This window comes from Triticum urartu, chromosome 6 (assembly GCF_003073215.2).
Source record: "Triticum urartu cultivar G1812 chromosome 6, Tu2.1, whole genome shotgun sequence".
Lineage (NCBI taxonomy): Eukaryota > Viridiplantae > Streptophyta > Magnoliopsida > Poales > Poaceae > Triticum > Triticum urartu.
The window spans coordinates 420,287,918-420,360,006 of record NC_053027.1 but is presented as its reverse complement, the minus strand read 5'-3'; the positions used below and the strand labels follow the sequence as shown (position 1 = coordinate 420,360,006).

The window sequence follows — 72,089 nt, the reverse complement described above, 5'->3', positions numbered from 1 at the left end:
GAGTGCTCCTTAAGTTCTTCAGTGAAATACTTATTATGCTCAAATTGTGTAGTCATATATTCCTTAGTACTTTTCTCAATTTCAAGAAAAATATTTGGGTAAGGAACATCATAATATTTTCTTTGAGGCATCATTACTATGCAAACAAGAATGCACACAAAAACAGATCCGGCAAGAAAATGGCGAACGAAAAAGAGAGGCGAATAAAACAGCAAATTTTTGTGAAGTGGGGGAGAGGAAAACAAGAGGCAAATGGCAAATAATGTAAATTGCGAGGAGATGAGATTTGTGATTAGGAACCTGGTATATGTCAAAGATCCTCCCCGGCAATGGCGCCAGAAATTCCTTTTGATGTCGCTTGAAGCTACGTCGGTATTTCACCAAAGAGGAAGGGATGATGTAGCACAGCGGCGGTAGGTATTTCCCTTAGTTATGAAACCAAGGTTATCAAACCAGTAGGAGAACCAAGCAACACAACGTAAACAGCCCCTGCACACAACTAACAACCACTCGCAACCGAGTGTTAATGGGGTTGTCAATCCCTTTCGGGTAACGGCGCCAGAAATGGCACGTGGATGGGAGAAAATTGTAAATATTGATAGATCAAACGCCAAATAAAATAAATTGCAGCAAGGTATTTTTGGGTTTTTGGTTAAATAGATATGAAAATAAAAGTAAATAAAAGTAGATCACAAAGGCAAATAATATGAGAAAGAGACCCGAGGGCCGTAGGTTTCACTACTGGCTTCTCTCGAGAAAAATGGCAAAGCGGTGGGTGAACAAATTACTGTTGGGCAATTGATAGAACTTCAAATACTTATGACGATATCCAAGCAATGATCATTATATATGCATCACATCCAAGATTAGTAGACCGACTCCTGCCTGCATCTACTACTATTACTCCACACATCGACGGCTATCCAGCATGCATCTAGTGTATTAAGTTCATGGAGAAACGGAGTAATGCAATAAGAACGATGGCACGATGTAGACAAGATCTATCTATGTAGAGATAGACCACATCATTTTATCCTTAGTAGCAACAATACATACGTGTCGGTTCCCCTTCTGTCACTGGGATCAAGCACCGTACGATCGAACCCACTACAAAGCACCTCTTCCCATTGCAAGATAAATAGATCAAGTTGGCCAAACAAAACCCAAATATCGGTGAAGAAATACGAGGCTATAAGCAATCATGCACATAGGCGATCAAAGAAACTCAAATAACTTTCATGGATATAAAAAGATAGATCTGATCATAAACTCGAAGTTCATTGGATCCCAACAAACACACCGCAAAAGAGTTATATCATATGGATCTCCAAGAGACCATTGTATTGAGAATCGAGAGAGAGAGAGAGAGAGAGAGAAAGAGATGAAGCCATCTAGCTACTAACTACGGACCCGAAGGTCTACAAAGAACTACTCACGCATCATCGAAGAGGCACCAATGGTGGTGGTGAACCCCATCCGAGATGGTGTCTAGATTGGATCTGGTGGTTCTAGACTCTGCGGAGGCTGGATGAATATTTCGTCGACTCCCCTAGGGTTTTGGGATTTTTTGGGTATTTATAGAGCAAAGAGGTGGTTCGGGGGGCACCCGAGGTGGGCACAACCCACCAGGGAGCACCTGGGCCTCCTGGCGCGCCCTGGTGGGTTGTCCCCTCCTCGGGACTCCCCCCAGGTGCAACCAGGGCCCAACATGTTCCTTCTAGTCCATAAAAAATCTCCGTAAAGTTTCGTGGCATTTGGACTCCGTCTGATATTGATTTTCTGCGATGTAAAAAACACGGAAAAAACAGGAACTAGCACTTGGCACTATATTAATAGGTTAGTACCAAAAAATGACTATAAAATGATTATAAAACATCCAAGATTGATAATATAACAGCATGGAACAATCAAAAATTATAGATACGTTGGAAATGTATCAGTAATTCATAGGCATTTCTTGACGCTTACCGATATTACCTATTCTTTGACATTCATCACAAGATAAGACGAACTTACGGGCATCCTTGAAGAGAGTAGGCCAATAAAATCCAGATTGCAATACCTTGTGAGCAGTTCTATCTCCAGCATGATGCCCTCCATAAGCTTCAGAGTGAAATTTCCATAGGATTTGTCCATGTTTATGCTTAGGTACACAACGTCTAATAATACCATCTACTCCTTTATAAAGATGTGGGTCATCCCAAAAGTAATGTCTTAAATCATAGAAGAATTTTTTCTTTTGTTGGTATGTAAAGCTAGGTGGTAAATATTTAGCAAAAATGTAGCATAGTCAGCATACCAAGGAGTACTGTGAGTAACATTTATTGTAGGTAACTGCTCATCAGGAAAACTATCATCAAAAGGTAGTGGGTCGTCAAGCACATTTTCAAGCCTAGATAAATTATCAGCTACTGGGTTCTCAGCTCCTTTTCTATCAATGATATGTAAATCAAATTCTTTTAACAAGAGACACTGGTAGAAAAAGGGCCTGTTGTCCCGGTTCGTAAGGGCCTTTAGTCCCGGTTCCTGAACCGGGACTAAAGGGTCGGTACTAATGCCCTGACCCTTTAGTCCCGATTCAAACCAGAACCGGGACTAAAGGCCCTCCACGTGGCTGGTCCACCTTTAGTCCCGGTTGGTAACACAAACGGTACTAAAGGAAATTTTCTGATTTTTTTTTGAAATTTTTTTTGAATTTTTTTTTATTTTCAAATTTCTGAATTATTTTAACCTCTAATCTCTAATCACCCCTCATCACTGCTCAATTTAATCTGTAATCACCCCTCATCATTCCAAATCATCTAACTTCCCGGACAGTCACCCATCCTCCCACTCCCCCAGCCTGAGCACGCTTAACTTCCGGGTTCTATTCTCCCTCGTTTCCAAGTCTGCACTCGTTGTTTTCCTGACAATAGTAAGATGTCAATCCTATTAACCCTCAGGAGTTTAGCTTGAGCATGAAGTCACACATTTCACTGTTTGAGTTTGAAACTATTGTTCTAAAAACAATAATTTTTTAGTAACACTAATATTTCTTGAATAAGTAGTTTGACCATTGTTTGACCACAGTTTGACCATAGTTTAACCAGATTTGACAAAAATTCAAAAAAACTGAAATAATTATTTAATAACACTAATATTCTTGAATAATTATTTAGTAACACTAATACTTCTTGAATAAGTAGTTTGACCAGATTTAATGAAAATTTAAAAAAACTGAAATTTGAGCATAACTTTTTTTCCTTTTGGAATTTGAGGATTCTACAAATTTGCAAACAAGTCGTATGTATCTTTTCGAGTAGATGATTTTTCATATAAAAAACTTTTTAATCAGAGTTCGTATGCAAAAGTTATGCCCATTTTACAGATTCCAGAGAGATTTTGTAAATAAAGTCGAAATTCAAATTTGTAAATTTTCCCAACAACTAGACCACATATCACATGGGAAACTTATTTTATTTTATTTTTTTGACATTTCCATCATTTTCTTTTGTTTTTTCTAAAACTGAAAAGGCGGTCCACGGGGGGGAGAGTTTGAAAATGGGACCTTTAGTACCGGTTCGTGCCATGAACCGGTACTAATGCCTCAAAGCCCATTAGTCCCGGTTCGTGGCACGAAACGGGACTAAAGGGCCCAGGTGAACCGGGACTAATGCCTTAGCCGCACGAACCGGGATAAATGCACCCATTGGTCCCGATTCTGGACTGAACCGGGACTAATGGGCTTACCCGGCCTGGACCAAAGCCCCCTTTTCTACTAGTGAGAACCCATCGAATAAGTCTAGGTTTGGCATCTTTCTTTTCCATAAGATATTTAATAGCAGCATGGTCTGTGTGAACAGTTACTTTGGAATCAACAATATAAGGTCTAAATTTATCACAAGCAAACACCACTGCTAAGAATTCTTTTTCAGTAGTAGCATAATTTGTTTGAGCACTATCTAGAGTTTACTAGCATAATGAATAACATTCAGTTTCTTATCAACTCTTTGTCCTAGAACAGCACCAACAGCATAATAACTAGCATCACACATAATTTCAAAAGGCAAGTTCCAATCAGGTGGTTGAACAATAGGTGCAGAAATTAAGGCTTTCTTCAGTGTTTCAAAGACTTCTATACAATCATCATCAAAAACAAAAGGAATATCCTTTTGCAAAAGATTCGTAAGAGGCCTAGAAATTTTAGAAAAGTCTATGATAAATCTCTTATAAAAACCAGCATGACCCAAGAAACTACAAATACCTTCTATATCTTTAGGACATGGCATTTTCTCAATTGCATCAACCTTAGCTTTGTCCACTTCAATACCTCTTTCAGAAATTTTATGACCCAAGACAATGCCTTCATTAACCATAAAGTGGTGAAAGTGCAACTATCCCTAGGTGGTTTTGGTAATTCCTAACAAGATATAGCTCATTGAACTAATACTATTTCAAGATAAATATTTTAGGAAAGCTCAATGGTTGGCATGGCATGGATTAGAAATGTGGACCCCTCAAAATGCTAAGGACAAAAGATTGGCTCAAGCTCTAAAGCTCAAGACTCTACATTTTACCTTTTAGTGATCCAAGATCACATTGAGTCCATAGGAAAAGCCAATACTATTAAAAGGGGATGAGGTGTTGCTTAATGGGTTACTTGCTCAAAGTGCTTAGTGATATGCTCCAAAACCCTCAAGCACTTTCTCATATCCACATTTGTCCCAAACCAAAAGTCAAACTCGGCCCCACTGAAACTTTCCATCCGGCGCCACCGAGTTCTCTTGACATAGCCATTGCCACAAACCCTAATCAATTCGGTCACACCGATGGGATCTCGGTCTCACCGAGATGGGATTGCAAACTCTCTGTTGCCTATTGCAATAATCTTAGTCTCACCGAGATATGTAATCGATCCCACCGAGTTTGCTTGACCAACTCTCTGTTTCTCTTATTACCCAAATCGGTCCCACCAAGTTTGTGTAATCAGCCTCACCGAGATTACGTTATGCCCTAACCCTAATGAAATCAGTCCCACTGAGTTGACGTGTCGGTCCCACCGAAAATCCGAACGTTCACATTTTGAACTGAGTCGGTCCGACCGAGTTTCATGATTCGGTCTCACCAAGTTTGGTAAATTGTGTGTAAAGGTTAGATTTTGTGTGGAGGTTATATATACCCCTCCACCCACTCTTCATTCATGGAGAGAGCCATCAGAACATGCCTACACTTCCAACATACATTTTCTGAGAGAGAACCACATACACTTGTGTTGAGGTCAAGATATTCCACTCCAACCACATAAATCTTGATCTCTAGCCATCCCAAACTTGCTTTCCACTCAAATCATCTTTCCACCAAATCCAAATCTATGAGAGAGAGTTGAGTGTTGGAGACTATCATTTGAAGCACAAGAGCAAGGAGTTCATCATCAACACACCATCTATTACCTTTTGGAGAGTGGTGTCTCCTAGATTGGTTAGGTATCACTTGGGAGCCTCCATCAAGATTGTGGAGTTGAACCAAGGAGTTTGTAAGGGCAAAGAGATCGCCTACTTCATGAAGATCTACCCTAGTGAGGCAAGTCCTTCGTGGGCGATGGCCATGGTGGGATAGACAAGGTTGCTTCTTTGTGGACCCTTCGTGGGTGGAGCCCTCCGTGGACTCGTGCAACCGTTACCCTTCGTGGGTTGAAGTCTCCATCAACATGGATGTACGATAGCACCACCTAATGGAACCACGCCAAAAATCTCCATGTCTACATTGCGTTTGCTCCCTCCAAAATCCTCCCTTTACCTTCATGTGCAATGTTTTACATTCCGCTACTATACTCTTAGACTTGCATGTGTAGGTTGTTTACTTGGCTAGTGCTAAGTTACTAAAATCTGCCAAGACTTAAAATTTGGAAAAGGCTGGATTTTTATTTGGTCAAGTAGTCTAATCACCCCCTCCTCTAGACATACTTTCAATCCTACAAGTGGTATCAGAGCTTTGGTCTCCATTTGCCTTGATTTCCATGTGATCATAGCCTTGGGTTCACAATCTAGGAGAGTATGGCGTCTAGCGAGGGAAATTATCACCGTAGAGGTCCTTACTTTGATGGTACAAATTTTGCTAGTTGGAAGCATTAGATGAAAATGCATATTCTTGGACATAACCCCGCCGTTTGGGCTATTGTGTGTATTGGCTTGCAAGGTGAATTCTTTGATGGGAGAGAACCAAACCGTGAAGCTAGCGTAGAAGAGTTGAAGATGCTGCAATACAATGCTCAAGCTTGTGATATTCTCTTCAATGGATTGTGCCCCGAAGAATTCAACAAAATCAGCCATCTTGAGAATGCAAAGGAAATTTGGGATACTTTGATTGATATGCATGAAGGTACTAACTTCGTCAAGGAATCCAAATTGGATGTGCTTCAAAGTCAACTTGACAAGTTCAAAATGAAGGATGGCGAAGGTGTCACTGAAATGTACTCTAGGCTTGCTCTCATCACAAATTAGATTGCCGGCTTAGGAAGTGAAGAGATGACCGATAGATTCATCATCAAGAAGATCCTAAGAGCCTTGGACAGAAAATATGATACCGTGTGCACATTGATCCAAATGATGCCCAATTACAAAGATCTCAAGCCAACGGAAGTCATTGGAAGAATTGTTGCTCATGAGATGTCACTCAAGGATAAGGAAGAGCTTCACAACAAGTCAAGTGGTGCTTACAAAGCCTCATGTGATGCTCCCACATCATCTAGTGAGAAACAAGCCTTCGATGAAGAATTGAGCCTAATGGTGAAGAATTTCAACAAGTTCTACAAGAGTAGAAGCAAGGAAAGAAGTTCCAAGTCAAGGTCCTACCATGATAAAAGATCTTCAAGTCGTGAATGTAATTGCTACAATTGTGGAAGACCCGGACACTACTCCAATGAGTGTACGGCCCCCTACAAAAGAAGAGAAGATTCTCCCAAAAGAAGAGGTAGAAGAGAAGAATCACCACCAAGAGAGAGAAGGAGTAGAGATGACCGTTATGAACGAAGAACATCGCGGAGAAGCAAGGATTCGGAAAGGAAGGACAAATCATCAAGGAGCTACACAAAACAAATACATCAAGCTCATGTTGGTGAATGGGTATCCGGCTCCAACTCCAACAAGCACTTCGAGAGAAGTTATCACTCCGATCCGAATATACTTAAGATGAAGGTGTTGCCGGTCTAGCACTTGTGTCAACCAACTCCTACGACATATTTGAGTCACCAAATGAAGGAATTGGAAGATGCTTCATGGCTAAAGGCCCAAAGGTATCACACCCTGAGTATGTTGATTTCAATAGTGATGAAGATGATTTGCTAGGTGATGATGATTTACTTGTTGACAATTCTAGTGATGAAAACTATAATTGAACTTGCTATTAGTCATGCTAATCAAGATAAAATGAATGACGATGATAAGAAGGAGATTGAGCGTCTAACTAAAGAGCTAAACACTCTTAAGTTAGCTCATGAAACTACCTTGGAAAATCATCGAGAGCTTTTAAAGACTCATGAGAAGTTATGCTTCGAAAAGCTTAACCTTGAGCAAGAGCATGGGTTCTTAAAAGCGATCAATGATGATCTTCGCAAGAAAAGTTCTTCTTACATTGCCAATCGTTTACTCTTGTCTACTTACATGCCACAAGTTAAATCTAGCAACAAGAGTAAGAAAGATTCTTCTTCTACTAGTAACAATAATCATGCTAAACCCAATGTTGTTGCTTCTAGTAGTTCTCTTGATTCCACTAATGATTCTCTTAGCCAAGTTACACTTGAGCAAGAAAATAGCTTATTGAAGGGAATTATAGAGAAAGGTGTTTACAAGAGCCTTGCCGGAAGTAAGCAATTTGAGGAAATTATACGCAAGCAAGGAAGGCACCGGAAGAATCAAGGTGTTGGTTTTGAACGAAAGTTCAATGCCAATGGAGTTGAGTGGGAAGAAGATCAACACCCCAAGACGAAGTTTGTTCCTCAACAAGAGAAGTATGATCCTACTTCTTTCCAAGGAACACAAGCTCAAGATGATCTTCCACCACAAGACCACAAGCAAAAAGGCAAGGACAAGCTTCAAGAGGAGATTGATGCATTTGAGGAAGCTCCCAAAGCCTTGGTCAAGTGGGTTCCCAAGACTACATCAAGTTCAACTTCATCAAGTACGACTACAAATCCAAGGATTCCCATCAAGATGGTATGGATCCTGAAGAAAAAGAACTAGAGAGTTCTTAAGGGTGACTCCGCCAACACTTCACTCATATATTTTGGCAAGGACATGTGAAAACAACTTCCATATCTTGCACTAGTTCAAGGAGTCACAAACCCTCTTGTTGATAAGACAAGGGACAAGGTAACCTAATGCTTTCATGGACATCATCTTATCTGAACATCACTCTATGTCTATGGATATCCTTGTTTGTTCCTTGTGGGACTAACCCGTGTAGGTATTGAAAGTGCAACTCACTCTAATGGATTGCTCCAAATGATCTACATCAACATTGAGCATCTACATCTTCAACACCTACATGAAGTCATCATCGACAAAACCCAAGGTCAGTTCATCCCTCTTAGGGGTGATATCACATCTAGGGGGAGCTTTACTTTAATCAGTTGAGCTAAAGCAACTCTAATGGTGTGAACACAATAGTGCTTTATGTAAAAGTAGCAATCCCACTTATGCTTAAACAATGAGTATGACCTATGATCAAATGTTCTCATTTGACTCCTCAATCAATATACTCATATATAGATGACCTAGTCATCGCCAATTGCTTGATAGATGCTAGAGTGTTTGTGCATGCTCTGCCACATATTTCATTTGCCATTTTATTGTGTGAGCATGTTGGTTGCATATTTCACTCATTCGAGGACATCCACTTGTTGTTTGATTGTTTGGCATTTTTCTCTTTTGCCAAGTGGATGAACAAGAATGCCTAAGAACCTCCTCTAGCTATCTATACTTTTCTCATCTCAAACTCTATTCATGCTACATCACAAAGTTTGATGAAGTCAGATTTGAACCACTCTGTGTGAGGAGCACTCGGAGTCCCTGATTCGTCATAGACTTAAACTTCCAAAACCTCTTTGTGCATTTCGGTATGACCGAGTCATCCACTTCGGTCACACCGAGTTCACTAAGTTGATCTAGGTTTTCATCTCGGTGCAACCGATTTGAACTTTTCGGTCACACCGAGTTGCAGTAACCGCTCGCGACTCTGCATCTCAGTGCCACCGAGTTGTTCCACTCGGTCACACCGACAAGGTCGGGATATATATACCGACGGGTTGAATTTTGGAAATTTCTCCAAAACCCTTCACCCCGCTCGTGTCCTTCTCTGCCTCCTCGGGTCTCTGGATCATCTCCTCGCCGCTAGCGACCTCCCGCCGCTAGCGACCTCTCGCCGCTGGTCTTCATCACCGTGAACGGAATTCTACTCCGCCGTAGCGAACTCCCACCGAACTAGGGTATGAGTTCGACTCTATGTGCTATTTCCCAACTCTGATTCGTAGCACATTACTTTGCCATGATCATGACCATGTATGCAAACAATCCATCCACTAAAAACTTCCTTTAAATTAGATTGGATTTGAAAATTTAGGGTTAGGTCTCCGCCAGACTCATCTCGGACCGACCGAATTGTAGAAATCGGTCTCACCGATTTGGCTTAGGCCATAGCACATGCATTTTTGGTCTGACCGGAAATTGCAAATCGGTGTGACCGAGTTCGATTCTTTGTGAAACCCTAGAAGTCTCGGTGTCACCGAACTGTGACTCGGTCTGACCGAGTTCACTAGTTTAGGTTCCAAAAGCTGCTTCGGTATCACCGAGTTTATCAAATTGGTAGCTCCGAAATGCTTTCTATGGAGAACTAGAACTAAGTTTTTAAGTCATCTATTTTGCAAAAACTCTATACTTTGTGATGCTCATCCACTCTACCTCATCTACATCTATTCACAGGGTTTACTGTCAGTGATTGCCAAGATGTCTGACCAGAGTGACAGTTAGAACAAATCTAAGGAACATGTGCAATTGAGTGAGGGTTCGGATCCATCAAGCACCTCAGATGATGGCAGCAGGAGCACTCGTAGTAACTTGCCATAGGCAGCCACCAGGACAAGGAAGAAGAAAACCTCAGACTCTGAGGATGAAGACTATGTGGCTGTTGAGGATGAGGCCACCTCAAAGAAGAAAATGTTGAAGGAGTATGGCTCAATTGCTACAACGAAGCCAGCGATGCACAAGAAGGCACATGCCAAGAGAATGCCAACATCCAAGCCTAGGAAAGAAGCCTTGGAAGAAACTATGGAGTTCACTCTTGAACCCAAAGAGGCTGGAGAAGGCAAGAAGAGAAAGGATAGGGTCAATAAGACCACTCCCAGAGCTCTGGGGAGATCATCCATGTTCAAGGATCCCACAGAAGAAGAGGAAGAGGAAGATGATGCTCCAGCACCCAAAGCTCAGAAGCTTATGGGATATGCAATTAAGTCAGGGGCTGCAACATCAAAGCCCAAGTCTGCTCCCAAAGCTCAAGCTCAGAAGTCAAATCCCAAGAGAAACACCAGAAGTATTCCTGCAGAAGAGAAGAACAAGGCCCCAATGCCTCAAGCTGAAGAAGAGGATGATGAGTCTCTTGTTTTGAGGAAATTGAAACCCAAGATCCCAGACCACAATGATATTCATCCCGTGGCTGAAGACATGCACATCAGAAAAGATGCTGGACTGAGATTGTGGAGACAGTCTGATCCCTATGCTGTGAGGAGAAGGACTGCAGTTGACTACAGGTTCCACACAAAAGAATAGCAAGACCTCTATGAAACTATTTTGCTTGACAAGAAGCCCATTGTTTGTGACATGAGATGGGTTGATTGGGAATTCATCAAGGATAATGAAGATCACTTCCCAGGAGTATATGACAGCTTCAAAGCCTATGGAGTAGATGAGTTTGTTGGACAAAAGCTCACAAAATGGAATGATGAGCTGATCATGCAGTTTTACTCCACTGCTCACTTTTACCTAGATGGGAAGATCATATGGTTGTCTGAAGGTACTAGGTACCAATCCACTATTGAAGAATGGGCCAACCTGATCAATGCCACAGAGGAACATGAGGATGACTTGGATGTGTATGCCAAGAAGAAGAAAGACCACAACTCCATGGCAAACATGTATAAAGAGATCCCTGATAAAGCTTTGGAGACTCACAAGCTTGGATCAGTACATTATGTGTTGTCTGGTCTGCCTACCATCAACTGGATCCTAAGGCACACATTGCTACCCAAGTCAGGAGATCACAAGATGATCAGAGGACATTCCATCAACATGCTACAAATCTTTGATGTCCCTCAAAAGTTCAAGGTCATGAGTCTGATTGTAGAGACAATCAAGAGGACTGCTGCTGACCAAAAGAGAAGTTGTGGGTATGCTCCCCATATTCAGGAGCTCATCAATTCTAAGATGGGCACAGTAACATACTTTTTGGACAAGGAGCATCTACCCCTTTATCCTGAATTTGAAGATAACACAGTAGTGATGAATGAGGAGGAACCATCGTCAGCTCAAGCACAAGAGAAGAGACCCAAAGCTAAGGCAGAGAAAGCTGCAAGGATGCCAAGTGCAGAAGAAGCATCTCAGGTGTTCCTCAAGTCAAAACAAGATCAGTTAGGCTATCTGATTCAAGCTACACTGAGGATTGAGAAGGGCTTGGCTACCCCGACTCAGAATCAGGAGAGCCTGGAGAGGATTGTTGAGACAAAATTCCATGATCTTGACCTCAAGGTAACTGAGATACATACTATCGTTGAGCAGCTTCAGGAGGAAGCAGAAGAGAGGAGAGGGAAGGCAACTACTGATGCTTTTCAGCGTGTGCCATGAGGTCAAGGTCTGCCACAGTGCCAGTACCAGTATCTAGAACTACTTTGTCAGCACCAGCAGCTACAGCCTTAGTACCACCTCCAGTAGCCACTCCACCAGCTCCAACTACATCGACAGATGCCTTCTTCCTTGGAGTTCTCTCTACACCACCTCCCGAAGACCGAGCATGAGAGACGCATAGCACTATGCATTTTCAAACTTTTTGGTAACTTGTTGCCAAAGGGGGAGAAATATGTATAGATCATAGGCTTCGAGAGAGAGTGTGTTGCTTTTTATCTCTCTTGTTTTTGGTTGAACCTTTTTATGCGCTTGGTTGATACACTATGTCTTTGTCTGTGTGAGATACTTGTTTGATCATGTGTTTGATCATATGCTACCTTAATGCTTGCTTGGATGATATCATCTTTTATATTCTTATATGATCATTCACTTTGCTTGGTGATGAGTGCATGCTTTTAAGTTATATCATTCTGAGCGCCCCACCAAGATGTATGTGACATGGAAGAGTAACCCATGATCATAATCGATTGTGCATTTGCATTCAAAAGCAAATTTTAAATAATGCACAAATTTAGGGGGAGCTCTTGCTTATCACATACTTCTCAAAGCGACGATGTATTTCAATCTTATAATCATTTGTCGAAGCTTTGGTCTATATGTTGTCATCAATTACCAAAAAGGGGGAGATTGAAAGTGTAACTATCCCTGGGTGGTTTTGGTAATTCCTAACAACATATAGCTCATTGAGCTAATACTATTTCAAGATAAATATTTCAGGAAAGCTCAATGATTGGCATGGCATGGATTAGAAATATGGACTATCCCTGGGTGGTTTTGGTAATTCCTAACAACATATAGCTCATTGAGCTAATACTACTTCAAGATAAATATTTCAGGAAAGCTCAATGATTGGCATGGCATGGATTAGAAATATGGACCCCTCAAAATGCTAAGGACAAAAGATTGGCTCAAGCTCTAAATCTCAAGAATCTACATTTTACCTTTTAGTGATCCAAGATCACATTGAGTCCATAGGAAAATCCAATACTATTAAAAGGGGATGAGGTGTTGCTTAATGGGTTACTTGCTCAAAGTGCTTAGTGATATGCTCCAAAACCCTCAACCACTTTCTCATATCCACATTTGTCCCAAACCAAAAGTCAAACTCAGCCCTACCAAAACTTTCCATCCGGCGCCACCGAGTTCTCTTGACATAGCCATTGCCACAAACCCTAATAAATTTAGTCACACCGATGGGATCTCGGTATCACCGAGATGGGCTTGCAAACTCTCTGTTGCCTATTGCAATAATCTCGGTCTCACCGAGATATGCAATCGGTCCCACCGAGTTTGCTTGATCAACTCTCTGTTTCGCTTATTACCCAGATCGGTCCCATCGAGTTTGTGTAATTGGCCTCACCGAGGTTACGTTATGCCCTAACCCTAATGAAATCCGTCCCATCGAGTTGACGTGTCGGTCCCACCGAAAATCCTAATGTTCACATTTTGAACTGAATTGGTCCGACCGAGTTTCACGATTCGGTCTCACCGAGTTTGGTAAATTGTGTGTAACAGTTAGATTTTGTGTGGAGGCTATATATACCCCTCCACCCACTCTTCATTCATGGAGAGAGCCATCAGAACATGCCTACACTTCCAACACACATTTTCTGAGAGAGAACCACCTACACTTCTGTTGAGGTCAAGATATTCCACTCCAACCACATAAATCTTGATCTCTAGCCATCCCCAAGTTGCTTTCCACTCAAATCATCTTTCCACCAAATCCAAATCTATGAGAGAGAGTTGAGAGTTGGGGAGCCTATCATTTGAATCACAAGACCAAGGAGTTTGTACGGGCAAGGAGATAGCCTACTTCATGAAGATCTACCCTAGTGAGGCAAGTCCTTCATGGGCGATGGCCATGGTGGGATAGACAAGGTTGCTTCTTCGTGGACCCTTCATGGGTGGAGCCCTCCGTGGACTCGCACAACCATTACCCTTCGTGGGTTGAAGTCTCCATCAACGTGGATGTACGATAGCACCACATATCGGAACCACACCAAAAATCTCTGTGTCTACATTGTGTTTGCTCCCTCCAAACTCCTCCCTTTACCTTCATGTGCAATGTTTTACATTCCGCTACTATACTCTTAGACTTGCATGTGTAGTTTGTTTACTTGACTAGTGCTAAGTTGCTAAAATCTGCAAGACTTAAAATTTGGAAAATGCTAGATTTTTATTTGGTCAAGTAGTCTAATCACCCCCCACCCTCTAGACATACTTCCGATCCTACATGTGGCATTTCTCCCAATTCAAGACAAGGTTTGTTTGTTCACATCTCTGCAAAACTCGATCAAGATTGCTTAAACAATCATCAAAAGACTTCCGATAAACAGAGAAGTCATCCATGAAAACCTCAACAATCTTTTCACAAAAGGCAGAGAATATAGCCGTCATACATCTTTCAAAGGTAGCAGGTGCATTACATAAACCGAAAGGCATAAGTCTATAAGCATAGGTTCCAAAGGGACAAGTAAAAGTGGTCTTTTCTTGATCAGGTTAAGAAACAGGTATTTGTGAAAAACCAGAATATTCATCAAGGAAGCAAAAGTATGTGTGCTTAGATAATCTTTCAAGCATTTGATCAATAAAAGGCAGAGGGTAATGATCTTTTCTAGTTGCTTTATTTAATTTTCTAAAATCAATTACCATTCTATAACCTGTAACAATTCTTTGTGGAATAAGTTCATTCTTATCATTAGGAACAACAGTTATACCTCGTTTCTTAGGGACACAATGAACAGGACTTACCCATCTACTATCAGCTATGGGATAAATTGTACCTGCTTCCAGAAGTTTTAAGATTTCCATTCTTACCGCTTCTTTCATCTTTGGGTTTAACCAGCGTTGGTGATCAACAACGGGTTTAGCATCAGGTTCCATATTAATTTTGTGCTGACGTAGAGTGGGACTAATGCCCTTTAAATCACCGAGAGTATATCCAATAGCAGCTTGGTGCTTCCTTAGAACTTTCAATAATCTTTCTTCTTCATGTTCTGAAAGGTTAGCACTAATAATAACAGGATATATCTTCTTTTCATCAAGATAAGCAAATTTCAAAGTGTCTGGCAATTGTTTTAATTCAAACACAGGATCACCTTTAGGTGGAGGAGGACCTCCTAGAGTTTCAATAGGAAATTATGTTTAAGCAGAGGACGTTGTTCAAAGAAAATCTTATCTATTTCATTTCTTTCATGCATATGTAAATCATTTTCATGGTGTAGCAAATATTGTTCTAAAGGATTAGTAAGTGGTACAACAATAGAAGCAAGACTAATTAATTCATCCTTACTAGGCAATTCTTTTTCATGAAGCTTTCTACTAAACTTGGAAAAATTAAACTCATGAGACTCATCACCAAAACTAACACTGACAGTTTGTTTCTCACAATCTATCTTAGCATTAACGGTGTTGAAGAAAGGTCTACCAGAGATAATGGGAAAAAAGTCATCTTGTGGGGAACCAAGAACAAGAAAATCACTAGGGTATTTTATTTTCCCACACAAGACATCAACATCTCTAACAATCCCAATTGGTGAACTAGTGTCTCTATTAGCAAGTTTATTAATAGTAACATCTATGTCTTCTATTTCTGCGGGTGCTATGTCATTCATAATTTCTTGATACAAGGTGTAAGGAATAGCGCTCACACTAGCACCTATGTCACATAAACCATGATAACAGTGATCTCCTATTTTAACTGAGATAATGGGCATGCCAACAACAGGTCTGTGTTTATCCTTTTTATCAGGTTTGGCAATTCTAGCAACTTCTTCATAGAAGTAAATAACATGCCCATCCATATCTTCTTCCAAGAGATCTTTAACCATAGCAATACTAGGTTCTACTTTGATTTGTTCATGAGGTTTAGGTGTTCTAATATAGCTTTTGTTAACAACAGTTGAAACTTTAGCATGTTCCTTTATCCTAACAGGGAAAGGTGGTTTCTCAATATAAGTAGAAGGAACAACTGGGTCAACATTGTAAAGTATAGTTTCTTATTTAACTGGTACCGGTTCTTTAATTTCTTCTTTAATAGGTGGGTGATATTTAAACCACTTCTCTTTAGGGAGATCAACATGAGTAGCAAATGATTCACAAAAGGAGGCTACTATCTCAGAGTCAAGTCCATATTTAGTGCTAAACTTTTGAAAAGCATCGGTGTCGATAAAAGATTTAACACAATCATACTTAAGTTACCTGACTCTTTACCTTTGTCGAGTTTCCAATCTTCAGAGTTGCATTTAATTGTTTCCAAAAGATCCCACCAGAATTCAATAGTCTTCTTCATAAACGAACCAGCACAAGAGGTATCAATCATGGTTTGATCATTACGAGAAAGCCGAGCATAAAAATTCTGGATAATAATTTCTCTTGAGAGCTCATGATTGGGGCATGAATATAACATTGAGTTAAGCCTCCCCCAAGCTAGAGCGATACTTTCTCCTTCACGAGGCTAAAAATTATATATATAATTCCGATCACGATGAACTAGATGCATAGGATAAATTTTTTGGTGGAACTCCAATTCCAATATCCAATATCATTGCATAGCCTATACCATGCCAATGATTTTCCCTTCAAAGATAAAGGGAAAACCTTCTTCATAAATTCATCTCCGGGTAAACCTGCAAGCTTGAACAATCCACATATTTGTTCTACATATATCAAGTGCATATCAGGATGTTCAGTTCCATCTACTGCATAAGGATTAGCTAGCAGTTGTTCTATCATACCCGAAGGAATTTCATATTAAATATTTTCAGTAGGTGCATAAGGTTGAGGGGTAGCTAATTGTGGTTCCGATCGAGGTGAAGATACCCCGAACAAACCCCTCAAAGGATTGTTTTCCATAGTAACAAGTGACAATAAATTTCAGCACACTATATAAAATGTTTCCTTATCAAATTCCACTTACCAAAGGCGCTTCACTCCCTGGAAACGGCACCAGAAAATAGCATTGGTGACCCGCAAGTATAGGGGATCAATTGTAGCTCTTTTCGATAAGTAAGAGTGTTGAACCCAAGGAGGAGCAGAAGGAAATGACAAGTGGTTTTCAGCAAGGTAATGTCTGCAAGTGCTGAAATTGTAAGTAGCATAGTAGTTTGATAGCAAGGTAATTTGTAACGAGCAAGTAATGATAGTAGTAACAAAAGTGCAGAGAGGTAGCCCAATCCTTTTGAGGCAAAGGACAGGCCAAACGGTCTCTTATGATAAGCAAAGCGTTCTTGAGGGTACACGGGAATTTCATCTAGTCACATTCATCATGTTGGTTTAATTCGTGTTCGGTACTTTGATAATTTGATATGTGGGTGGACTAGTGCTTAGGTGCTGTTCTTACTTGAACAAACCTCCTACTTATGATTAACCCTCTCGCAAGCATCCGCAACTACAAGAAAAGTAATTAAGAATAAATTCTAACCATAGCATTAAACTTTTGGATCCAATCGGTCCCTTACGGAATAGCGCATAAACTGGGGTTTAAGCTTTTGTCACTCTCGCAACCCATCATCTAATTGCTACTCCACAATGCATTCCCTTAGGCCCAAATATGGTGAAGTGTCATGTAGTCAACGTTCACATGACACCACTAAGGGAATCACAACATACATACTATCAAAATATCGAACACATATCAAGTTCGCATGATTACTTGCAACATGATTTCTCCCGTGACCTCAAGAACAGAAGTAACTACTCACAAATGATAAACATGCTCAAGATAAGAGGGGTATTAAATAGCATATTGGATCTGAACATATAATCTTTCACCAAATAAACCATATAGTAATCAACTACAAGATGTAATCAACACTACTAGTCACCCACAAGCACCAATCTATAGTTCCGGTAACAAGATTGAACACAAGAGATGAACTAGGGTTTGAGAGGAGATGGTGCTGTTGAAGATGTTGATGGAGATTTCCCTCCCCAAGATGGGAGAGTTGTTGGTGATGATGATGATGATGATTTCCCCCTCTAGGAGGGAAGTTCACCTGGCGGAATCGCTCCGCCGGAGGGTGCTCCTGCCCAAGTTCCGCCTCGAGACGGCGGCGCTTCATCCCGAAAGTCCTCTCCTTATTTTTTCTAGGTCAAAATGACTTATACACCAGAAGATGGGCACCGTAGGTGGGCCTGGGTGAGCACAACCCACCAGGGCACGCCTGGGCTCCCTAGCGCGCCCAGGTGGGTTGTGCCCACCTGGTGGGCCCCCTCTGGTAGTTATTTGCTCCAATATTCCTCAAATAATCCATAAAAAATCTCTGTGAAGTTTCAGCTTGTTTGGAGTTGTGCAGAATAGGTGGCCTGACGTAGCTTTTCCAGGTCTAGATTTCCAGCTCCCGAAATTCTCCATCTTTGTGTATACCTTGCATATTATGAGGGAAAAGGGCATTAGGATCACTCCAAAAAGAATTATTATGGATAAAAACATTATAAATAACAGTAAGAAAACATGATGCAAAATGGACATATCAATCGAGACGCTTAATAGACTTTCACAAAGCACATACCTTGATAAAGTTTTGAAGAAGTTTAAAAATGGACCAGTCAAAGAAAGTGTTCTTGCCTGTGTTACAAGGTGTGAAGTTGAGTAAGAATCAAAGCCCAATCATGGCAAAAGATAGAGAGAGAATGAAAGTCATTCTCTATGCCTCGGCCATAGGTTCTATAAAGTATGACATGCTGTGTACCAGACCTGTTGTGTGCCTTGCCATGAGTTTGGCAAGGGGGTACAATAGTGATCCAGGAGTGGACTGTCGGTGTCACAACCGGCAGATCTCGGGTAGGGGGGGCCAAGCTGTGAGTCCAAGGATCAATGGTAGCATGGGACAATGGGAACACGATGTTTACCCAGGTTCGGGCCCTCTTTAAGGAGGTAAAACCCTACGTCCTGCTTGATTGTATTCGATGAGTACAGGGGTTACAAGAGTTGATCTACCTCGAGATCATAATGGCTAAACCCTAGCTGTCTAGCCTATGATTATTCTGATGGCTCTACGGACTAACGCCTCTAGTTTATATACACACCAGAGGGGCCTAGGGTTGTACAAAGTCGGTTTGCAAAAGAAGGAAATAGTACATCCGGACACCAAACTTGCTGTCCACGCATACAGGAGTCTTACCCGGACACGAGGAATAGTCTTCTGCTTTATCTTCATGGCCCATTAATCCATCCCATATCAAATAGGTCGGACACCTGGGGACCCCCGAATCCAGGACCCCTCATGGACCACTGGACATCGGTCAGAATTATCCTTAGGTGCCTGAAAAAGGACTAAGGAAATGTTTCTCGATTATGGAGGTGATAAAGAGTTCGTTGTAACGGGTTACATCGATGCAAGCTTTAACACCAAACCATATGACTCCGAGTCTCAATCTGGATATGTATTGAATGTGGGAGCAATTAGCTAAAGTAGCTCCATGCAGAGCATTGTGGACATAGAAATTTACAAAATACACACGGATCTGAATGTTGCAGACCCGTCGACTAAACCTCTCTCACAAGCAAAACATGATCACACCTTAGTACTCTTTGAGTGTTAATCACATGGCGATGTGAACTAGATTATTGACTCTAGTAAACTCTTTGGGTGTTAGTCGCATGGCTATGTGAACTATGGGTATTAATCACATGGCGATGTGAACTAGATTATTGACTCTAGTGCAAGTGGGAGACTAAAGTAAATATGCCCTAGAGAAAATAGTAAAGTTGTTATTTTATATTTCCTTATTCATGATAAAAGATTTATTATTCATTCTAGAATTGTATTGATTGGAAACTTAAATACATGTGTGAATACATAAACAAATATTGTGTCCCTAGTAAGCCTCTACTAGACTAGCTCATTGATCAAAGATGGTTAAGGTCTCCTAACCATAGACATGTGTTGTCATTTGATAATGGGATCACATCATTAGGAGAATGATGTGATGGACAAGACCCATCCGTTAGCTTAGCATATTGATCGTTCAGTTTATTGCTATTGCTTTCTTCATGTCAAATACATATTCCTTCGACTAGAGATTATGCAACTCCCGGATACCGGAGGAATGCCTTCTGTGCTATCAAACATCACAACGTGACTAGGTGATCATAAAGATGATCTATAGGTATCCCCGAAGGTGTTTGTTGAGTTGGCATAGATCGAGATTAGGATTTGTCACTCCGAGTATCGGGGAGGTATCTCTAGGCCCTCCCGGTAATACACATCATAAGAAGCCTTGCAAGAAAAGTGACTAATGAGTTAGTTGTAGGCTGATGTATTACGGAACGAGTAAAGAGACTTGCCAGTAACAAGATTGAACTAGGTAGGAAGATACCGACAATCGAATCTCGGGCAAGTAACATACCGATGGACAAAGGGAATTACGTATGTTGTCATAAGGTTCGGCCGATAAAGATCTTCGTAGAATATGTAGGAGCCAATATGGGCGGCCAGGTTCCGCTATTGGTTATTGACCGAAGAGGTGCCTCGGTCATGTCTACATAGTTCTCGAACCCGTAGGGTCCGCACGCTTAACGTTCGTTGACGAGATAGTATTATATGAGTTATGTATGTTGGTGACCGAATGTTGTTCGGAGTCCCAGATGAGATCATGGACATGACAAGGAGCTCCGGAACGGTCCTGAGGTAAAGATTAATATATATGGTAATAGTGTTTGATCTCTAGAAAGGTTCCGGAATTCACTGGAAGGGGTTTCGGATGTTTCCCGAAATGTTTGGGCACGAGACCACTTTATTTGGGCCAAGGGGTAAAGCCCACGAGGGTTTTGTAAAGTGCAAAAAGAAGTTTTGCAGAGGCCAGGGGCCAGACGCCAGGAACCCTGGCGTCTAGGGGGTAGACATCGGGAACCCTAGCGTCTGGGGGGTAGATGCCAGAAACCCTCGTGTTTAGCCATGGAGTCTGAGAAGGACTCTTGTCTTTTGGGCAAAACTGACCTTGAGGAGTGAGGGAGTCCTGGATTAGGGGGTCTCTGGACAGCCGGACTATATCCTTTGGCCAGACTGTTAGACTATGAAGATACAAGATTGAAGACTTCGTCTCGTGTCCGGATGGCACTCTACTTGGCGTGGAAGGCAAGCTAGGCAATACGGAATGTATATCTCCTCCTTTGTAACCGCTTGCGTAACCCTAGCCCTTTCCGGTGTCTATATAAACCGGAGGGTTTTAGTCCGTAGGAGAATAGACAATCATACCATAGGCTAGCTTCTAGGGTTTAGCCTCTCCGATCTTGTGGTATATCAACTCTTGTAATACTCATATCATCAAGAATAAATCAAGCAGGACGTAGGGTTTTACCTCCATCAAGAGGGCCCGAACCTGGGTAAAACATCGTGTCCCCTGCCTCCTGTTATCATCCTCCTTAGACGCACAGTTCGGGACCCCCTACCCGAGATCCGCCGGTTTTGACACCGACATTGGTGCTTTCATTGAGAGTTCCTTTGTGTCGTTGCCGTTAGGCTTGATGGCTCCTACGATCATCAATAGCGATGCAGTCCAGGGTGAGACTTTTCTCCCGGGACAGATCTTTGTGTTTGGCGGCTTCGCACTGCGGGCCAACTCGCTTGGCCATCTGGAGCAGATCGAAAGTTACGCCCCTGGCCACCAGGTCAGGTTTGGAAGCTTAAACTACACGGCCGACATCCGCGGAGACTTGATCTTCGACGGATTCGAGCCCCTGCCTTGTGCGCCGCGCGGTCATGATGAGTACGATTTAGCTCTATCATCGGACTGTATTCAGGAGATCGCACTGGCAGCCACCCCGAGCCTCAATTCGGATCCAGTTGCGCCATCCATGGACGGGTGGATGGACCCCGTCATGGAGGCCGTACCCTCAGCGGCGATCGAGCCGAATATCGACCTTACCCTTCATGAGAGCCGTGTTGCCAAACTGTCGGATCCTTCTCCGGCCACGGACTCTGAACCGCCTGCGCCCGTGCCTATCTAATCCGATTGGGTGTCGATCATGGAGTTTACCTCCGCGGATATTTTCCAGCACTCGCCCTTTGGCAACATACTGAACTCATTAAGGTCTCTCTCCTTGTCAGGAGAATCCTGGCCAAACTACGTCCGGCAGGATTGTGATGCGGATAACAAAGAAATTCGTCGCCCACTCACCACCCACTTAGTAGCCACTGTCGATGACTTAACCGACACGCTCGAATTCGACTCCGAAGACATCGACGGTATGGACGACGATGCAGGAGTCGAAGAGGAACCACTACTCACAGGGCACTGGACGCCCACTTCATCACATGACGTATACATGGTGGACACATCCAAAGAAAATAACGACGAGGAACGGAAGGACGCAGCGACGGGTGGTTCCCTCGAGCAGCAGTCAAAGCGGCAGCGTAAACGCCGCCCCAAATCCCGCCCCGGCAGAAACAACGATCACATAGACCCAGCGTTAGAGCAGGGTGAACCATTGCCCGACCACGGTAACACGGAAAATCAAGCCGAACAACCCAACCCCGTCGAAGATAACAGTCCGGACGACATCACACCGGACAGGCGCCAGGAGCAACGTAATGCCCACCAAAGGCTTGTTGCCACGGCGAGGAGTCTGGAAAAACAGAAGCAAAGGCTCAAGGTTGCACAAGACACACTCAAAATCAAATGGACTGAAGTACTCAACACAGCAGCGAAGTATGGTAGTAATCGCCACACCAAGAGCTACCCGAAGCGGAAGTTGCTACCGGAGTTCGATGAGGAGGCCTTAGATCCCCCGCAACCAAAAATTGAAATGTCCATCCGGCCGGATAGACGACCTCACGGCCAACATAAAGCGGCGAACAACACCGCACATAAGCCAATACGCGACCCACGCGAGGGCTTGCATCAAAAGGACGGCGCAACCAAATCCATTTGTGGACCACGCAAGCGCGCTCCAGCATACGATGCAACACAACAAACATCTGAACACCACGGTACACCAAGATACAGGGGTGCTGCACACCCCCTATGTTTCACCGATGAGGTGCTGGACCATGAATTTCCAGAGGGATTCAAACCCGTAAACATAGAGGCATACGACGGAACAACAGACCCTGGGGTCTGGATTGAGGACTATATCCTCCATATCCATATGGCTCGAGGAGATGATCTCCACGCCATCAAGTATTTACCCCTCAAGCTCAAAGGGCCAGCTCGGCACTGGCTTAAAAGCCTCCCCGAAAGCTCCATTGGAAGCTGGGAAGAGCTCGAAGACGCCTTTCGGGCAAATTTTCAAGGGACATATGTCCGACCACCGGATGCAGACGATTTAAGTCATATAACTCAACAGCCCGGAGAGTCAGCCCGAAAGCTTTGGAACAGGTTTCTTACTAAAAAGAACCAAATAGTCGACTGTCCGGACGCTGAAGCCTTGGCACCTTTAAGCACAGCGTCCGAGACGAATGGCCTACCAGGCACCTCGGCCAAGAAAAGCCAAGAACAATGGCAGCATTAACAAGCCTCATGACCCGCTTTTGCGCGGGCGAGGACAGCTGGTTAGCCCGGTGCAGCACCAGCGACCCAAGTACATCCGAAGTTAGAGATGGAAACGGGAAATCACGACGCAGTAAAAATAATAAGCGCCAGAATAAAGAGGACAGCCCGAAGAGCACGGCGGTAAACGCCGGGTTCAGAAGCTCTCGGCCAGGTCAGCAAAAGCCGCCCTCTAAAGGCGCCAGAGATGAACTGTCCAGCTTAAACAAAATTCTGGAGCAAATATGTCAGATCCATAGCACCCCCGATAAACCTGCAAATCATACCCACAGAGAATGTTGGGTCTTCAAGCAGTCCGTCAAGCTCAACGCCGAACGTAAGGGGCAGGATACACCAAGTGAAGACGAGGATGAGCCTCGCAAGCAAAACACTGGGGAACAGAAGAAATTTCCACCAGAGGTCAAAACAGTAAACGTGTTACACGTGATACAGGGGAGAAGCAAAGCAGCACTCCCAGACAAACATGCCCAAGGGCCTATCACCGCGGAGTTCTGCCACTGGTCGTCTCAACCGATCACCTTCGACCATCAGGATTACTCAGCAAGTATCCGGAATGCAGGGTGGGCTGCCTTGGTATTAGATCCAATAATTGATGGATACCACTTCACACGAGTCCTGATGGATGGCGGCAGCAGCTTAAACCTGATATATCAGGACACAATCTGCAAAATGGGGATAGACCCAACGAAAATTTGCCACCACAACACTACCGTTAGAGGAGTAACGACAGGCCCAGGGGCTCATTGCACGGGCTCCCTGCTACCAGAGGTTATATTCGGCTTCCCCGATAACTTCCGTAGCGAAAATTTAACCTTCCACATTGCTCCGTTCCAAAGTGGCTATCAAGCACTACTTGGACACGAAGCTTTCGCTCGCTTTAATTCAATACCGCACTACGCTTCCCTCACACTTAAGATGCCCGGTCCACGTGGCATCATTACAGTAAATGGAAATATTGAGCGATCCCTGCGCGCCGAAGAGAGTGCGGCTGCCTTGGCAGCCGCACACTAAAACGGCCTCACCAACTAAAGCATTCGATAGGTCGTCAAGACCACGGACACGGTTAGACGAGTCCGGCGCAGCTATATGAAATTCATACAGGTTTGATGACCACACCCCTGTTACAAATACAAGGGGCTCAACGCGCGCAGACAAGTGGCAATTTTTACTCATCTTGAACTGTAGATGGTTTCTTTAAACCCACCTTTTTGCATGACAACTTTTCACCTAAGTTCCTCTCTTTTACAAATGACAATCGTGCTACACCCGTCCAGGATACGGCACAACGGAGACACAGGCACAGACGTGCAGCAGGGACCCGTTCCAAGGATTCTTTTTAGATTAAGACCCTGCGTCAACCTTTTTTACTGTCTCTTGTTGATACACATCCCTCGGATTCTCAGTACAATTGAGAAGGATGCTGACGTCTTGGCATGTGGCCACGTCAGAACAACGCACGTACCCGGACACTAGGGGCTTCTAACAAAGGGCACTGTTTAGGCCCGGTTTACACCATAAAGACCGAATACCTTAGGGAGTGTTCAGCGTCGCGAGTTTGGCCTTATATGCATCAGCTCTGAATCGTGTCTTGGGTCAAATGTTGGGTTTTCCCGGCTCCTGTGTTTTGCTGCCTTATGTTCCACTCTATCGGCTAAGGCGGCACCAGGAGAACTACTGCGATTGTGCCCTGGTTCATCCGGACGAGCACCTCAGTAGAGAAAGCCGAAAACTGACTGTCATGATATAGCGCGAGACTGGTCAACCACTCGATGACCTGTCGGAATCCTAGAATTCCTCCGCCTTAACGAAGGGCCGTTTCCCGGCCGGGCATGTACGCACCCCGAACTCGGGTGAGTGCGGCGCCACCAGGGGCTATATAGTAGCCCCACTGTCAAACTCCTATGGCTAAGTGAAAGTGTTAAAGCATTATAGTCCGGTTGCCTAGTGCGCTGCACTCTCACCTCCTTAGTAGGACCAAGACATTGGATTAAGTGTGAATACGCGTCTTCTGCGAACACCCCCGCTTTATATGCGTGGGGGCTGAAGCCGACGACTGCAATCTTTCAGGTTATATACATGTATACATAAAACGGCCGCACAGGAGGCATCACAATACTTTCGGGCAAAAGTATAAATACAGCCTTGATAAAATTAATAAAACATTGTTTTTACAATGGGAATACATGTCACTCAAACATAATATTCTTCGAGCACTGGGCCTCTATCAAATGAGCACCCTCAAGAACTTCTTCAAAATAGTGCTCGGCAGCCACTCGGCCTATGGCCGAACCCTGCGCCGCAACAGTGGTAGCATCCATTTCCGCCCGGTATGCTTTGACATGGGCAATGGCCATTCGCGAGCCTTCTATGCACGCCGACCTCTTCATCGCATTAATGCGCAGCACCGCACCAAGGAACTGCTGCACTAAGCTGAAATAGCTGTTCGGCTTCGGTTTTTCCGGCCACAAATGATCTACGACAGACCTCATGGCAAGTCCGGACAATCAATTGAGTTTGGCCCATTCGGCAAGCTGATCAGTTTGTGGAAGCGGATGCTCTGGAACGTTAAACTGTGACCAGAATAGATTGTCCACTTCATGATCTGTTTGATCCCGGAAGTATTCGGCCGCATCGACAGCACTCGCCATCAAATCCAGATATGCGTCTGCCGAACTCCACAGCCGATCCAGAGGGGTGTGTCGCGGATCTCCGAACTTCCTCCGCAGCAAAAAGGGCTTCCCAGCCACAATATCACTGGCTTCACGCAGCTCCTCCTTCTTCGCTCTCATGGCAGAGCGGGTGTCTTTGGTCGCCATCGTGGCCTTTTCGAGGTCCATCGCCTTCGTTCAGTTTTCTTCTTCAAGGACCTGACAACGGTCGGCGGTATCTTTTAACTCTATAGCCATCTTGGCCATTTTCTCTTTACTCTCACAATGCGCGGCCTTCTCGGCTCTTAACTCTTCGGCCACCTTCAAAGCAGCCGCATTACTACTCCTTGCTTGTTCTTTGGCACGGGCAAGTTCCGCCCGAAGGGTCTCCACGGTGGCAGCTCCATCTGCAGTCACAACATATTAAAGATACTGGCATCACGCTGCTCTTACTATGTGACATTCTCTAGAAAATATCACTTACCCTGTGCCTCGTCAAGCCGCTTGTTAACAAGCTCGATGTCGGCATCCGCCGCATCCGGTTGCCGCTTTAGTTCGGCAAACTCATGAGTCCGGCTAGCCACCGGAGCTTCCACCACCTGCACATAAAGGCGGTATGGTTATTACCTAGGACTATGATCCTCTATTTGCCACCGTTCTCGGTGACAACCAGAGTCTCAGGGGCTACTATCTACACCGGGCACACCTAAAAATGCGCGGTACCATCACAAAGGTATATCATTTTACGTACCTCAAAGCCCGTTAGTAGACTCATAAAGGCGTCGTGCAACCCGCTTTCGGTGGACGAGATCCTTTCCATCACTGTACCCATTAATGTATGGTGTTCTTCCGAGATGGTCGCTCGCTTCAGCCGATCCCTCAGTGCGTCCGACCGCATACCAGACGGCGCCGGACTCTTTTGTCTGCCCTCTTCAAGAGCTGGATGCTGGGGACTTCGGGGGACTATGGGATTATCTTCTGGCCTCATCGGATCCAGAAAGGCCCTCCGTGACGATACTTCAAGGTCGCCCGCTTCTTGAGCGGGGGAGTCCCGGGGAGGCGTTTCGCTCTCCATCATCTCCGGAAGAAGGTCCCCTGAAGACGAGCTCTGTTGAGAAGGGCTAAGATCCGAACTGCATGATAAATGCTTCGGTTATTTTCCTCGGAAGTAAGGTAGAATATCTCTACTATTAAGTAAATTTTGATCACTTACGACCTGTTAGAGGGCTGATCCCCGTACGAACTTTGTGCGGCAAAAGCACCCTCCGAGACGGGATCCTCTGGTGGAGTTTTCTTCTCACATTTGGAAACCATAGTTTTCGGATCATCAGAGGTAGTCCTCTTCCTCCCCCGGGGCGAAGGAATGTCAGACTCCTTCTCTTGGCTATCCTCCCTCACGGAGGCACTCATTCCCTCGGTTGGAACAGATAGCGGTGGAGGCCTGCTTTGGCCCTCTTTATTCCCCCCTTCATCTTCCTTTGCGGGCACCAGGCAAGGTGCTGGCTCAAGCATCTTTTCCAGAACCAGATTGTCCAAGCCTTCGGGAAGGGGAGCCAAACACAGGATCATCTTCGCCTTTGCTATCCAGTCCTGGTCAAAGAGCGATCCTTTAGAATGATGTCCTGATAAAAGAAAGACAGTGTGTCCGGCCAGAGGGTTACTTACTTGGTTCGCGGTGCGGTTGCTGCTCAGGCCCACATCCTCGGAGGTGTTCGGACACTCTATCTGGGGTCCGAAGAACGACTTGTACATCTCCTCATGCGTCGGGCCGAGGAAATTCTGAATAGCGCGCGGTCCTTTTGGGTTGAATTCCCATAAATGGAAAGGCCAGCGTTTGCAAGGCTGGACTTGACGAACCAGCATGACTTGCACTACCATAACCAAACTAAAATCTCCCTCGAAGAGATCCCGGATGCAGCTCTGCAGTATGGGCACATCCTTGGCTGGACCCCAGCTTAGCCCTCTGCTGATCCATGACATCAGTTGTGGTGGAGGGCCCGAGTGAAAGGCGGGGGGAGCTACCCACTTGGCACTTCGGGGAGCGGTGATGTAGAACCACTCCCTTTGCCATAATCCGGACACCTCTGGAAAGGAACCTTTTGGCCATGGAGCTCCAGCAATCTTGCTTATTAATGCACCTCCGCACGCTGCATATTGCCCCTCGACCGTCTTCGGCTTCACATCAAAGGTCTTGAGCCATAGGCCGAAGTGAGGGGTAATACGGAGGAAGGCCTCACATACGACAATAAATGCCGAGATGTTGAGAAAGGAATCTGGGGCTAGATCGTGGAAATCAAGCCCGTAATAGAACATCAAACCCCTTACGAAGGGATCCAGAGTGAGGCCTAGTCCTCGGAGGAAGTGGGAGATGAACACGACGTCCTCGTTGGGTTCGGGAGAAGGGACGACCTGCCCTCGGGCGGGCAGCCGATGCGAGACTTCGGCGGTCAAGTATCTTGCCTCCCTCAACTTCTTGATATCCTCTTCCGTGAGGGAGGAGGGCATCCACCGGCCCTGGAGGCTAGATCCGGACATGACTGAAGGTCCGAAGCACCTGACCTGGGCTTTGGGTGTTGGAACTCGAGGCGGGGGAAGGATTCGATTGAGCACGGGAGGAAAAAAGTAAAAACCTTGACCCTTTATAAAGAGGGTGAATATCAAGCGTCCTCCTCGTGGCCGTTTGGGACTTGCCTAAAATCTAGGAGTCCTAGGCAAAGTTGGGTTACCCACGCCCATATTGATGAGAATCCCGTAATAAGGGGGACACAATCTCTGCTTTGACAAGACGTGTCAAAAAACTGCCTCGCGTTATGTGCGGGGCTAGTTGAAGGAAACGGTTCAAATAATCACCGGGCCATGGCATAATGTCATGTTACCAAAACAAGTCGGCAGATTAGATTTGTGAAAATATTATTCTCTCTACGGTGGTATGTGGAACTTATTTTTCAAGGTCGGACACTATCCTTGTATTCTAATTTTTCCGTGGTGTATTCGGAGGAGGAACCCGCCTTGCAATACCGAAGACAATACTGCACGCCGGACTCATCGTCATTGAAGCCTGGTTCAGGGGCTACTGAGGGAGTCCTGGATTAGGGGGTCTCCGGACAGCCGGACTATATCCTTTGGCCGGACTGTTAGATTATGAAGATACAAGATTGAAGACTTCGTCTCGTGTCCGGATGGGACTCTACTTGGCGTGGAAGGCAAGCTAGGCAATACGGATATGTATATCTCCTCCTTTGTAACCGACCTTGCGTAACCCTAGCCCTTTCCGGTGTCTATATAAACTGGAGGGTTTTAGTCCGTAGGACAACAGACAATCATACCATAGGCTAGCTTCTAGGGTTTAGCCTCTCCGATCTCGTGGTAGATCAACTCTTGTAATACTCATATCATCAAGAATAAATCAAGAAGGACGTAGGGTTTTACCTCCATCAAGAGGGCCCGACCCTGGGTAAAACATCGTGTCCCCTGCCTCCTGTTACCATTCGCCTTAGATGCACAGTTCGGGACCCCCTACCCGAGATCCGCCGGTTTTGACACCGACAAGGAGGCTTTTAGTCCAAGTTTTGACCCCAGGGCTCAACATATAAATAGAGGGGCAGGGCTAGCACCCAAGACATATCAAGATTCACCAAGCCGTGTGCCGGCAACCCCATCCCCTCTAGTTTATCCTCCGTCTTGTTTCTGTAGTGCTTGGCGAAGCCCTGCGGAGATTGTTCTTCATCACCAACCGTCACCACGTCGTCGTGCTGCCAGAACTCATCTACTACTTCGCCCCTCTTGCTGGATCGAGAAGGCGAGGACCTCACCGAGCTGAACGTGTGTTGAATGCGGAGGTACCGTACGCTCGGTACTTGATAGGAACGGATCGTGAAGGTGTACGACTACATCAACCGCGTTGATAAACGCTTCCGCTTAGCGATCTTCAAGGGTATGAAGATGCTCTCCCCCTCTCGTAGCTATGCTTCTCCATGGATAGATCTTGCGTGTGCATAGAATTTTTTTGTTTTCCATGCTATGTTTTCCCAACAGTCGCCGGCTTATCTGACGCGCCAGTCGCCCGTAATCAACACACATATGCCAAGTAACATTCTTCTTTAGAACAAGTACTAGATTGGCCAGCCACTCAGGATGGAATACTTCCATGATGAGCCCGGCAACTAGGAGCCGAGCCACTTCTTCTCCAATAGCCTTTCGTCTCTCCTCGTTAAAATGATGGAGGTATTGCCGGAGTGGTTTCATCTTGGGATCAACATTAAGGTGGTGCTCAGTGAATTCTCTCGTTACACCAGGCATGTCAGATGGTTTTCATGCAAAGATGTCCCGATTCTCAGGGATGAATTCGATGAGCGTGCCTTCCTATTTGAGATCCATGCCTGTCCCAATGGTGAACTACTGAGATGAGTCGCCAGGGATGAATTCAACCTGCTTCATGTCTTCGGCCGCCTTAAACTTGAGAGGCGGGTCAGATTCCGTGGTGGGCTTCTTCAGGGAGGTCATGTCGGCCGGGTCAACGTTGGACGTATAAAACTTCAACTCCTCCCCAACGCATGTCGATTCAGCATAAGCTGCGTCCCCTTCTTCACACTCACGGCCAATTTTACTGTTACCATCAACCATGATGGCGCCCTTGGGCCCAGGCATCTTGAGCTTGAGGGCTCTTGATCTTAACTACCTCAAACGTCAAGAGTTCTGATCTGTGACTGTATTCATCATGAAACGCCACTTCCAGCTTAATCCGCCCAATAGGATAAGCAGAATTCCTAGGAACGATCCCATGGAAGACTATGGAAGATGACGAGAGTTGTTTCTCTGGTAAATTTATGCGTTTGGAAGTGTCATAATATAAGATGTTGATGCTGCTTCCTCCATCCATGAGTACTTTAGTAATCTTATAACCGCCGACTTGTGGCACCACCACCAGAGCTAGGCAACCCGGATTTTCGACCCAGAGGTCATCTTTAATATCAATGGTCATAATTACAACGAGGTATACTACCTAACTGATGGTATATATCCTCATTAGTCAACTCTTGTGCGGACAATACCCAATCCGCAAGGAGATAAGAGACAGAGATTTTCCCAAATGCAAGAGAGTGGTAGGAAGGATGTGGAGCATACTTTTGGTGTGCTTCAATCTTGATGGGGTATCGTCCGATACCCTGCATTGCCATGGAGCACCGAAAAGTTTTGGGAGGTGATGATCACTTGTGTGATCATGCACAACATGATCATGGAGGATGAGCGTGATGACAACATTTACGACTAAGGGTTTGATTTTCAGGGTGAAAATGTTGAGCTTGAGCACCAAGAACCGGCAACATATGAACAGTTTGTCCAATTTTATCGTGAAATGCGTGATTGGCATACTCATATGCAGCTCCAGGATGACTTGGTTAAGCACATGTGGACTCACATTGACAACCTGTAGATGTATTGGTTTACTTATTGTTCATCTATTCAAGACAATTTTGATTGGGTTGTAAAACTATTTGATTGTGTTCTTATTTGGATGTGAAACTATTTGATTGTGTTTTTATTTGCACGTGAAACTATTTGCTTGTAAAACTATTTGGTCAAAGTCAAACTTTATAAAGTTTGACCAACTTTGTTGAAAAAATATCAAGATCTACTATACTAAAACTATATGGTGTGAAAATTAATTTCATGATGCATCTAACAATATTTGTTTCATGTTATGAGTCCTGATGTTCTTTTCTATAAACTTAGTCAAAGTTGATTAAGTTTCACTTTGACTAAATTTTATATGCAGACTAAAAAGAAACGAAGGAAGTACATACACGCGTATGCCCATCGTTTCCGAAAACTGAAATGTCGTATAATTTTAACACAGTAGTCGTTGGGCAATGCCAAGTTTGATTTCGAAGTTGCGAACTTGTGGCTTGCGTATCATGCAACCGCCTAGCCTCTCGCCTCCTCCCGCTCCGGGAGTGGCGACCACCATACCGGCTTCCCCCACTCCGGGAACACCGTCCAGCTCTTCTCCTTCGACCGCTATGCAACGATGGGGCCCGCCCGACGCGGTGGACAGTGTTGCGGCTACGCTCTGGGCCATCCATGGTGAGGCCTCGTCCGCTTCGCTGTGCTCCAGATCCACTGGTCGATCCTGTGGATCGTCGGAGGCTGCATCTGGGGGCGGTGCTGGATCTGAGATTGGGGAATCCAGCGCTACCGGCGCTCTGCGCGGGCATTCACTCGCTGCGCCGGCCTCGACCGCGCGCCTCAGGTCTATCATCTGCGCCCCCCTCCGCTTTCACTTCCTGCGCCGGCCTCGACCCGCCTTCCATCGGTGATCTGCGTGCCACCCAACCTTCTCATTAACTCGCAGGCACCGGCTGGCTGCCAGAGAGTGGGTGGTGAGGGTGCCAACGGGTGGGAGGTCGTTTCTTCCCCGAAATGGCACTTGGTTTCTTCGAGGTGCCGGCGGCGTGCACCGTCCGTACCGGTTCCGGGGCGTCATGGTTATGGTCGCGGCCTCGCCTCCTCGGCGCGCGGGCAGGCCGTAGAGCGCCGCGCTGCCTTCTTAAGGAGGTTCCGGGGCTGCTGCCTGAGATGTCTCGCTCCAAACCACCATGACCCAAGCCACCGCACCGCTACGTGCAGAGATCCAGTCCGGTGCGCGGACTGCTGGCAGTTCGGTCACCGTGCCCGTGCTCCCTCCTGCAAAGCTGCCCGCCGCTCGCCGCGCCCTCCCCGCTCCGCTCCCACACCGCCCCAGCTCAAAGCTCCGCCATCACCACCCCCTTGTTGCGAGCTACCTCCGCCTCCGCCCCTTCCTCCGCCGCCGCCCTTATCTTTCGCGGCTCTCCACCAACCTCCACCCCCTGCGGCTGACAGATCGATCCGGCAGGCGCATGCCCACCCGCCCGCTGTAGTTGCCAGGCCGGTCCGTCGAGCTGTCCGCGCTGCCTCCGGCATGGCCTATCACCCCGGGGAAGCCTCGCAGCGCCCCGGCGCTGGCACCACGTTCACCACCAGCACGCAGGCCATGGAGGATGCGGCGCGCAACCTGCGCACGTCCGCCGTCCTGGTCACCATGTCCGAGGCCAGGCACGACATCAACCCCCAGCTGGTGGCCAAGGCACTTGAGCGCGACCTCAACATCCCTTGGGACCAGATGCACGTCTCCAAGCACTATCCCGAGGACTTCCTCGTGCGATTCGGCCACGCTCGCCACAGGGACACCGCAGTGGACGCCGGTGTGGCCACCTGCAGGGGCGTAGCGCTCACGCTCGCGCCCTGGTCGCCGGCTGCACGTGGGCACCAGCGTGTCGGCCGTTTCTACTGTCGGCTCGCGATCGAAGGCATCCCGGTGCAGGCCTGGCGCAAGGAGGCGGTTCAGGATGCGATTGGCCTCTCCTGCAAGGTGGACCGGCTCGAGCGCCAGACCACGTCCCTCTCAAACACCTCTCTGGCCTATGCATGGGTGTGGGCGTGGTCAGCCGACGACATTCCGACGGCCAATGGCTTCTCCATCATCAACAGGCCGGCGGAGGGGCGCGGTGGCCAAGTGCCGCCGGAGGGCTGTCCGAGAGAGGAGGCCCCGCACGGGCCGCAGTTCCCGGTGCTCATCCACCTCGACGAGACGCTGGACTTCACACCGGTGTCGGAGCGCCCGCCGGGTGCCAATACCGAATGGCCGCTCCGCGATCGGTTCCGCTGGGTCAAGGGCACAGAAGATGGCCGTGCGGGCGACGATCGTCGCCGTTCCGCACCGCATGGGGTTGTGATGCGGCCCCGCCCGAGAGATGACGACGAGGAGCCGGAAGGAGGTGGCCGCAGACATGCCAGGTCACGTTCCACGTGGCGCGGTGGGCTGCTTGGGTGCCGTTCTGACGGAACGGCTCGAGAGGCTCCTCGGCGCCAGTTTGGCAGGGCTGTAGGCCGCTACGGTCGCCGTCGCAGCGCCTCGCCCCGTGACGAGCGATCTGCCAGCAGCGGCAGCCTTTCCCCTGTCGATTCCGGTAGGCGTAGCCGGTCGCGCTCCAGGGAGAGGCTGCATGTGGGGGTGCAGGAATCTGCTCTTCGTTCCCCGCGCTCCTGCCTGCCCCAAGGCGTGGCTCTGGAGGAGCTGCTCTCGCTCCCAGTCCTGCAGGGCGTTCCTGCAGGGCCTGACATCTATCCTCTGGGCGCGCTGCCTGGGATGTCGGTTTTCTCTGCCGAGCCGGACATGGCTCCATTCCAGGACGAGGTGGATGAGGCATGGGCAACGCTCACGCACGCTGACCCCTTCCTGCTGGAGCTGGAGGCGCTATCGAGCTGGCAGCCATGTCAGGAGCTGGGCCCCTTGCTTCCCGCCGAGGGGGGCTGGCCCGTGCCTGCGCCCTCGGAGGAGATGGAGGTGGGATGGGCCTTGGCCTTGGTCCCGGCCCAGGCTGACCAGGGGTCTCTAGCCCAGGAGGGGCTGGGCCTCAACGAGGGCCTTGCCTTGGTCCCAGCCCAGTCGCAGCCCCTTTCCAAGCCGGGGCTGGATCTGTGTGAGGAGCTGGCGCGCAACCCATGGCCCAGCCTGGGATACCTGGTGCCGGAGCCAACGGAGGAGACGGCCCCGGTAGAATCTCAGGAGCTCCGCTGGCCTACCCCCCAGGCTCATGGCCGGCACGAGCGCCTCATGACGGCGGAGCAGCTGGCCAAGCAACTGCAAGGGATGGAAGTTGATGCCACGACTACGTTCCTCAACAAAGTCTTCAAGATGCTACTGCCCTCCATCATGGGAGCGCCGCCATGCGTGCCGCAGCAGGAAGAGGTCGAGGCACCGCCGGAGCCTCGCATGGTCCCTACCCCGACCTCGCAGCGCAGGGTCAGCGCCAGGATCGCCAAGGCTGCCAGCGGGATGACACAAGAGTAGAAGGCCCAGGCTCGCCTCGCCAAGCAACTCAAGTTCATTGACGAGCCGGGGCAGTTCAACGTTCAGGTCAGGGAACGCTACGTGGATCGCTTCAAGGAGCCGCTTGGCAACCTCACTGCCTCGCTGGCAAAGGCAGCCGGGGTGAGGACCAAAGCGCGAATCAACCTGCCGGATGAAGACCTCCAGGGCCTTGCCGGAGAGGAGTCGGCGAGGCTGGCATAACCGCCTCCACCGTTGTTCGGGACCTAGCTGTTTCTCATGTTAGTTCAGAACAATGCTTGTCCCTGTGTTAGTTGCTACCGCGCCGTCAGTAGACCGCGTCGTATGCCTAGTGTTAGCTTGTTGCGACCTCGCCGGGCGCCTGTGTTGTTCCTCCGGCCTTACCTGTTCGTGAATCGGTGCTGCTCGCGGTTCGAGTATGCTAATGAAGAGGGTCCCGTTATGTGTTTTAATGAGTAGTTTCTCTCTTCTTAACTGGAACGTGCGCGGGCTAAACGACCGTGCGCGGCGATGGGGTGTGCGGAGCTCAGTGGAGCAGACTAGATGCTCCTTTTTATGCCTTCAGGAGACAAAGCGCGAGGTCTTCTCAGCGGACATGCTCATGGAGACCGTTGGGCCTGGGTTGAAGGGATCGGCGCTTTTGCCAGCAGTGGGAACAAGAGGAGGCGCTCTTCTGGCCTGGGACGAGGAGCGTTTCGACGTTCAGCTTATCGACACTTCAGCCTTTGCAATCACAGTGCTGATAAAGCCCAAGACCGGGGAAGAGCCGTGGTGGCTATCAACGGTCTATGGGCCAGTGGATGACGCCCTAAAACCAATATTCCTCGTCGATCTAGCTAGAATCCGCGGGATGATAGATGGACCGTGGCTTCTCATTGGAGACTTTAATCTCATATATGAAGTGCGGGACAAAAGCAACAATAACCTGAACCTGAACCTGATGGCGCAATTCAAAGCCGCGCTGAACTCCAGTGATCTGCTTGAGCTGAAGCTATCGGGGCGGCGTTTTACTTGGTCGAACGAGCAGCGGGAGCCGACTCTGGTGCGTCTTGATCGCGCATTCTGCACCCCGGATTGGAACGCGTGGTTTGGTTCTGCTAGGCTGCAGGCGCTGGCAACGGCGATGTCCGACCATTGCCCTCTCCTGATGACTTGCGACGGGGTGGCACCTAGGGGGCGCGATTTCGCTTTGAGGCCTTCTGGCCGCATATGGAAGGATTCCAGGAGACAGTTTCGCACGCTTGGGCGCAGCCCTGCCGTGCCACCGGGGCGGTGGCGAAGATCGATGAGAAGTTAAGAAGAACGGCAAAAGCGCTTCGCTTGTGGCACAAGCATCACATAGGGGATACCAAGCTTCAACTCCTGATGGCGCAGGATACTGTGGCCTTGCTAGATTTAGCACAGGAGAATCGACAGCTCGAGCCAGACGAGCTTCTGCTGCGGAAGGAACTAAAGTCCAGAATCCTCGGGTTAGTGGTCATTGAACGCATTAAAGCTAAACAAAGGGCTAGGGTTAGATATCTCAGAGCAGGGGATGCGAACACAAAATATTTCCACATCAAGGCGAACTCGAGAAGGAGGAAAAACTTCATTGCTACGCTCTCGTCGGGTGGGACAATTGCCACGGAGCAGAAGCACAAGGAGGAATTGGCTGCGCTCTTCTTCCAGGGGCTGCTCGGAACCGCAGCGCAAACTGGTCCGTCCTTAAACTGGGACGAACTTGGCCTCCCGCGTGAAGATCTGCACGAGCTGGAGGAGCCCTTCTCCACAGCGGAAATCAGGGCTGCCATCGGCGACTTGCCGGCTGACCAAGCACCTGGCCCGGACGGGTTCTCGGGCGCCTTTTTTAAAGCAGCCCTCAACACAATACTTCCGGATCTGTTCTTGGCGTTTCAGCAGTTACATCGAGTCAACGGGACAGGGTTGCACCTCATGAATGCAGCTCACATCGTCCTGCTACCGAAGAACGCCACACCGACGACAATGTCTGACTATAGGCCCATCAGTCTGCTCCATGGAGTCATGAAGATCTTCGCCAAAGTGCTTGCTTCACGGTTGGCCAGGCGGATTGACAAGCTCATCTCTCCGGTGCAAAGTGCGTTCATCAAGGGTCGATGCATTCAAGACAATTTTCTCTTTGTGCAAGGAATGGCCAGGCATTTCCACCGCACCAACAGACCAATGCTGCTCGTCAAACTGGACATTGCGAAGGCCTTCGATATGGTGTCATGGGCTTACCTGCTGGAGATGTTGAGAGCCCGCGGCTTCGGGCAGAGATGGTGTGACTGGATAGCAATGTTCCTCTCCTCGGCGTCGTCGAGAGTGCTCATTAATGGCATGACGGGGAGGGTGATTCGGCACCGGAGGGGGTTAAGGCAAGGGGATCCTCTGTCCCCCCTCCTGTTTGCTTGCAATGGAGCCGCTCCAGCGCCTCATTGACAATGCGGTGAATTCCGGTATCCTCTCCAGGTTAAGTGGTCGTATCCCCGCCTTTCGCACTTCTCTGTACGCAGACGACGACGCCCTTTTCATCAACCCTGTGCATGAGGAGGTGATGGCGCTCAAGGCAATCCTGGTGAAGTTCGGTGAGGCGACGGGATTGCAGGTCAATTTCCTCAAGAGCTCGGTCATGCCAATTCATGGGGAGAGATTCGACTGCGAGCAGGTCGTTGGGTCTCTAGGGGCTCCGTGCTTGCCGTTCCCCTGCAAATTCCTCGGCCTGCTACTCTCGTTGCGCAAGCTGCGCAAGGTGGACTTTCAGCCCCTGCTAGACAAGCTTCGGGCACGGCTGGCCTTCTGGAAGATCATGATGTTCGCGGCTGCGGGAAGGCTGGTGTTGCTCAACGCGGTCCTGTCGGCGTTTATAGTCTATTGGATGTCAATCCACGCCCTGCCTGCATGGGTGCGCAAGCAGATTGATAAGATCAGGAGGGCATGGCTATGGCGCGGACAGGAAGACTGCCATGGGGGGCATTGCAAGATTGCATGGAGTAACATCTGTCGGCCTAAAGACTTGGGTGGCCTAGGTATCCTCGACCTGGAGCGCTTTGGCGTGGCTCTCCGCCTTCGCTGGCTATGGCTACAGCGGACGGCGCTCGACAGGCCGTGGATCGGGTTGTCGGTGCCCTGTGGCCCGACGGACCACGCGATGTTCGCCGCGGCGACCAAGGTGCGCCTGGGGGATGGGAACCTCACGTCATTTTGGTTTGATAGTTGGATGAATGGCGAGGCGCCATGCTCGGTTGCTCCAGAGATCCTTCTGCTCTCACGGCGTAAATCGAGGACCGTCAGATCGGCGCTCCTCCGAAACTCCTGGGTTCGGGACGTGCAGGGCCGCATCCCGGCGAGGCTTCTGCCAGTGTTCGTTACGCTCTGGACCAAGGTAGCAGCGGCCAGCCAGCTCAGTTCGGGCCAAGATGAGTTCACATGGAAGCTAACGGAGTCTGGGGCATTCACAACGGCGTTCGCGTATCAGTTGCAGTTTCTGGGATCCACGTGCTCACCGATTATGGAGACGGTTTGGAGGGCTTGGGCTCCGGCCAAGATCAAGTTCTTCGCTTGGCTCATGTCCTACAACCGGCTGCTCACTGCGGACCGGCTCATGGCCAGGCAATGGCCGAACTCCTACTTCTGCCAGTTGTGTCGTCGTAACCTCGAGACAACTGGCCATCTCTTCGTGGAATGCCCTTGGGCGCGAGCCCTCTGGGAGGCGGCAGCAGATCGTTTCGCGCTGCCATCGCTCCAACCCTCTCTCTGGCGACAAGAGGGCAACATGGCGGATTGGCTTTCAGGCCTCGGAGGGTCACCGCCGCATGCAAAGCGTGCAAGATCGATCGCTCTGTTGGTGGCCTGGGCTATCTGGCTCGAGCGAAATCGTAGAGTTTTCAGAGATATTGACAGATCGGTGCGGCAAACCCTTGATCTTCTTAGCGAGGAGCTGCTTGTTTGGCAGCTAGCCGGCGGGAGACACCTCATGTCGCGAGAGTAGTCTGGTTTCTGCCTTTCCCTTTTATTTCCTTTTATTTTTATTTTTCTTTTGCGAGCTCGCTCGTGTTTGTACAGTTGGCGCTCTTCCGCCGTTTTCCTCTCATAATGCAATCGCAGCTCACCTGCGTTTCGTCATAGTGCAGTGCTCCACTGTGAAAAAGCAGAAATCCATGGACAGTAGTACGTAGCAGAATCTGCATTAATCCAGGGGCCGGCCCTCGGGTGCGCAGTAAATCCATCGACAGCGCAGTAAACCAGTAGTAATGGGCAACAAGTAGGATAGGATCTGGCTAGTGGGTTCACAGTGCCATGTGGCCGCACAACGGCATGTAAATGTACTGTACTTACCTTTTGCAGCGCAGTAAGCAAGCACGTCCGCTGAAAGTCGAATTCCCATTGGCCGTTGCTCTTGTCTGCTCCACAACTTGGACATCTCCCTTTGGGATTTCATACAGTACCATAAGCGCACTTGCCCTGGGATCCCATTGGAAATGCTTTGTTAATGAAACAGGCCATTACACTACACGAGGAAAAGGTCCCGCCACTTGGTGCCGGTTCGCCGGTAGGACGTCACGCTCCGTGCATCCGATCTAGTAGTAGTGCGTGCGTGCCCACTGCTGACAGATGGAAATACCTGTCGAAAAATTAAGGGACCTCCCTCGCTGCACCTCTCAACAGTCCAATCAGGAATTCGAGAATGTTTTCTTAATTGTTTGTGAAAAACACACCTGCCGATAAATGCAGGGGAGGAGGAGGAGTAGTGCATGACGATAGGAGTGCGCAGGACTGCACAGAAGCGTCACACATCTCAAAGCGGCCTGAGCCTTTCTTTACGCGCAATGATTAGTGGAGCCCCACTCAACTGACAGCTCGCGTATATAACAACGGACTCCAGTGCCCGTTCTTTGACCCGGCCCCTCTCGCGCGCGCAGGCATCTCCCGAGCGCGGCCAGAGAGAAAAATACGCACTCCCACCTAGCAACAACAGCGACGGGAAGAGAGCCTTCTCGATCTATTCCAGTAGCTAGCTATCTCCATCAACGACGCTCCTCGGGCACGCACGGTGTGTGTGTGGTGTGTTGCCGCGGCGCGCGGAATGTTGCCCGGGTGCGGGCTGTTGGATTGCCTCCGCCGCGGCGAGCGCGACACGCATGACGCCGGCCGGACGGACTCCCGCGTCTCGGCCGACCCGGGCGGCGGGTCGGCGTCGTCGGCCGGGAAGAGCGGGCGGGCGAGGCGGCTCGAGTGGGCCGAGGTCGAGTCGGTCACGGGCGGCTTCTCGTCCCGCGTGATCGGCCAGGGCGGCTTCAGCACCGTGTACCTGGCGTCGCTCACCTCCTCCCGCCTCGGCGCCGTCAAGGTGCAGCGGAGCAGCGAGCGCCTCCACCGCGTCTTCCGCCAGGAGCTCGACGTGCTCCTGTCCGTGCGCCATCCCCACATCGTCCGCCTCCTCGGCTACTGCGACGAACGAGGTACACACCCACCACGATCGGTGTCCGTTTCTTGGTCAACCCATCCACATTTCTACGAACGAGGCAATGGAGTTCTGGCTGGAGCGCTGATCTTGATTCTTTCCCGCGTGCAGAGGAGGGCGTCTTGGTGTTCGAGTACGCCCCCAACGGCGACCTGCACGAGAGGCTCCACCGGAGCGGCCAGAAGCGGGCGGCGCTGCCGTGGGCGCGGCGGATGGCCGCCGCGTTCCAGGTGGCGATGGCGCTGGAGTACCTCCACGAGAGCCAGGACCCCGCGGTCATCCACGGCGACGTCAAGGCGTCCAACGTCCTGCTCGACGCCAACATGGACGTCAAGCTCTGCGACTTCGGCTTCGCGCACGTCGGCTTCTCCGCCGCGGTCCTCCCGGCCGCGGCCAGGGCGTCAGCGCGCCACGTCATGGGCTCCCCGGGGTACGTGGACCCGCACTTCCTCCGCTCCGGCGTGGCCACCAAGAAGAGCGACGTGTACAGCTTCGGGGTGCTGCTGCTGGAGCTGGTGACCGGGCGGGAGGCCATCTGCGCGGACACGGGGTGCCGGCTCACGGTCGCCGTGGCGCCCGTGGTCAGCGAGGGGAAGGTGGCCGACGTGGTGGACAGGAGGTTGGGAGACGCGTACGATCGCGAGGAGGCCGTGACCGTGGCGGCGCTCGCGCTGCAGTGCATCAACGTCAGCTCCGGGCTCCGGCCGTCCATGACGGACGTGGTGCGCGTTCTCCAGGAGAAGACGTCGGCGTTGATCTCCGCCGTTGGACCTAAGCCGGCCAGCAAGATGGTGGTTTCGTAAAGGTTTAGTACGTACGTAGGGTGTAAATGCTTAGGTAGGGCACACAACCTTTTCTCACTTTGTTATTTATTGTATAAGTGGATCAGTTAGTAGTTGAACAATCGAGTCCCGTACAATTTTTGTGATGTCATGGATGGGGTTGCAGGCAGGTAGTGGCTCGTTAATCTAATCCGCCTGTAGATCTTACGCAGTTGTTTTTGAGATAATATACATGGAGTACGCGCTTAAGCTAATACAAACACGCATGTGATCTTCCGGGTACTTTGAGACGAGTTTACTGCTGAGGAAATCAAAGCCGATCTTCAACGGATCCCGCCATTCGCTGCGCTTAGCGAATGCATGTGATCCACCATGGTCAGAAATGTTGTTTACTCATCTTTGGAGCTTTGGATGCACGTCCATGCATGCACTCCCCTCGTCCCCCGCTGATCTAAGAGCATCTACGGCCACGATGGTCAAATCCAGTCCCTCAAACGCCTGCAGACGCGTCTGGGTGCGTCTGTGGACATTGATTAGGCACGCCTTATTTGTTGGCTTGTACACCCGCGTCCTTCATATCTGAAACTTCAAAATCATACAAAGCATGCAACACTAGGAAAAAAAGATCATCACATGCAATCCATTAGATCACCATTTCATCGCAGGACAAAAGGAGCATAGTTAGTTGGAGCTCAATGGCGAACAATGCAAATTCATACTAAAAACTAATTAAAATATAAGCACAAGGGCGAAGGGTGGAGGAAATCACCATTTCCAAGCCGAAATCTTCCCCTTCCGGTCATTGGCGCGGCTGTGCCCCTCCTTCACGTTGGCGTCGGTGTGAGGAGGCACGTTGTCGTCGAAGCTGGAGGTGGAGCCGTCCATTATATCCGAGTCGGGGCTGCACCTCATGCCCTACAGCCTGCGGAGCAGGCAGTCCTGCTCCTTCGCATGGCGGGCCGCCTTCGCCTTCGCCGCCGCCTCCTTGGTTGCCTCGCGCTCCGACAACTCGATGGCGAGTCGGAGCGCCTTGTCATTTTTACGGCGGAGGCGCCACGCATCCGTCTCCACCGTCGTGAGAGAGCGGCGGAGGACAGACACGAGGAGCGCTGCCTCGGGATCGACTAGCGCGCTCGCGCGTGGACATCGACTCGGACGCCGCTGCCCTCTGCCTAGCCCGCCGCCGCTCGCGCCGGGCTGTTGTGCCTCCGACTCGGGCATCCGAGTGTGCACCGGCCCCGGCGCAGGTATGAGGACCCGGCGGTGGCCGGGTACCACCTCTGGAGCAGAGGGTGGTGGTGGTGGTGGACGGCGTACCTGGAGGGTGTAGCAGAGTGGCCGGAGCTACGTGTTGTGCGGGATGGGCCGGAGACGTCGCCGACGCTGTGTCGACGGGCGTCAGGCAGAAACGAAGTGGATCCGCCGCTGCCAGATCTGCCTTGGACGACGATCGAACACCTCAATGTGATGCGGAGGGCGACCTTCTCCACTTCGTTGGGCTCCGCTTCACACAGAAGGCTAGCCCAGTCGTCGTCGGAGCCGGAGTCCCCACCGGAGGCAGCGCTCCTTCGGCCGCCAACCATCAGATGCGTTTGGAGGCACAACACAACAAACTTCCCTCACATCTCTTGTTTTTTTTTCTTGTTGCTCATGAACCTTGAACTTGTGGTTGATGGTATGCTTTATAATATAAAATGAAGGACAACCCTTCTTCGTTAATCGGATGCGTTTGGAGGGGATCGAAAGTGGAGCGGACGGAGATGAGAGGGAAGTGGAGTTCGGGTTGACTGCGGTCTAGGGTTTTCCTGATGGGGATATTTGTGGGGCAGGCGTGGGGTAGGCTGGGCCAAGCCGACGTGACGAGCACGCCCGGGCGTCCCATATCCACCTCATATTTGGGCTAGATATAAGTGGTGTCGGACTGACGTTTAAGACCCGTTTGAGGCTCTCGGATGGGTTAATTTTTTGTGACCGGTCAGTCCGTCCGGATGTTTGAGACGGATTTAGAGCGCCCGATTGTATATGCTCTAATGACATGTATCATCTCGCTGTTTGACGCCATGTCACCACTTCATTCGTCGTGACCAAGTGGTCAACTTGGTAAGCTATCAACAAAAATATTGCAATCACTTCATTCGTCGTGGCAGCAGAGTCATTTCGTGTTTCTCCACGGTGGTTCAGTTTATTATTTCTGCTTGCAGGGCCGGCCCTGGGGGGGGGGGGGCCGAGTATGTATTTTGTTGCACTAGGCCTATTTTTTGTGTCTGAAGTAAAAAAAGATCTGGTGCGGCTGGCCCATCGTTAAGTAGTTGCGGCTATCGATGGAGCGCCAGATTACGATCGCCATAACTCACGCATCGACTGTGGGGATCCAGGAACCTACGCATGCAGCACCATCACGCACGCAGCAGCGATTGCCTTCCCCCCCCCCCCTCACGCCCAGATCATCATGGCAGATGAACCAGGAGAGCTCCCTCAAGGATCGGACGAGGCTCGGATCTAACGAACGCGGTGCGCGCCGGATCGGAGATCAGCGGCGGACCGGTGCTGTTGTTTGTAGTTTATAGAGGTGAGTATTGCCGGCCGGTCTACATCTAACACTGTTGGTATAATTAATCTTTCTGGTTCTGCAGTTTAATATTGATATTCATGTGGTGGTATAGATCTTAAAGGATCAAGCGAAGAACAAGGTTCTGGATGCTGGCGGTTGATTTATATATGAACTGAGCAATGACGGCACAATTGGGTAATTAACTCTTAATTTAGTCATTTGCACAAGCCGCTAGGTGGGAGTAACTTAATTTGCACTATCTCGCAACACTATAGATTTAATTTTTAAGGATATGAAGGTATTTAATTTGTGAAGATATGAAGGAATATTTTCTATATCACTCGTATGAATTTTCCTCATCTATCAAATTTCTCAGATACTCCTATTTGTAGTAATAGTCTTACCATATAGTCATTTTAAGAAGTCAAATTGTGAACCCAACTATGCATTTTGGATGCAAATTGTTTTAAGATTTTTCGTACAATAGTATACTCCTGCGGTGGTTGTATAGTTCAAGCATGACATTAAACAAGACATTGCAACACACATTGTTGTCTACTTTCTCCATAGCGCATTATTTCGATGCTTATGTTAAGGGCCTCCAGTTTTTATTTCGCCCCGGGCCTCCTGAAATGTCAGGACCGGCCCTGTCTGCTTGGATGATTTCAAGCAGGAGTGTGAGCAAATGAGCAACGCAGGCGCACGAGTGTGCGCGCGGCTCTCATGCCGTGGATGTGTGGATTATAAAAGGGGAGAGGCGTGTAAAGCGCCGAGGCACGAAAATGACCAAGTCACACGAAAATTCGTGGATCGGTTGCTGCGGTTGACGGACACCCTAACCGACAGCCTAATGACGGCCTGGATCGGAATTAACAACGGTTGCACAAGTTATCCACGATTGAAGCCTTCGATCGAGAACAACTACGGGAAGGCGTACTAAATGTGCCGTGCGTAACAGTTCACAAACTGCCCTGGTCGATCGGTCACCTGCTGGAGAGGCGAGTTAGGTCGCATTCATACTTAAAGTGCTGGTTGCAACGCATGATGGAGATGCGTATGCGTTGCATCAACTTTGGTGAGGAGTTCAATGTGAGGGTATGTGCAACTAACTCTTGGCTAATCAGCTTGCTTTTGCGATACGAAAGATCAATTCCGCCGTTTGTTTTCACGTGCTAATCAGTTTGTGATTTTATAATTCGAAGCACGAGAAATATACCGAGTGAAGCGAACGTGTGGCTGGTGTGTTCTGCACCCTACGATTCACAGCGGGAGCGCTGCTAATGCTGATGCGTCCATGCATTCACACAGACGCCACGCTCTAGCCGTCGTCGCGCACTGTTGAGTATTATGTTGAGTATTATGTTTAGTTAGAAAATACTACCTTCGTGCTGGTTTTTTTCAAAAAGAAAGAATACCTCCGGCCTTTGCACCTCTGGATATACACGGCCATCTTCATTCTGATTTATTGGTCCTCATTATATTGTGTGCTAAATTTTAATCATAAATTTAATTAACAAAATATTAATACATGTCATAAAAAATCATTCATGTATCATTGAAAACTATGTTCAAATATCAATCCAACGATTGCATCGACCCACGCTCCACCGTCCATCGAGGCATAGCGACATGGCTCGCGGTCCCCACCGTCGCTTTGAGGTCTTCCCATCGGCGCCCCGATCCACCAGCTGCCGCCGCGTCGCCCCTTCGGGCCATAGCGTCGTGGCCAGTGATCCACTCCGCCATCCCAGCGTGTCGACTTTACGTGGTATGAGCCACGCCGCATGTCCACCCCCTTCGTCTTCGTTCAGTGCCAACTTGTCGCCAGCGTCGCCGTTATCTTTCCCGACCACTTCGTCTACTCCGACCACCGTTCGCGACATCTGCCCCTCGCCGCTTGGCACCAAAACCATCGTCGAGTTCTTCTCTGCTAGCCCCTTCGACTCCTTGACATGGCGTACAGTTCGTGCAGGTCCCTCGTCTACGCATGCTCGGTGCTGGCAACACCGACGCGTGCTTTCGTGCACGACATGTCCCCGGGCCTGGCAAGCCTGGAGCGGCGCTTCGTCAACTTCGTCTTCGTCTGTCTACGCATGTCTGGTGCTGACAACACCGATGCGTGCCTTCGTCCATGATGTGTCCTCGGGCTTAACAAACCCAGTGTGACGCGTCGTCAACAACGTCTTCTTCCCGACGCACTACTACTTCGACATCACTACGCCCATGACTAACTCGGCACCTCCTTACGTCCGCGGCTCCACGGCGACTTCCTCGACACCGGCTACCCGACTCGACATCGACCACGGCGTACTACACGCGACTACCTCGACCACGGCTACACCACCCACGCTCTCAGCTACCTCGACAAATGTCATAAAGGGCTACCGCCTTGCTTGAGCAGCGACGTCGGTTTCCACCACAGCCACGCCTTCGGCGATGCATCGACCGTTATAACTGTGGGGGGTGTCCGTCGGCTTGCCTTCGAATTCTTCTCCAGTCTCACCGTCTGTGTTGCTACCGTTGTGACCGCGGGGGATGTTGAGTATTATGTTTCGTTAGGAAATACAAGATAGACTAGGATTTGTTTTGACTTGTCTTGTACTCCAAATTGATCATTGTAGTCCTATATATATACACAAGGCTCAAGCAGTAAACATCAATCACACCAACGCTGGTCGCGCCTGGTAGCGGTTTTTTAATAAGAGAGAGAAAGGTCTTCAAGAAATTAATTTATGGTTTGCCTAAACTGAAAGAGTCTTGGACATTATACAGCGCAGCAGTTGGGCATACCGTGACACGGACATGTGCCGTCTAGTACACCGCGTGGCGCGTTTGTACATCCTGCCTTCTGCGAGGCCAGCCAGACCGGAACTTGTAGTATAGGGTACTCGACGACAGCTGGGTTTCTGAACGGCAAAGCTGTTGAAATTCAGCATATTTCTCGCTCACAAGTCGCAAAACCACATGCAGATCAGATCGCTTCGCGCACAAAAGTCTCCCTTCTCGCTGTTCGTCCGTGCCGAGTTAGCGCGAAAACAAATGCTCGCAACGTGATCTGGGAGCAGGCATTATGCCTGGCGCTAGTAGCAGCATTTGGGCTAGCTGTTGTTGCTTGGTGCGGCCTGAAACCCTCATTTTTCTACGGTTGGCCCCTGGACATGGCGCATGTGAGATTTGGGAGCTATCGATCACTTGTGTTCTTGGTCAGTTTAAGGAGCAGCTGCTAGCGTGCTGCATTATTGGAAATATTGTTGAATGCTCAAGGGGCCGGGCTGCCCGGATCCAGTCTCAACTTGTTTATTTGTACCCATAAGAAATGGTAGATCAAAACTCTGCTGTTAAACGTGGTTTAGCCGGCATCGGTATTGTGGCGGTGGCATATGTCATAGTTCTGGAGGACGTTTTCGCGAATCAAAATTTTCCAGTAGCTATATGGAGTATTATTTGACATCAAATCATTGAGTAATCTTAACTCAACATAATTGAGCAACAGCAAACTGGGCCTTACTTAGTAAGAAGTTCTAGTTTAGTTTCAAAGGTTTCTCGTTCTTCTAGGCAAACACCTAAGGGTGTTCTCCTGAATCGTAGTATTAAATTGTCAAATCTTCGAGGAATCACAACACTCAACGGAAAACAGGTTACACACTCACACAATCCAATTTTGCAATCGAACACAAATATATAGGGTACGTAGCATTTATGTGGTTTGCAGTCCATTTGCTTTTGTTCATCTAGCGCAGCTTCTCTTGGCTATTTGCTCGTGGTCTCTTTCTCCGAGTTGTTTCTTCCATCATCTCCTCAGGCCGAGCAGTCCAAGGAGTAGAAGTATGTAGTTCGTGTTGAAAACATGTCTCAACATCCTGATTTTACTGTCGTCCCATGGCGGGTATCTGAACATGAACTCGATTAGGAAGCTTCTCTTGAACACTGCCTTTTTGTTACTGAAAAGCTCAAAGCTGTATTTGCCATGGTACTGTCCGAACCCGCTTTGCCCAACGCCACCGAACGGGAGGCCTTCTACTGCGTACTGCAACAACATACTAGTCAAGATTAGGTCAATCTCAACAGTAAAAAGAATGAGAACACTTCAAAGATTTATGCTGCGAAAACGCGTGTAGTTTGGAGGAATGAGGTGGATAAGTTTGCATGCCTGCACAATTGCGTCGTTGAATGTGATACTTCCAGATGATGTTTCATCTATAATCCGGTGTTTTAGCTTCTCGTTTTTGGTGAAAGCATAGATTGCCAATGGTTTTGGCATTGATGTGACAAACTTAATAGTATCTTCGATCTTCTTTACCTGAAAGCCCACATGTACATACACCATCAACTTAGTATTCCCTTCGTTCACTTTTGTAAGACCTTTTAGACATTTAAGACATCATCTAAAACAGTTCAATTTCAGCTGTCCTAAACGACTTACAAAAGTGAACAGAGGGAGTATTATAATCTGTCACATAATATTTGTCCATTCGGCATACCGTGATGATAGGGAGCAGTGGGCCGAATATCTCCTCAGTCATGATGTCAGAATCGAGTGGAGGGTTTAACAGTATGGTGGGTTCAATTGTCCTGCGCCATAGGCATAGTGGCATGAGGCACCAATTTTATCCATTTATTTTGTACATGATATATCCATAAGAAGGATGTGGACAAATGGAGGTGAACTTACAAGGTCTTTTCGTTTACTGATCCCCCGTGCACCACTGAACATGCCACCCTATCATCATCCAAAAAGTTGCTTAACCTCCGGAAGTGCCTTGCGTTCAAGATCCTGGCCATGCACTCTGGTGTAGTGGTAAATCTCTTGACCGTTGATTTCAGTAGCTCAATCTTCAAAGAGACAAAAATTACTGCATGCTCAAGAAGCAGTCGGAAGATATATGTAGTGTATATGCCATGAGCTTGTATAGTATTGTAGTTAACTGGATATTAGAGTGGACCATACCAGAATAGGAGCAAATTTCTCCTCTACCAGGATGTAGTCAATGGCAACACATGCTTGGCCGGCACATACTGACCATTTCGCTCCCGCTATTCGATTCACTGCAATCTGTATAACCCGCACATGGGGTATATAGTTAGTTCGTCATTCATTGTGACTTGTTGCAATTAAAAACATGACAAATCCCTAAGAATTACCTGCCTATCTCTCTTACTATCGAGCTGATCAACAATGCACGGACATTTCGACCCAAGTTCAAGCGCAACAGGGGTCAAGTGCTTTGCTGCTTTCGTCAAAATAAGACGCCCTACATTGGCGCTTCCTGAATAACACAAAGATCATATACATACACGTAAGAACAATAATTTGATGGGATCTTGTCTATAATGACTGCTTTTGTGAAGAAGCAAGGTGAATTTTCAAGTTTGTTGTTACCGGTGAAAAGAACTTTGTCCCATCTGTGTTCCATGAGTTGTTCTCCAACTTCCGGTCCACCTAAGATGACCTTCACAGCCTTAGGATCGAGGTACCTTGGTATATTGGCAGCAAGGAATGCGGCGGTGGACGGAGCAAGCTCGGAGGGCTTTACAACCACAACATTGCCAGCTGCTAGTGCGCCAGAGATTGGCTCCAAAGCCAAACCTGCATTACAACACAACAACATACCCACATTATGTAACTATCCCTTTGCTCAAAATGGAGACAAGGTAAGGACTAATTGTGCAAAGCATGTACCCAAGAGTGTGACATACACGCTTCAAGTTTCAACCATGATCGTTAACATCACATGAATATAGTTAGATTCTCCATGAGTAAACATCAATGCGGTGTTATATTTCGGGCAGATTCTTGATGACATGGACTTGAATTCCGCATACATTCCAACGGAGAAACTATTTTGCTTCCCACAACTATTGTTAGTAAAAATAATCGACATCTCTTTGATTTAATGAATACCGGGAACACATCACCACTTAAAGCATTCATAAAAACAATGAAAGGAAAAAAAATGCATGTTGTCGTGACTACTCAAGTCATATATGACTGGATTTATGCCCAATTGAGTTTGATTACACCATGGAAAAATGGATCATTTCCAAAAAAAATGTGTGGAAGGAGTATTTCCTTTGTGATAAGGACATCGACACTACGGTTACACCCACTTTCCTATAACTATGCTTGCTAGAGTACCTAAATACAAAAACCACATAAGAGAAATTGCACACCACAACTCATGTACCAAGTACTTCCGTTTCTAGGAATTATTCATATTTTTCATGAATTGGTGTTATGACAACATGTATGCCATATCCTTATGTTTGGCACTATCGTACATTCCTTAGGAGTACTAATGGCTTACTAAAGAGTTTCATAACCTCCAGGATCCCGCCAACCGCGAAGACGCACCGTCGGCTGTGGATACAAGCTTGCAGCGTGAGCCGTGTCAGGCAGGAGAACAACGGGAACCCGGCGGTGAAGAACCCGTCCCTGGTTGTGCAGATGCAGGTGCGTGGTGTCAGCGGGCCCATTAACCCATAACCCCCCGCGTCGCCCCCGCTCGGGCGACTCGGGCGGGACGCAACCCTAGCCGCCGGGGCTCCCCGTCCTTCTTCCCCTTCCTCCGCCGTCGCCGGAGGACGCCGCCGGCCTATGGCCCGGGGGCTGACGGCAGTGGCGGGGGCCTTCCCTCTCTCCGGCGCCATGGGGGCGGTGCGGAGCCCTGCGGTGTGTGGAGGCACGGCCGATCTGGCCTTGGTGGCGCGGCGAGCCTGCCTTCCGGCGGCGGCGCGGTGGCCGCCTCGGCCTAGGGCGGATGGTGGCGGGTGCGGCGGCTGGCCCTACTTCGGGCAGCGGCGGCGGCCGGGTCGGCGGCAATGGACCATCCAACCTCGGTTCGGCAGTGGCGGCATGAAGGGCCTGGTAGTTGGGTCAGCGCCATGTGTGGTTTGCCCTCCGGACAAATCTGATCTGGCCGGTGCGATCTGCTCAATGTGCGGCGGCTCAGATCGGCGGCGACCCGTGCACACGATGCTTGATGGAGGTTCCTTGAGCGGATCCGGGTGAAAACCTAGTTCTCGGCTTGATGCCAAGACCGGCGTTGGCGGCACTCTTTTGTGTCATTACCTTCTTGAAGGCATCGCCGTGGAGAAGCTTCAGACTTCTATCCGCTACCTCCGGGGGAAACCCTAAATCAGTAGATCAGATGACGGCGGCGCGTTGGTGTCGTTTCCTCCTTGGGGGCGACATTCTTGGAGGCGTACACGGGTTCGAGGGACCAGTGGGCAGCTTGGTGGAGCGGTGCTTCATCCTGCACATTGATGACGGCGGATCTCGGCGGCGTGGTGCAGTGGAGACTTGGCGCCCGATGCGCGGTGCTGGACTCGCGCAGGAGGGGGTTGCTGTCTGGCGTCATGGTGGCGTCGATGGCAGAGTGGCCTGACAAGGTAGAAGCCTCAATATCTGCTCTGAAGACGGACCGGTGGAAGATGGCGGCGACGACACATGTGAGTGTGTCTGACCAGTTCATGCCCCAGACCCAGTATGTGGCTCGGTTGGGGCTTCTGGCTTTTGATGATAGGCTTAGGTGAGTGGACTGGGTATTTGGCCCAGCTAGCGCCCCTTCATCATATGGATAGGAATAGTGGCATATGATGCTAAGATGGCGGATTCAGGCATATTGTTGTAATACTTTGTAAGGTCCTCGAGAATAATCAATAAAGTGGCCGCATGCATCTCCCGGATGCAGAGGCCGGGGGTCATCTTCCTTTTCTTAAAAAAAAAATAACTTTTCGTTGTATTTGAGTAGTTCCATTGCCATATTAATGTAAGTTTTAATTTCTCTAGAAAAATGCGACTTTCAGGTTAGATGCAATGTTGTGTTAAAAAATGGTTAAATGCAATGCATGGTGTGAGGTCTGGACTGAGGATCAATAGACATCTTGAGTAGTAGTCAGGTTGTGAAATAAATTACCATGATGGCTCTAGTTAAAGAGGAAACCACAAAATACATTGTAACGCATGTTTACATTTTTCATACACATTGTACAATTTTCATATACATCAAGAGCATTTTGTTATACACTTTAAACATTTTTAAATATATGTTGATGCCTATTTTTTCATACATTTTCGGTACACATAAAACATTTTTATAGATGTTTAACATTTTTCCAAATATCTTTTTTTGAAAAAATCAATTCCTTGTTAAACATTTTTCACATATATGTTGAACTATTTTTCAAATGATACAAAACATTTTTTAAACTATGTGAACATTTCTCACATTGTATAAATTTGTTTAAATGGCTGAAAAATATTTTTGAAAAGCGTGAATATTTTTCAAAATGTATCATACAATATTTTGAATGGCAAAAAACAGTTTTCCTGAATTACACGAACAATTATTTTACAGTATACAATTTTGTCTAAAAATATCACATACATTATTTTAGAGACATGAACATTCTTTAAGTGCCACTAACATTTATTTTATTGCTATCAATATTTTTGAGATTTACGCTAACAAAAAATTACACTGTGTTAACATTTTTTCAGATTCACAGTGAACATTTCTATAAAGTTTAAGTACATTAAGAGTTTTGAAATATATGTATTTTTTTCCAAAGTAGAAAAAAATAGAAAGCAAAAAAACTCAATGAAGAAAGCACACAGAAACTACGTGTACGTACATGATTATGGACTGGCCCATATAGAGCGTCCTTGAGGAGAGACTAGCTTATGTCTTGCTGCGGACGAGACACAACCGTGCCCTGCTATGATGATCCTCCATTTCTTAGAGGGGGGCGCAGCCGATCCAACTATGCACCGACATGCTACACGGTACTTCAACTTTATTTCTTTTATTGGTCTATATATATACATATAGTAGTAATCCAATGGTATTTTTTATTTGCACCAGTATAGCCTAAATTGAAATGAACATAAATGAGATTCGTACTCAGTCAGAGAATGCTACCCATGTTGATGTAGCTACTTAGATGTGTATTGCAGTAAAGTCCCCAACTTTGGGTTTAACGACTAATATCCGTAGTGCACTTCCCCGCAAAAAATAAATATAGTCATGGTGCACACGTCGCAATTAGGAAACGAGAAAGAAAAGACAGCGCTTGTGTGGCTAGAGCAAAGAAGTCGGCGTCACCTAGTGGCAAATTCCAGCAGGAGAAGACGAGCACGACGCCGAGCGGCTCGGGCACCACCAGCGCGGTCGCCGGGAAAGAAACCAGCGGCGCCTGGGTCTACAATCAAAACAACAAGTCATGGCCTCTACAATCAAAACCAGCAGCCTGCTTACTTACTGATCAGGTTTTTCAGCGGCACCATGTGACACATGTGATAAGTAATCCAAACTTTTTTAAAAAAAATCAGCGGCTGTGGCGGGAGCTTGCCTTCTCGGGGGCCGCCCATCCCTCGAGGTTTCTTAGCGTGTGATTGACGGACTTGACAAGAGCCCCGATCTGAAGACGGTGAAAGACAGAGGAAATTTACCAAATGGACGCAAGACAACCAACTTCACACAGACGCACTGAAACTGAAACTGAAACTCATGGCCAGCATGCCATGGATACAGACAGATTGCACCTGTACGGCTGTACGTACCTCGTCCCTGTAGGATTCGGCGCGGTGCTTGCCGAGGTCGTCGTGGAGCGCGTCGAAGATGTCCTCCTCCTTCTCCTCCAGGAGCCGGAGGAGCCCCTTGAGCTGCGCCCGCCTCCAGGCGAGGTCCTTGGTCCGGCCGCTCTCGTACGCCTCCTGCAGGCCGTTCAGCAGGCCGCCGAAGCCATGCTGGGGATTCTCGTGCAGGCTTCCCATGGAGACGAGAGGCGGGTGAGGTATGGCTCACGAAGTGCACGCTCGCCGGTTGATGGCCGCGGTGTCGAGATGCTCTTAGGTTGTGGAATGAAGCGCGCCCCGGACGTTGTGTTAAATAGCGTGGAGTAAGCCCCAACTAAATAGAAAACGAAAAATGCCTGTACGCCTGACCGTGTGGTTGAAATGTGGCGGGCCGTTCATCAATGCGGTGGTTTATTGTCACCGTAGGCACAGTTGGATTTGCGGGGGCTGTGCGTGACAAGGTGGCCGTTAGCTTGCCTGTCCAAATTAGACATAACGTGTGCATTACTGCTGTACTAAATTGTTGTGGTGATCGTTGGTTTACTGACGTCCACCGTAGTCTGTAGCACAACTTCAATATGGTTGAAGCTCCTTTGCCCCAACCTCCACCATTGGCATGCCTCAGTTGTCAAGAGGGCCAAAGGTAAGCCTCACTCGCATTTTCTCCTTGCATGCATTTCTTCCTGCAAATCGTGATCTCACGGGGGCTCCTTCCTTTGGCCATTTCCAGCGCTAAGTTCGTATGGCATTATGGCTGCAGTGTATGGTGTTTGGCTTGGCTAGCCGCTTTTGTCTAATTTAGTCAGTCAACTTTGATCAATCTTTTTTTTCTCGGTCGAACTATTGCAATTTAATTCTACTTTTGATCCAATCACGAACGAAAGTTGGACAGTCAACTTTCAATACAGATTTTTTTTTTCTTCCACAACCTCAGGCTAAGCACGATGACCGCTTGATGACCTAGTGGTGGATTCTACAACTAGTGGCGGAGCGTCGAGCAAAATCAAGGGCGGGCCAAACGGGATCACAAACAAGATATAGCCACGGAGATTAGCGGGAATCGAAAGAGACATTCCGAGACCACTGAACGACCACTGTCGACGATCAAACTTATCGGACAGCCTATTGGGAGGTTTGCGCTAGCCCCGCGTCGTCCCCGTCTCAGGCGACTCGGGCGGCTCTTCAAACCCTAGCCGCCAGGGTCACCACCACCTCCCTCCCTTCCTTCCGCCGCCGTCGGAGGACGCCGCTGGGCTAAGCCCGGGGGCCGACGGCGGTGGCGGAGGCTCTCTTCCCTGGATCGCGTTGGAGGGGGTGGGGCGGGACCTCCACGCGCGTGACGGCGGCGCGGTTGCTTGGTGGCGAGCCGGCGGCGGCAGCGTGAAGAGGGCGCCGTGGAGGTCCGGGCTGGCCAGATCAGGATCCTGGGGCGGCGGCCCTAGACGGCGGCGGCGGGTGAAGCTCGGGCTTCCCGCGGCGGCATGCATGGCGTGGTGCAGTCCATATCCACGGCGGATCTGCGTCGGCGATCTCGTGGTTTTGTCACGGATTGGTTCCAATCAGAGAAGGTGATGAGCGTGCGGGATCCATCTCGGCGGCTCTCGCGGTTTGGCGAGGTGGGGTGGGAGTCCTCCTCCCAGGCTCCAGTGGTGGCACATTCAGGCAGTGGCCGATGTGCCAGGGCTCCTACGGTGGCACTGCTATTGCGGGTGGTCGCCGGATCTAGGCGGCTAGATCTGGGGCTTTGAAGGCGGTCGAGACAGTGCACAGGTTGTCGGGTGGATTTCTTGGGACGGATCCGAGTGAAAACTTGGTCTTCCATCGTTGGCCGGAGCCGGTGATGACGATGCCCTTATCATCGTTTCCTTCATGAAGGCATCATCGAGGTACAAAATCTCAAACCCACCCAATACCTCCGGGGGAAACCCTATATCAGTTGATCGGATGACGGCGGCATTCATGTGTCGTTACCCTCTTGGGGGCGGCATTCTTGAGATGCACTCGGGCTCGAGGGACCAGCGGATGGCTTCCTCGGTGGAGCGGTGTTTCTTTCTACATATTCATGGCCGCGGCTCTTGGCGGCATGGAGCAGCGGAAGCTTGGCGTCAGATGTGTGGTGATGGACGCTGCCTGGCGTCATGGTGGCGTCGGCGGCAGCTAGACCGGACAAGGTAGATGCAGCAGTACAGCTCTGAAGATGGATTGGTGGCAGGTGGCTGCGGTGGCCTCATACTCGGCAGGCGTCCTGGTTGAGGAGCACACCGGACTGGTGGGTGTCCATACCCGGCAGGTGTCTTGGTTGGGACCTCAGGTCTTAGATGTTAGGTTTGGCTGCGATGTTTGTTTGGTATTAGGCCTAAACTATCAGCGTCCCTTCATCAACTGGATAGGAGTAGTGACAGATGTTGCTTAGATGGTGGCTTTGATCTTAATGTTGTATGACTTTATACGGTCTTGTGTTAATAATTAATAAAATGGATGTATGCATCGTCCAGATACAGAGGCCGGGGTAATTCCTTTTTTTCTAAAAAAAGTCAAACGACCACTATCACTGCCGAAACGAGCCGCTCTCACCGATTCCCTACCGGAGCCAGCTCGACCTTATAAATGACAAACTATAAGTCTTTGTACACGTGCCTTTAAGGATCAACGTCATGAAGCAACAGTCGTCGTCGTTGAATCCTTGCATATATCTGAAGCACCTAGCATCAAATCTCGTTACACGACGAGAATTTCAAACCTGACCGCCCTATAGAGACGATAGGAATTTGCGCCGGAAGGTGGCTTGACAAAATAGGACGAGATGACAAGGACATGACTTTCGAGTTCCTACGCCCCTCACGTGTACGAGAGAGTAGCTCGTTCTAGCGTTGCTCTTACTTAGTTACCGTGCCCATTCCGTTGGTGGCCTTTTAAAGCTGCAACATGGCTAGGACGAGCAACAATTTATCACCTGCAACGCGCGAAAGCCCGACGGAGCAATGTATCTTCTCGTTCTGATGGTTCTGTGCCATGTACATATGACAATAATCTTGGACAGAAGAATACGACGACGTGCAAGGTTGTTCCTTCACGCATGCACATCCATAAGCAGACCATAATCGTGGTTCAAATGAACTCAACCCAACGCTAATGTGTCGGTTCTAGCATGGGCCGTATTACATCGCAGACACGTCGTACTAGCATCGCTTGACCGTTTTCCATCCATCTGCCATGCATTAAACCAACTGTTATGATGTTGCGCTACTTAATTTGGATGGTACGAGTAATTGCTAGCCACTCGTTCAAAAATTTAGATGTTAGTTGTTACGTATTTTTGTTTGTTGCGATGAGATGTGTAGGTTGCTTCCTTTTTTCATGAAAAACATGCAAGTTCTTTTCAATGTCGGCATGCCCTGTCCCTAACACTTATTCAGTGCTGAGATCGAAGTATGCAACAAGGACTTCTAAAGACTAGTAAACATGTACGTCAATGCACGTCTTGACTAATATAAATGACTTAAAATATTGTGTGATCTTAAACCAATTTTCATCGGTAGATTATGCAATAGTATTGAAATTCGGCTTATCACATAAACAGAAGTATCTATACTCATTTCATAATGCAATGAACTTGTGTTACAAAAAAAAGAAAAGACCTTTACCCTAAAAAGATAATCCAGAAGACTTGTTGAATAATCTCAAAATCAAGACAAACAAATGAATGAATAGATCCTCTAATTTAGGCTTAGGTAATTTAGGCTCATACTGATTCTTAAATCGTTTGACAGCAACATGAATTGTTGGCACAGAACACATTATATGAAATTGATGCTAAAAGGGGTGCTTATTTTTTTTAATAAATAAAACTAAATGCTACATAAGTTGTTATGCACTGATGATAAACTACGTGCATGAGGCTATTATTTAATTATAAGCATAAACCGGGCTTTTGAAACTTCAGAAGAAACATGAATCATGGGTTCAGGTGTCCATCCAAATAAAATTCTTAGCATTAAGAGTATTGCAGTTAGCAAGAGCACAACAAATACCATTGGTTGTGATGACAGTGAGTTTCTTTACTCATTTTCCATTCAAAGTTCCGCATCCTTCATAGAATGCCGCTCTCTTTAAGCGGGCACAAATTTGATGATGCTCTGCTAAAGGAGTCTATGGAAAGCAAGAGCTAGATTAGCATATATATGACATATGAATTGAAGAGCGTAAAACAGAAAATCTCATCTAAGTCGATTATAAATCCTATCACTACTTTTAGTGAATTCTCTAAGCACTAATTGAAGGTCAATTCCATTTTATCTAAAATATGTAAATTTGCTAAGCTGGATACTATATAGAAATATTGTAGGACAAACTTTGATGCTCCTAAAATCGTTTATGACCAACCATAGTGACCCTGAAATATGGGGTTCAGAGCTGTCCAGACCTACCGCAATGATGTAAACATTTGGAAATATAATTGCCATTTATTAAAAAAGTACCATTTCTTCTTTATGGAGTGGACACACATAGTAGTTCAAAGTTCATACTTCAGAACCTTCAAACTTGACTGATATAATGTAACTGGAAATCAACAAGCTTATCAAACAACTAACGATTGGTAGGATAACATCCAGAGAAACATATATTGACTTAATCTCATAGAAATTCAGAGAAGCATGTACTTAATTAAGCCTCACGGGAAAGGATGCCGCTTGGTGGCGAAGGCCTCAAAGTGGCGGCAACAGCGGCGAGTGAATTATGATTATGAGTAGAATAAATCAACATAAACCATATGGTAGAAACTTATGGAGCAAATGAGTAATGGGATAGAATGAACGTGGAAATCTCTATGATAACAAGTTCACCCAATGCGGCATGTATCTGTTTCAAGAATTTTTGCTTGTGTCTCCCTGCCCGTCTCCCTCCTGCGAGATCCAATCTCCCTCCCGGGTCGCTCCTCCCCCGAGCGGCTCCGGAGGCACTCCGCCCTAGAACTTTCCCCTCCCCTATCTTGGCTCCTCCGGCCACCGCTACTGCCGGCACTGGCGGCGCCCAACCCGTCGAAGACAGAGGGCTGGAGAGGCGCCGCGATCAGCGCTCCATGGGCGGAGGTGGGGCGCTTGCTGGTGGTGCAGGGCGGCGCGACAGTTATGGCCATGGCCTGAGGTCTTCCGGCAGAGTGGCGTCGTGGAGGTGCTGGTGTGTCATCGGCGGACGTGGTGCTCCAATCTGATCTGGGTCTCATGGCCTGATCTTGGCCTCCCGGCCGATCGAGGCCAATGCAGACGCGCGGGGCTGCCTCTTCTCGACGGCCAGTCCGGCAGGGAGTTGACCGGCGGCGTGGGGGCTTGCTGGTCTTGCATCTACAGGCGGTTTGGACTTGCTGATATTCAAGCGCCAAGTCGTTGATCTGCTTCATGTCGGCCTCCCCAGTCTAGACGTCGACGAGTTCCGGCCTTCCCCTCGGAGCATGGCGCCACTGGATATCTAGATTGGATTTTCCGGTCGTGCGCGCCCTTATCTTCGCCAATGAGGCTTCATGAGGGCGTGGCACGAAGCTTCGCATTCTTTTGGTGCCATAGGACATGTCTAAATACAGATTTCTATGGTATTGATAGAGGTGGAGAAAGTCACGGCGGCTGCGTCAGAGGTTTGAAATGGCGGAGAGGTGTTTTGGTTGCGATGAAGACCGATGGCACATGTTCTTCCTGTGTAGGTGTTTGGTGACTTGCAGCTGCAACCTTGGCAAGAGGGGTGGCAACACTGGTGGACTACATTTTTGATGGTGCTCCTCGAGTGTCGAGGCTTGATTTTCAGGGTGAAAACTCAAGGTCTGACCTTAACATAGGGTGACACAGAACTAGCTTCAATTCATCAATATAATGTAGGCATGTATTCCGAATATAGTCATACATGCTTATGGAAAAGAACTTGCATGACATCTTTTGTCCTATTGGAAACTAAGGGATATTAAGGCCTCCTTTTAATAGAGTACCAGACCAAAGCATTAGCACTTAGTGAATACATGAACTCCTCAAACTACGGTCATCACCGGGAAGTGTCCTGACTTTTGTCACTCCGGGGTTGCCGGATCATAACACGTAGTAGGTGACTATAACTTGCAATATCGGACCAAGAACATAAATATATTCATGAAAACATAATAGGTTCAGATCAGAAATAATGGCACTCGGGCCCTAGTGACAAGCATTAGGCATAGCAAAGTCATAGCAACTTCAATCTTAGAACATAGTGGATACTAGGGATCAAACCCTAACAAAACTAACTCGATTACATGGTAAATCTCATCCAATCCATCATGGTCCAGCAAGCCTACGATGGGATTACTCACGCACGGCGGTGAGCATCATGAAATTGGTGATGGATGATGGTTGATGATGACAATGGCAACAGATTCCCCTCTCCGGAGCCCTGAACGGACTCCAGATCTGCCCTCCCGAGGAAGATCAGGGCTTGGCGGCGGCTTCGTATCGTAAAACGCAATGAATCCTTCTCTCTGATTTTTTTCTCCCCGAACGTGAATATATGGAGTTGGAGTTGAGGTCGATGGAGGTCCAGGGGCCCCACAAGGTTAGAGGGCCCACCCCACGCCCCCACCCTCATGGCCAGGGTGTGGGCCCCCTTCGGTTGATTCTTTCACCAATATTTTTTATTAATTCCAAAAATCATCTCCGTGAAGGTTCAGGTCATTCCGAGAACTTCTATTTCTGCACAAAAATAACGCCATGGCAATTCTTTTGAAAACAGCGTCAGTCCGGGTTTGTTCCATTCAAATCATGCAAGTTAGAGTCCAAAACAAGGGCAAAAGAGTTTGGAAAAGTAGATACGATGGAGACGTATCAGTGACTAGTAGTGTTGATTGCATCTTGTAGTTGATTACTATATGGTTTATTTGGTGGAAGATTATATGTTCAGATCAAATATTCTATTTAATGACCCCCTGATCTTGAGCATGATTATCATTTGGGAGTAGTTACTTTTGTTCTTGAGGTCACGGGAGAAATCGTTACAAGTAATCTTGTGAATTTTATAAGTGTTGGATATTTTGATGGTATGTATATTGTGATTCCCTTAGTGGTGTCATGTGAACGTTGACTACATGACACTTCACCATATTTGGGTCTAAGGGAATGCATTGTGGAGTAGTTATTAGATGATGGGTTGCGAGAGTGACAGAAGCTTAAACCCTAGTTTATGCGCTATTCCGTAAGGGACTGATTTGGATCCAATAGTTTAATGCTATCGTTAGAATTTATTCTTAATACTTTTCTTGTAGTTGCGGATGCTTGCGAGGGGGTTAATCATAAGTAGGAGGTTTGCTCAAGTATGAACAGCACCTAAGCACCGGTCCACCCACATATCAAATTATCAAAGTAGCGAAAACAAATCAAACCAACATGATGAAAGTGACTAGATGAAATTCCCGTGTATCCTCAAGAATGTTTTGCTTAACATAAGAGACCATTTTGGCCTGTCCTTTATCTCAAAAGGATTGGGCTACCTTGCTGCACCTTTTGTTACTACTATCGTTACTTGCTCGTTACAAATTATCTTGCTATCAAACTACTTCTTACTTATAATTTCAGTGCTTGCAGAGAATACCTTGCTGAAAACCACTTGTCATTTCCTTCTTCTCCTCGTTGGGTTCGGCACTCTTACTTATCGAAAGGACTATGATTGATCCCCTATACTTGTGGGTCATCATCTTCGCGTGTAAATATATGCCTAATATTATCTTCCTTCCATGCGTGGGTCTCCGGGTCGATGAGGTCAGCTACCCAACGGATTCGGGAGCTTGTCGGATTTGTGCTTATTTTCATGTTTCCCCTCGGGAGTTGGGATCCAATTGTCTCTCCAAATACGGACACTATTGCTATCGTAGATGCGCTAGATACATCCTTTTTTAAGGAGTTCCAAACCATGCATGATGCCCTGCCAACCCGGCGACGCATTGTGAATAAACGTTGTGTCTAGCAGGTCAACCCCATGGTAGTATTTCGCCTTGAGTACTCTCGCGCACAAGCCGTCGGGATGTGCAATAAGTCGCCAAGCTTGCCTAGCAAGGAGATCCTGGTTAAAAACTCTAAGGTCTTTGAATCCCATACCTCATTGGCTTTTTTGGTTTGTAAGTTTCTCGCAGCTCGACCAGTGAATATGTCGGTGATCTTTATCATCTCCCCACCAAAAGTCTCTGGTCATGTGCATAAGCTCCTTCACAGAGGGTTGCTGAGAACTTGAAAATGCTCATTGCAAAGGTGGGTATCGCTTGAACCACTGATTTAATTAGTGTCTCCTTGGATCCACTAGAAGAATATTGTTCAGTCCAATCATTCATTCTTTTCCTCACTTTATCTTTTGTTGCTTGAATTTCCCTTTTACCATATGTCCTTCTGGAACAGGCAAACCCAGGTATTTCTCCTCAAAGCTCACTGTCTCTACCTTCAGGATATTTATTACTTCATGTCCACCTTCTTGTGAACATTTGTTTCCAAGGAGCAGGGAGCATTTAGATGGACTTATTAGCTCTGTCCAGTGGCTCTCTCATAATTGTTCAGAATGTTCTTCACCTTATTGGCTTGATCATTGTTTTCTTTAAAAAATAACAGGTTGTCATTCGCGAATAAAGGTGTGAAATACCAGGGCTTTGTCAACAATTTTTCAGCTCATGTATTTCACCAGCTTCCACCTTACTATGTATTAGACGTGAGAGCCCACCAGCAACAAAGATAAAAATATAAGGGGAAAGTGGATCTCCTTGTTTCAAATAACATGTAGGAGTGAAGCTCTGCAACAGGTTCCCGTTGAAGCGAACGGAATATTTCACTATTTTGACACAAGTCATGATCCATTGTATCCATTTATCAGCAAAACCCAATCCTCTTGTCGCCCCTTTGAGGTATTTCCAGTCAACTCTGTCATAGGCCTTTACGAGGTCTAATTTGTATGCACAATATTTTCCTTTTGCGTCAGAACTTTTTTGGATGCTATGGATACATTCAAATGCAATCAGAGCGTTATCCATAATCATTCGCCCTGGGATGAAGGTACTTTGCGTTGGGGCTATGAAATCATGGAGCAGAGGTCTCAATCTATTATCCAAACATTTTGAAACAATTTTGTACACTAAATTGCATAGGCTGATAGATCTATAGTCTTTTAGGGAGCTCGGGTTTTCCTTCTTCGACATTAACACTATAATTGTATTATTAAATCCTTCTGGCATGACGCCCGTACTAAAGAACTCTTTTACTGCCTTGACGACCTCATTTTTCAGAGTACCCCAATGCCTTTGATAAAACCTAGCAGGGAACCCATCCGCACCTGGAGCCTTCGCAGGACCTATTTGGAACAGTGCATTACTGATCTCCTCATCGAAAAATTCAGTACACAACATTTCATTTACCATTTATGTGATTAACGACTCGATTTTATCTAAAATAATTTCAGGTTGTACTCCCTAATTGTCTGTGTATAAATTCTGAAAAAGGATGTAGCAAGCGCCTCCATCTCCTGAATGTTATCCGTCATTGTAGCATCATCCTTCTCAAGTTGACTAATTTTATTTTTATTTTTCCTCCAGGACGCCTTGCGCTAAAAAAGTCTGTATTTCTATCACCATCACGAAGATAATCCATCCTTGATCTTTGTTTCTAGAATAGCTCTTCCTTCTCTATCAGACTATCTAGCTCCTTTTCTAGCCTTTTTATATATTATCTAGTGATTCACCTTCCCGGCGACATGGATGACCTTCATCCACGCGATATGGATGGTCTTCCATTTGAGGGATCGTTCGAGGGAGGCTTGTGGGATCGTCATCAATGGTTCGAGGGACTCCAAATACAATCTACACCGACTCGTCTACTTCCGCTGCACTCCGATGTCAGTAGCAATTGTTGGTCCAAACACTATATGCATCTTCATATTGTTTCTGGCTGTTCGTAGGGCATTTTTTTGTTTTCTACTAAGTTTCTCAACACATTGTACTCAGTACGCCCCATTTAGCCAATACAATAAGACCAGTAGTAGGGTTCTGATACGTCTCCAACGTATCTATAATTCTTTATTGTTCCATGCTATTATATTATCAATCTTGGATGTTTTATATGCATTATTATACTATTTTATATCATTTTTTGGAACTAACCTAATAACCTAGTGCCAATTGTCAGTTGCTGTTTTTTTCTTGTTTTTGCCTTTACAGAAAATCAATACCAAACGGACTCCAAATGGAACGAAACTTTTTGACGATTTTTTTGGACCACAAGACACCCTAGAAACTTCGAGAGGAGGCCAGAGGGGCCACGAGATGGCCATAAGCTCGTAGAGTGCACCCCCGGGCTTGTGGGCCCCTCGTAGCCCCTCTAACCCTAATTTTTCATCTATAAATACCCAAATAGTCCCCATAGACCAGAGGGGACACCAAAAAAACTTTTCCGCCACCACAAGTTTTTGTTCTCGCGAGATCCCATCTGGAGGCCTTTTTTCAGTGCTATGCCGAAGGGGGATTCGACCACGGAGGGCCTCTACATCAACCTTGCTGCCCTTCCAATGATGTGTGAGTAGTTTACTACAGACCTACGGGTCCATAGCTACTAGCCAGATGGCTTCTTCTCTCTCTCTTTGATCTTCAATACAATCTTCTCCTCAATGTTTTTGGAGATCTATTAGATGTAAGCTTCTTTTGTGGTGCGTTTGTTGAGATCCGATGAATTGTGGGTTTATGATCAGATTATTTATGAATATTATTTGAGTCTTCTCTGAACTCTTTTATGCATGATTAAGATAGCTTTGTATTTCTCTCTGATCTATTGATTTGGTTTGGCCAACTAGATTGATTTTTCTTACAATGGGAGAGGTGCTTTATAATGGGTTCAATCTTGCGGTGCTTATTCCCAGTGACATCTAGGAACATGACATGTATTTGTATTGTTGCCATTAAGGATTAAAAGATGGGTTTTGTTCATATTGATTGGATCTATCCCTCTACATCATGTCATCTTGCTTAAGGCGTTATTCCGTTCTTGTTAACTTAATACACTAGATGCATGCTGGATAGCAGTCGATATGGAGTAATAGTAGTAGACGCAGGCAGGAATCGGTCTACTTGTCACAGACGTGATGCCTATATTCATGATCATTGCCTTAGATATCGTCATAACTATGCACTTTTCTATCAATTGCTCAACAGTAATTTGTTTACCCACCGTATGCTTTCTTTCAAGAGAGAACCCTCTAGTGAAAACTATGGCCATTGGGTTTATTTTTATCATATTATTTTCAGATCTATAAGATCAAAAACACAAAAATACCTTGCTACAATTTATTTAGCTTTATCTTATTTTACACTTTTACTTATCTTTCATATCTATCACCATAGATCTTATCCTTGCAAGTAACTATGAAGGGATTGGCAACCCCTTTATCGCGTTGGGTGCAAGTATTTGTTTGTTTATGTAGGTGCAACCATTGGTGAATTGTGTGTTCCTCCATTGGATTGATACCTTGGTTCTCAACTGAGGGAAATACTTATCTCTACTTTGTTGCATCACCTTTTCCTCTTTAATGGAAAACCCAATGCAAATTTAAGAAGTAGCAGGTTCTACCTGTGGAGCGAGGGCCTAAACCTGGGTACTCTTGCTTCGTGTTTAGCCTCGGAACTTTCTAGCTAGTCGCGGTACCCTATTGAAGGGTCCGCTGAAATCCACACTAACATATCCTATACCATTAAATAGGTGATCCTCATGATCTTACTTGAATGGCTACAATGTTTTGGTGGCTATAGTACATGGTTGTCCATGATGGGTCGGCCCAGCAGGTAGTGCGCCTGTGCGATGCGTGGTCTGTTTGATGCAACGCGCGTCACATAGTGACAATGTCCCGGGTAAGAGGCCTCTCACCACGTCGACTTCTGATCTTGTGGGCTGGCTGAGGTCCCCTTAGCAGTTTCGTCCTGAGCCACTTTGGCATCCCATGGTGTATACACGAAGATCCAGAAGACTCGATGTACACGACAAGACGTTGGATTCGTGGAGAGGAATCGACCACCAGTGTGTAGCCGACCAGGATCTTGTACCCTAGGACCCCCGATATCTTATATAAACTGAGGGGTCAGAGTCGTAGATATAACATACAATGTCCTAGTAGTTTACCCACACTTCAACACAATAAACACAAGCATGACGTAAGGTATTATCTCTTCGCCCCGAATAAACCCTGTATCTTTGTTATCATTGCTCCTAGACGCCTAGGTTGGAATCCCCTACCACGAGGTTGAAGGAAATATGCCCTAGAGGGAATAATAAAGTTATTATTTATATTTCCTTACATCATGATAAATGTTTATTATTCATGCTAGAATTGTATTAACCAGAAACTTGATACATGTGTGAATACATAGACAATCATAGTGTCCCTAGTATGCCTCTACTTGACTAGCTTGTTAATCAAAGATGGTTAAGTTTCCTAGCCATAGACATGTGTTGTCATTTCATGAACGGGATCACATCATTAGAGAATGATGTGATGGACAAGACCCATCTGTTAGCTTAGCACACTATGATCGTTTAGTTTGTTGCTATTACTTTCTTCATGACTTATACATGTTCCTATGACTATGATATTATGCAACTCCCGAATACCGGAGGAACACTTAGTGTGATATCAAACGTCACAACGTAACTGGGTGATTATAAAGATTCTCTACATGTTTCTCCGATGATGTTTGTTGAGTTTGCATAGATCGAGATTAGGATTTGTCACTCCGTGTATCGGAGAGGTATCTCTGGGCCCTCTCGGTAATGCACATCACTATAAGCCTTGCAAGCAATGTGACTAATGAGTTAGTTGCGGGATGATGCATTACAGAACGAGTAAAGAGACTTTCCGGTAACGAGATTGAACTAGGTATTGAGATATCACGATCGAATCTCGGGCAAGTAACATACCAATGACAAAGGGAACACCGTATGTTGTTATGCGGTTTGACCGATAAAGATCTTCGTAGAATATGTAGGAACCAATATGAGCATCCAGGTTCCGCTATTGGTTATTGACCGAAGATGAGTCTCGGTCATGTCTACATAGTTATCGAACCCGTAGGGTCTGCACGCTTAACATTCGATGACGATCAGTATTATGAGTTTATGTGTTTTGATATACCGAAGGTAGTTAGGAGTCCCGAATGTGATCACAGACATGACGAGGAGTCTCTAAATGGTTGAGACGTAAAGATTTATATATTGGACGATGTTATTCGGACACCGGATGAGTTTCGGGGTCACCGGATAAATATCGGAGTGTCGGGGGGGTTATCGGAAACCCCGGAGGAACTAATGGGCCAACATGGGCCTTGTGAGAGAGAGGAGAGGGCCCTAGGGATGCCCCCCTTGAGGAGTCCGAATTGGACTAGGAGGGGGCGGCGCCCCCTCCCTTTCCTTCTCCCTCTCTCCCTCTCCTTCCTTTCCCCTCTCTTCCCTTGTTGGAAACCTACTAGGAATAGGATTCCTGTTCCTAGTAGGAACCCTACTTGAGGCGCGCCCCATGAGGGCCGGCCGGCCTCCCCCTTGCTCCTTTATATACGGGGGCAGGGGGCACCCTAGAACACACAAGTTGACAGTTGTCTTAGCCGTGTGCGGTGCCCCCCTCCACAAATTTCCACCTCGTTCATATCGTTGTAGTGCTTAGGCGAAGCCCTGTGTCCGTAACTTCATCATCACTGTCATGACGCCGTCGTGCTGACGAAGCTCTCCCTCGGCCTTAACTGGATCAAGAGTACGAGGGATGTCATCGAGCTAAACATGTGCAGATCGCGAAGGTGCCTGATATCTACTACATAACCTTCTTCTTGTAGACGTTGTTGGGCCTCCAAGTGCAGAGGTTTGTAGGACAGTAGCAAATTTCCCTCAAGTGGATGACCTAAGGTTTATCAATCCGTGGGAGGCGTAGGACGAACATGGTCTCTCTCAAGCAACCCTGCAACCAAATAACAAAGAGTCTCTTGTGTCCCCAACACACCCAATACAATGGTAAATTGTATAGGTGCACTAGTTCGGCGAAGAGATGGTGATACAAGTGGTATATGGATAGTAGATAATGGTTTTTGTAATTTGAAAATATAAAAAAAGCAAGATAACTAATGATAAAAGTGAGCATAAACGGTATTGCAATGCTAGGAAACAAGGCCTAGGGTTCATACTTTCACTAGTGCAAGTTCTCTCAACAATAATAACATAATTGGATCACATAACTATCCCTCAACATGCAACAAAGAGTCACTCCAAAGCCACTAATAGCGGAGAACAAACGAAGAGATTATGGTAGGGTACGAAACCACCTCAAAGTTATTCTTTCCAATCAATCTGTTGGGCTATTCCTATAAGTGCCACAAACAGCCCTAGAGTTCGTACTAGAATAACACCTTAAGACACAAATAAACCAAAACCCTAATGTCACCTATATACTCCAATGTCACCTCAAGTATCCATGGGTATGATTATATGATATGCATCACACAATCTTAGATTCATCTATTCAACCAACACAAAGAACTTCAAAGAGTGCCCCAAAGTTTCTACCGGAGAGTCAAGACGAAAACATGTGCCAACCCCTATGCATAGGTTCATGGGCGGAACCCGCAAGTTTATCACCAAAACATACATCAAGTGGATCAATAGAATACCCCATTGTCACCACAGGTATCCCACGCAAGACATACATCAAGTGTTCTCAAATCCTTAAAGACTCAATCCGATAAATAACTTTAAAGGGAAAACTCAATCCATTACAAGAGAGTAGAGGGGGGGGGGGAGAAAACATCATAAGATCCAACTATAATAGCAAAGCTCGCGATACATCAAGATCGTACCACCTCAAGAACACGAGAGAGAGAGAGAGAGATCAAACACATAGCTACTGGTACATACCCTCAGCCCTGAGGGAGAACTACTCCCCCCTCGTCATGGAGAGCACCGGGATGATGAACATAGCCACCGGAGAGGGATTCCCCCTCTGGTAGGGTGCCGGAACGGGTCTAGATTGGTTTTCGGTGGCTACAGAGGCTTCTGGCGGCGGAACTCCCGATCTATTGCGCTCCCCAAAGTTTTTAGGGTATATGGGTATATATGGGAGGAAGAAGTACGTCGGTGGACCTCCGGGCTGTCCACGAGGCAGGGGGCGCGCCCAGGGGGGTGGGCGCGCCCTCCACCCTTGTGGGCAGCCTGAGACTCTCCTGGTCCAACTCCAATACTCCGTGGGCTTCTTCTGGTCCAAAAATAAGTTCCGTGAAGTTTCAGGTCAATTGGACTCCGTTTGATTTTCCTTTTCTGCGATACTCTAAAACAAGGCAAAAACAGAAATTGGCACTGGGCTCTGGCCTCTAGGTTAATAGGTTAGTCCCATAAAATAATATAAAAGTGTCTAATAAAGCCCATAAACATCCAAAACAGATAATATAATAGCATGGAACAATCAAAAATTATAGATACGTTGGAGATGTATCAACATCCCCAAGCTTAATTCCTGCTCGTCCTCAAGTAGGTAAATGATAAAATAGAATTTTTGATGTGGAATGCTACCTAACATATTTCTCTAAGTAATTCTCTTCATTTTGGCATGAATGTTCAGATCCATAAGATTCAAGACAAAAGTTTAATATTGACATAAAAATAATAATACTTCAAGCATACTAACTAAGCAGTTATGTCTCTTCAAAACAACATGGCCAAAGAAAGTTATCCCTACAAAATCATATAGTCTGGCTATGCTCCATCTTCACCACACAACGTATTTAAATCATGCACAACCCCGATGACAAGCCAAGCAATTGTTTCATACTTTTGATGTTCTCAAACTTTTTCAATCTTCACGCAATACATGAGCGTGAGCCATGGACATAGCACTATAGGTGGAATAGAATGGTGGTTGTGGAGAAGACAAAAAGGAGAAGATAGTCTCACATCAACTAGGCGTATCAACGGGCTATGGAGATGCCCATCAATAGATATCAATGTGAGTGAGTAGGAATTGCCATGCAACGGATGCACTAGAGCTATAAATGTATGAAAGCTCAACAAAAGAAACTAGTGGGTGTGTGTAACGCCCGGATAATTAAGCTACAGTGATCCTCTGCTAGTGATGCCACGTGACCTCGTTTATAGTTGCTAATCTCCAGTTAGTTCGAAACCGATTCAAATCCAAATTCAAAATTAGGCAAACAACAAAAGTGAAAATACAAAAGAGAAAAACTAAAACCTAAAGCTAACAGAAAAAAATGTGGAAGACCCCCCTCCCTGGGCCGTGGCCCAACTGGACCAGCCCACTGGCCCAGACCGGCCCCCACTCCCCCATAACCCCACTAAACCGAAACCCTAACCCCCCACTCGCTCCACTCCCTCCCCCGATTCCCCTGGATCGGGATCGATCCCCACTCTCCCCTCACCCTCGCTCCTCTCGCTCCCCCCGAACCAGATCGGGACGCAACGCCCCCCCCCTTTGCTAGACCCCGCCGCCCCTGGCGCCCGTCGCCACCACCGCTCCGCCATCGCCAAGCCGCCTCCTTGCCGGAGAGGGGACGGATCCCGGGGGCCCTGCCGCGGATCCGGCCTCCCTCGCCACCCGTCCACGACCACGCTGACGCGGGACCCCGCTCGGAGCTACCTCGCCCCCGCCGCACGAGGACCGCGTCGCCGGTCTGCTTCCTCGACGCCGTCGTCTCCGCCCTCTTCCTCATCCCCCACTGCCTAGCCCCTACGCGCCCCTCCCCGTGAGCACCTCTCCTCCTCCTCCCCGCGCTGTGCCTGAACGGCGCCCCGGCACGCGCCTAGCTCCGACCCAGCCCGGTGTGTCAACGGGCGCGCTCGCGCCCGCCCCCGTCCGCACACACGCCCCGTTCCGGCCATGGACTCGCGGTGACCACCGCACCCGTGGCGCTCTTGCCTGCGTCGACGAGCCCCTGCTCGGGTCGTCCTAGTCCGGCCGCACCGCCCATGGCCTCGGCAAGCCCCGGCCCTCCTCTTGCCATGCTGCCGCGGCTCTGCCGCCCCCCCAACCGCGCTGCTGGCCCACGCCGCGGCCAACCCCTCTCCGTCGACGCTCCGGCCGCCGCGGCCGACGACTCCCCTGGCCAGTGCCCTGCTGCGTTGGGTTAGGGGCTCGGCCCGCTAACGGGCGCCCCGTAGCCTCCTGCACCCGCGCGCCCATGCGCCCACACCCGTTAAGGCCCCCTGGGGCCACTGACATGGGGGCCCCAGCCCCAGAACGTTTTGTTAAAAAAAATAGGAATTAAAAATAATATGTAAAATAAATAAAATAAATAAATAGATAATAATAATTTAATTAATTAATTAATTAAGTAATTAATTAATTTAATTAATCATAATTAGATTAACCTAACTAACTAATTAGTTTAATTAAACAGTAGTTAGTTTAGTTAAACACTTATTAGGCTAAACAGTCAATGACCAGTGGGTCCCACACATCAGTTGACCAGTCAACACCTCTGTTGACTGCTGACGTCATGATGACGTCAGCAAGCACTGTTCTGGATAATGTTGTATTAAAATAATTAAATAAATCCTGAAAATGATTTAAATCTTTTAAAATTAATAGAAAATAAACCGCAGCTCAGATGGAAAAACTTTGTACATGAAAGTTGCTCAGAACGACGAGACGAATTTGAATACGCAGCCCGTTTATCCGCCACGCATCCCTAGCATAGCGAACACGCAACTTTCCCCCTCTGTTTCATTTGTGCGAAAACGCGAAACACCGGGGATACTTTCCCGGATGTTTCCCCCCTTCACCGGTATCACCTCATACCGCGATAGGGCACCCCTAGCACTGCTACTTGTCATGTCATGCATCGCTATGCATCTGTTTGCTTAAATATTTATTGTTTCTCCCCCCTCTTCTCTCGCTAGACACCGAGACCGACGCCGCTGCTACCTAGTACGACTACGGAGTTGACGATCCCTCTCTCTTGCCAGAGCAACCAGGCAAGCCCCCCCTTTGATCACCAGATATCGCCTACTCTTCTCTATACTTCTTGCATTAGAGTAGGGTAGCATGTTACTGATTCCCGTTAATCCTATACTGATGCATAGCCTGTCCTTGCTACTACTGTTGTTACCTTTACCTGCAATCCTAATGCTTAGTATAGGATGCTAGTTTATCATCAGTGGCCCTACATCCTTGTCCATCTGCCATGCTATACTATCGGACCGTGATCACTCGGGAGTTGATCACGGGTATATACTATATATTATACATGATACATGTGGTGACTAAAGACGGGTCGGCTTGAGGAGCACCCGCGAGTGGATCTTTGAGGCGGAGCGACAGGGCAGGTTCCGACCACCTAGGAGAGAGGTGGGCCTGGCCCTGGTCGACGTTCGCGGATACTTAACACGCTTAACGAGATCTGGATATTTAATCTGAGTCTGGCCATTTGGTCTATACGCACTAACCATCTACGCGGGAGTAGTTATGGGTATCCCGGTGTCGTGGTATCAGCCGAAGCCTTCGTGACGTCAGCGACTGAGTGGCGCGCGCCGGATTGGACTGGAACACCACTAGGCTAGGTCTGCTTTCGGCCGCGTACGCAACATGCAGGTGTGCTAAGGGCGATGGGCCCAGACCCCTGTGCGCATAGGTTTAGACCGGCGTGCTGACCTCTCTGTTGTGCCTAGGTGGGGCTGCGACGTGTTGATCTTTCGCGGCCGGGCATGACCCCGAAAAGTGTGTCCGGCCAAATGGGATCGAGCGTGTTGGGGTATGTGGT

The 72,089-nt window shown here is 47.6% G+C and overlaps 2 protein-coding genes across 2 annotated transcripts; one reads left to right on the top strand and one right to left on the bottom strand.

The window, feature by feature from the left end:
- The first annotated feature begins 39,827 nt into the window (after positions 1 to 39,827).
- LOC125512207 (salt tolerance receptor-like cytoplasmic kinase 1) lies at positions 39,828 to 41,440 on the top strand. The gene is made up of 2 exons (XM_048677290.1): positions 39,828 to 40,402; positions 40,516 to 41,440. The coding sequence occupies exons 1-2, from the start codon at positions 40,027 to 40,029 to the stop codon at positions 41,205 to 41,207; spliced, it is 1,068 nt and encodes a 355-aa protein (XP_048533247.1). The 5' UTR covers positions 39,828 to 40,026; the 3' UTR covers positions 41,208 to 41,440.
- A 5,822-nt stretch (positions 41,441 to 47,262) lies between these two features.
- Positions 47,263 to 53,629, bottom strand: LOC125513907 (aldehyde dehydrogenase family 3 member F1-like). Its single transcript, XM_048679118.1, has 10 exons — positions 53,300 to 53,629; positions 53,089 to 53,157; positions 52,842 to 52,938; positions 49,118 to 49,324; positions 48,880 to 49,004; positions 48,686 to 48,790; positions 48,410 to 48,570; positions 48,219 to 48,309; positions 47,888 to 48,037; positions 47,263 to 47,764 (listed from the first exon to the last, which is right to left on the bottom strand). Exons 1-10 carry the CDS (start codon positions 53,510 to 53,512, stop codon positions 47,528 to 47,530), a joined length of 1,455 nt encoding a protein of 484 aa, XP_048535075.1. The 5' UTR covers positions 53,513 to 53,629; the 3' UTR covers positions 47,263 to 47,527.
- Between the last annotated feature and the right edge of the window lie 18,460 nt (positions 53,630 to 72,089).

Excerpts from the sequence above, each read along its gene's own strand:
- LOC125512207 (XM_048677290.1), top strand. The coding sequence starts at position 40,027 with ATGTTGCCCGGGTGCGGGCTGTTGGATTGCCTCCGCCGCGGCGAGCGC. Across the intron at positions 40,403-40,515 it reads CGGCTACTGCGACGAACGAG|AGGAGGGCGTCTTGGTGTTC; the intron begins GTACACACCCAC and ends TCCCGCGTGCAG.
- LOC125513907 (XM_048679118.1), bottom strand. The coding sequence starts at position 53,512 with ATGGGAAGCCTGCACGAGAATCCCCAGCATGGCTTCGGCGGCCTGCTG. Across the intron at positions 52,939-53,088 it reads GATGGGCGGCCCCCGAGAAG|ACCCAGGCGCCGCTGGTTTC; the intron begins GCAAGCTCCCGC and ends TTTTGATTGTAG. Across the intron at positions 48,310-48,409 it reads TCAGTAAACGAAAAGACCTT|GACAATTGAACCCACCATAC; the intron begins GTAAGTTCACCT and ends CCTATGGCGCAG.